This window comes from Polypterus senegalus, chromosome 10, assembly GCF_016835505.1.
Source record: "Polypterus senegalus isolate Bchr_013 chromosome 10, ASM1683550v1, whole genome shotgun sequence".
NCBI classification, from domain to species: domain Eukaryota; kingdom Metazoa; phylum Chordata; class Cladistia; order Polypteriformes; family Polypteridae; genus Polypterus; species Polypterus senegalus.
The window spans coordinates 16491492-16563580 of NC_053163.1; the positions used below are offsets into that span (position 1 = coordinate 16491492).

Below are 72089 nucleotides of genomic sequence, written 5' to 3' on the forward strand. Positions count from 1 at the left end.
TGAAACAGTGTTCAGTGACTTACAGTTTGATCTGAGGACTTCTATGTTAAACTGTCCTAACTTTCCTATTCCTTCCTCCGCCATGCAGATATATTTTGACACAGACCAAAGTGCCATGTTAAGTCAGATTGTCAACAGCAGAAAAGCTAGTGATTCAGCAAGAAACTTCTGGATAAAGATAAACAACATGTAGCAATTGAGACAGAGACCATAGCCAATAAATGAGCTGTTGCCCAGCTAAGTTATTACTCTTTTGGGAAGGTTTCCACTTAGGTCACATATCATTCTGTTTTAAAATAGATAAAGAGTACAACAAAGAGAACTGCTACATTACTGGGTGCTTATTGGAACTTCAAGAGCATACGTTTATGGTAAAACAGTGCAAGGGCACTTTCCATATCAATGCCAGATGCTCTTTGTCTTTCCCATGACCACAAAGATAGATACTGTCACACACTGCGTTGGAAGACTCCCTCACTGGTTCTGTTGAAGTATGAAATATCCCAACCGGGTAAGAGGGGGTACTGCCACTATAGACCTACAATGCCAAGAAGCCACCCAGTGAATGCAATTAGCTCTGCTCCTTCTTGTCCCGCCAACATAAAACCTTGGTGTCCTGGAAGAAGGCATAATTTTTCCCCCAAGCAAGTCACAAGATGGAGCTCCATTAAAGCCAGACCCCTCAAATCTATTTTGCATCCCATTTGAAGGAACTTTCGCCAACGTGCGTTATTTATATTCTTTTCTTTCTTATTTTTTCTTGTCATGGTATGAATAAAAGGGATGATTCAGTTGCTGTCCCAAAATTTCTTGACTGTCCAAGTTGTCATTTCTGTACTTGGCCACAAGTGGTGTAGTTGGCAGGATTTAAAGGATGGGACCATTGCAGACTAAACTTATCCAGCAGCTGGCTGACCAAGTTGCTCCACTATAACTACAGAATGGCAAACTACTGGATGCCAAGGCCCAGCAAGGAGCCACTGATGGACTCCAAGGGGGTAGAGGACAAGGGCCCACACAAATGCCTATCCGATTGAAGGCCTGTGACAATGTTGAGGCTTACCTTTTCATTTTTGGGGACACGGCCACCTAGCAATGCTGGCTGTACTAAAGTGACCTACTAGCTCCATTCCTAATGGGTGAATCACAGCGGGGCTTTAATGGATGAAGAGATGGCTGGAGACACTCCCATCCTGAAGATGGAGATCCTAGCTTGGTATGAGCCCACCTCTCCTTGCCAGGTCCAGTGTTTTCCAGGACTGGAAATTTGCCCCAGAGCTGTTATGTTCCATCAGAACAATAAAACTGTAAATGGGCCAGTCTGACCTGCATTCATGGTGAGGCTAGGAGGTACATCACCGCAGTCTGCTGGCTGCTTGTGGAGGGGATACTTAGATGACTGCATGTGGTGGTAGTTCCAAAGCCACCATATCCTGTGATTCGGGGAAGAGACTGGCTCCAGAAAGAATCTGACCAGGATCTGCTAGGCCTGAATGGCCTGACAAGCCTCAAGATGGGTGAAGACTAAACACACAGCCATAAAAGAGGACATGTAAGGGGGCATCCCCCCAGTATGATCTTGTGGACCTCCACATCGGAAGGACAAAGCTACTACTTCAACAGAGCATTACCCCTTGGCAAGGTGAGTGGTTGGAGAGAGAGAGAAAGGGACAGAGACAGAGATAAAGAAAGAGATGATCAGTGCATGTTGAGATTCAATGTAGTTTTGGCTCTAGGAAAGCTTTCCTTGAGTCTGTTTGTCCTTACTTTGATAGACCTGCAGAGCCTTCCATAGGGCAACAAACATTTTTTGTCCTGTCATGGCAGCGGGAAATATACAAGTCTTATAGTGAGGGCAGAGAGCAGCCAACAGTAACATGCAGAAGCCTCCTAAAGTGCAGCTTCTACACTAAACTGTGTTACAGTATGTCAGCACACTCTACGTATATGGAGGAGCGGTAAATGTTCATCAGCTGCTTTTGACTCAGATTATTCTCTCTAAGCAGTCTCAGGAAGTGAAGTCACTGCTGTGCCTTTTTAATGACCTATTTGATGTTTGCAGTCCAAGACAGGTCAGCAGAGATGAAGGTACACAAGAATTTGAAAGTTGGGACCCTCTCCACACAATCACCACTGATGTAGAGGGATACCAGGTCTATGTTATTTTTCCTGAAGTCATAGATGATTTCCTGTGTGTTCATGGTGTTCAGAGTCAGATTATTTACTGATCTCCAAGATAACATTTTCAGGAACTGTTCTATATACATGTAGTTAGACTCATTCCCCTTTGAGATGAGTCCAACCACTATATTGTCATCGGCAAATCTGATGATGATGTTATAAGGGTAGGCTGGACTGCAGTCATGAATGTAGAAGGCAAACAGCAGTGGACTAAACATGTAGCCTTGTGGAGAACTGATGCTGAGTAAGCGAGTTGAGGAAAAGTGGGGGCCGAGTTTAACTGTCTGAAGGTGTTTGATAAGAAAGTCCTTAATCCAGGTACAGAAGAGTCGAGGGAGATGTAGGTTAGACAATTTACTGACTAGAATATCTGAAATAATATAATTAAAAGGTGAGCTGCAGTCAATAAAAAGCATCTGCACATAGCTTCTCTGGTGTTTCACATGGCTGAATGTAGTGTGGAATGCTATGAGTATGGCATCCTCAGTGGACTGGGTTACTCTGTAAACAAACTGGTGTGTGTCAAAAGTGGGAAGGAGACAGACTTTGGTGTAGTGTGAAACCAACCTCTCAAAGCACTTCATGATGAGAGATGTAAGTGAAATTGAGCGATAGTTATTGAGAATGTCAATGGCTGATTTCCTGGGTACAGAAATGATGATAGCTGACTCTCAGACAGGATGGGATGAAGGCTTGTCTTAGGCAGTGATTGAAGATGTAGGTTAAAACACATGAGAGCTATTCAGCACATGCTTTAGCACCTTCCCAGGTATCCAGTCACAACCAGCAGCCTTCCTCGGGTTCATTGACCTGAGCACTCACCTCACTTGATACTCTTGTAAAGTGAGTGTCTGGGTACTTGAGTCTGAAAGGGGTTGAGAGAATGAGGCTGGGTGCTGATGTATGTAGAATTTGAATTTGAACCATTGGTTTGGTGTACATCTGGCATGTAATACAGGTTTGCTGACACGACAAGAAAAACCAGCTGCATTGCTTACTGGGATTATGCTGAGTCTCTACTCTTCTGAGCCTATGTTTAAAGGTTAAAGTTGATATAAGTTTAAGCAATATATAAATTTTAAACGCATTAATACACAATTAAATGTCACCGAGAAGTGTGTCCTAAAAACTGCTTCAAAGGTGGTAACCTATAGCAGGAAGCATGTATCAAGTCTTTAGCTAAGAATAAATTGCAAATGCTCTTGTGGTCAAGTTAGCTGACAGCCATTCAGGGTTCTGTCAGTTCTAATCAGGAACTTGTAGTAAGCAGAGGAAGATGTGGTGCCCTTTGTAAGAAAGAAACTGCAACGTCTTAATAAATGCACTTTTGCACATACTAACCGACCTTGCAATTAAAAATGGACTGCTGAGAAATAAGGTGTACAAGTCACTGACCAGGGTCAGTTGAAGACCGTCTAAGTCATGATCGTTGTGCCATATCCCATTTGTGACTGAATGTAACCAATAATGTTAAAGGTCTCTTGTTTATGTAATGAATTCCTTGGAACTATAATGTAATTGAAGAGCGTATAAAAGAGCTCTTCCTAACACTTTCCTTTTACTTCTTTGCTGATTTGTGTCTTAATGAGTGTTACCTCTTGCAAGACTTAGAAAATAAAAGAAGATTGATTAACACTTCCTCCTACCTGTACTTATTTTCCTCAACGTAGACAAGGAGAACAGGGCACCCCGGGGGTGACTGGTACAGTTCTTCCACATGTACCATATCAAAATGTGCAAAGAAGCAGTTTAGCTTCTCTGTCAGCGAGGCCCCCAAGTCTGCAAATCTTGTATGCAACACCTGTAGTTGGTGATGTCCTGTATCCCCTGTCACACACACCGAGGTGCTTTTTCTGAGAGGTAGACTTTTATCCTCCCCTTGCACTTTGCCTTAGTTTCCTTTATTCTTATCTTCAGCTCGGCTATAGAATCACTATACGGAGCACTGTCACGTAATCTGAAGGCTGAGTCACAGAATTTGAGGAGGGACCTGACCCTGCTGGTCATCCAGGATTTCTGGTCGAGGAAGACACAGATGCTTTTTTCTACAGTGACGTTATTAGCACACTACTTTAGGACAGAACCAACTCTGTGTATACAGTGTAAACTTGAACCCGGACACAGGCAGACAGACATCGTTGGTTTCACCACACACTGTTTTATTTTACAATATTTACAGGTCCCGCGCTCAACTCCCCAGTGCCTCTTGCACCACCACCCACCCAGGCCTTACAATGCCTCTGTCTCCCCTCAGGCCTTACAATGCCTCTTTCTCTCTTTTTTCTCTCTCTTTTCTGGCTGCCTCCAGTCCTCCCGCTAGCTCCGTCCTCTTCCACCCGACTTCCGCTCTCGACTGAAGGGAGGCGGCCCCTTATATCCTGCTCCCGGATGAGCACCAGGTGTTTCCGGCATTCCTTCCTTGGCCACGCCCCAGCGTGGCGGAAGTGCCGGCTGTCCTCCCGGCAACTCTCCGGGCGCCACAATAAGTCTTCCCCCCAGCACTTCCTAGTGTGGCGGAAGTGCTGGGCTCCAGGGTTCCTCAGGCTCCTGGGCGCCGCCTGGCGGTGGCCACGGGCCCCTACAGGATTGGGCTTCCAAGCCCTCTACCCGTGGCCCCCTATACAACCAGGGCGATCGCCCTTGCATCTGGAGGAGGCACAAGCCCTCCTCTGGTCCTCCTGGGCGTCCTGGCCGGGCTCCAGCCACGGCCAGGGACCACACGGGATAAACCGGCATCGGGGCGCCGTCTGGCGGTGACCTCGGGTCCCTACAGGGTTGGGCTTCTAAGCCCTGTTCCCGAGGCCCCCAACACAACCAGGACGGATGCCGCCTCGCAGTCTGGAGGAGGCACAAGCCCTCCTCTGGTCCTCCTGGGCGTCCCGGCCGGGCTCCAGCCCCGGCCGGGGACCACAACAGCTAAGCTCTGATGTTCAAATACATCAAATACATCAACTGTGTGTGCAAACTAGTCCTGTAGTCGATTGAGTGCATCCACCAGCCAGGTTTTAACAGAATTTATGTAAGGCTTTAACTTTCTCCTAAGAGGAGTATATGTGGGAATGAGGAGCAGCAGGAGGTGGTCTGACTGGCCTAAGTTGGGGAGGGTGTTGCTCAATATGTATGTTTAATATTGGACTAAACATGATCAAATGTATTTTTGCCCCTCGTCGGACACTTCACATGTTGAAAAAATTTAAAAAAGTACCATCTTTAGGTTTGCCTGATTAAATCCTTAGCTGTAACGTGAAAGCAATCAAGATAAGTCCACTGATGTTTGTTTATGGCATTTAACAGAATATCGAGAGTTATACTAACATTGGCATTGGGTGGTAAATAGACAATAGTGATAATCACTAATTATAGCTCCCTTGGAAGAAAGAATGATTGGCATTTAACTGAAATAAACTCTAGGTCAGGAGAACAATGGTTGTCTATGACTATACTGAAATATGATCAGTCATTATGCACGTAAATATAAAGACCCCCTCTTTTGCTCTTACGGGAGTCTCTGTGTCTGTCCTTGCTGTGGATTGTGTGGCTTGCTAGCCTCACTACTGCATCTAGAATAACTGGGTGAACCCAGATGTCAATTATTATCATAACACAGCGGTCGCAAATGTAATGATTTCAAGCAATTAATAGTTCCAGTTCATACATTTTCTGAGTCATGGGTCTTGTTTTGGTGAGAAACATACTCGAGAGAGTAATTATGTGTTTGATTCATTAGCATCGCTAGTAGGCCAGAACGGCCTCTTCTGCTTCCTCTCCCTGTGTCGTCTGCGGCTTCTGCCACACCTAATAAAAATCGACAGAGATCTCAGTGGTCTCGCTAGGTCAATGGGAATGTGAATGCTATGAAAGTCATATATAATGGAAACTTTTAGCCAAAAACCAATATCCAGTAAATCTTGGCAACTGTGTTCAGACATACTACACCAGCATACTGTGCAAAACAAAATAGAAAAGTAGTGAAAGAGAAAGTTGCAAGCTGCTGCATCCATGCTCACTGCCTCCAGTCAAAGTATGTTTATAAACAATGTAATGACACTTGATAAAAAAAGTTATCAATTTATATCAAAAACAAACTTTACAATGCTAGTGTATAGCTCAACAAATTAAAAGTACTGTATATATGTTATATATTAACAACCCAGACATGCATTTTTGACATCCCTGAACATGACTTGACTACTTTCAGATGGATATCTATATATCAGTATATAAGTCAGCCTGCAGGCATATATTTATAGCATATGTAGGTATTTCAACTTTGTCAAAAATAAATCACAAACACCATTGCTAGAAATTAAATGTAATTATCCATGGCATTTGTCAGCAACATAATATCTTCTTCTTCTTCTTCCATATCTTTCTGTCCTCTGTATCTTGTTCTGTTACACCCATCACCTGTATGTCCTCTCTCACTACATCCATAAACCTTTTCTTAGGCCTTCCTCTTTTCCTCTTACCTGGCATTTCTATCCTTAGCATCCTTCTCCCAACATACCCAGCATCTCTCCTCTGCACATGTCCAAACCAACACATTCTCGCCTCTCTGACTTTGTCTCCAAACCGTCTGTTGCGACCCAGCATTGACGTTTGTTTTTATACTCTCATTTGGTGTTAATCTTAATTGAGTCCTACGCTAATTACCTACTTAAGTTGTTTATTAATTAACTCACCTGGGCTCTGGGTGGGGTGTAGGTTTATAAATTAAGCTGCTTTGGGTTTTAGCTCAGAGAGAGAGTGTGTGTGTAAGAGGAGAAGGCCCGAGCAAGGTATGGAGAGTTAGGGTTGGATGGTCTGGCTTTGGGTTTTTGGTTGCTTATTAAAAAAATGTAATTGTAAGCTAGCCATCTAAGTAATAAATGCAGATAGTTTATATCTAGCCGTAAACTTTGTGAAGTTAGAAAGCTATGTTAGTGTGGTTCTCCTGCCTTGCTTGTTTTGTGTTTAATATCTCCATATTTTGTGAGTTGTGTTTTTTTTTTTGACAATAAACAGAGCCTGTTTTTATTTAGCTGGTTTAGTTTTTTTGTGTTTTGTCTCCCTTTCTCTCTCACTTGTGTGCGGCCTATTTATATATCCCTAGACTTTTTGGTAGGCTGTAACACCGTCCAACCTGACCTGACCTTCTAATGTCCTCATTTCTAATCCTATCCAGCCTCATCACACCCAAAGCAAATCTTAGCATCTTTAACTCTGCCACCTCCAGCTCTGTCTCCTGCTTTCTGGTCAGTGCCACCGTCTCCAACCCATCCACTGTTTGTAACCCATGGCAGCAACATAATATAAATTTAATAATTAAAAGAGATTGAATTGGTAGAAGCATTCTTCAAATTCTTCACCTTCTTTTAAGTTAATTCTGAGGAGCTTATGCCTGATCAAATATGTATTGAAACAGGTAAAGAAAAATAAAACGTAAAAATAAAAGAGAAAATAAATTGCCATTTTACCTTGATATAAATCATACTCTTGCCCAGTGAAAACACATTCCTAATTAATTACGCTTTATTTTTGGGCATATGAAAATTTTACAGCTAAAACCTAATTAAAATGCATTATTTATTTCCCACCACCTGCACAGCCCTATTATTTATTGTTTGAAACTTTATGTCAATTGATAAAACTAGTGGATTTTTTTAATACTTCTAATAAGTTTAGGTGACATTGCAAAGAAAACAGCCCACTGTATTATCAAATACAAGAGTAGAAAGTAAAATAACTGTGTTTTTAATGATGTCTTTTTGTCAAATGTGGTATTTTATTCTACTTCAAAAGGCATGTACATAACTGTGGCTAACAACAGATTGGCAGTGCAGCCAAGCTGATTTTTACCTTGCCCCTGAATGAGTTGGGATGAGAAAATGGTAAAGAGCAAAAACCTACAGTAGAAAATTTAATAGTGAAAAACATATTATGTTCCCACTACCTGGAATTTCTACACACAGTTATTATTCAAAAGTGAGCAGTAAAAAATAAATACTGTAGCACTGCAAATGGATCAGTTTTAAAAGTATTTGTTTCTATTAAATAGCATTTCCATATTTACTAAATTAAAATATCAAAGTATTACTTTCCCCTGTCACGACTAAACAATTCTCTTTCTCGATGTCTCCTTCTGTCATTGTAAGAGATGATTCCTGAGTTTACCCAGGATGGCTGGCTTACCATCTCAAGTGAAGTATTCAAGCAAATATGTTTCTGTCCAGATGGCCTTCCTGTTGCCAACTTCCTTCAGTCATATTTCATGACAAGCAATAGGAACAGTAAAATTACTCTAACTTAAAGTCACAGGGATAAAAGAATACTAAACCATAATTAATACATTTAAAATATATTAAAACGTACCCCTAAAAACAGCTCTTGGAGTTTAGAGTGTAGATTAAATTTTCCAAACAGTTTTTATAAACTGACACTAAAGCTGACAAGAAAACAACACACAAGTACTGAGCGTCACAATTTATATTATCCAAGTCACCTTTTTCTCCAGGTGTCTGCATAACTCCTCCAATCTTATCTTGCAGCGAACACAAACAATTTGCTAACTTTGTTTAAAACATGCAGAGCAGTGTGAACCGCTTCAGAGGCAGCACTCTAATTGGTCATCACCAGGGAAACAAGGCAGATAGTCATCAAAAGCCTCTAGAATTGTACATGTCTAACATTGTTTCTTTATTAATCTTTAAAATTAAACTTACGTAAAATAACACTTTTTTTCTATACTTTTCATTTTATGCTCAACTTATATTTCACACTCATCAGTAATATTTCAGCAGTACAAAATCTTATCTTTTTGTCATTTGCATTGACAACAGTTATTAACGCCACTCTTTAATGCTGGAAACTCAACAGACTTGTTAGTAATGAACCCAAATTGCTTTGTTTTTGTTTTCTAAACTACCATAAGGAATGCATGAGATCCCTTTTGTTTGTAAAACTGGGATGGAATTTCAACATTTTTCAGGTGTGTTTGTCTTCTTAGAAAGCACGGGATTTCTCTCCATTAAGAGCAAATATTTTTTGAACAGTTTCCTGCTTTCCATTGGGGTCATACAAGCCAACAACACCATTTCGATTAGACAAACATCCATCCATCCATCCATTATCAAAACTATTATATCCTAACTACAGGGTGACAGGGGTCTGCTGGAGCCAATCCCAGCCAACACAGGGTGCAAGGCAGGAAACAAACCCCAGGCAGGGCGCCAGCCCACCGCAGGGCACACACACACACACCAAGCACACACTAGGGGCAATTTGGGATCTTTGGATGGGTGTGGCGGAAGTGCTGAGGTCCAGGATCCCCAAGGCATTGGGGTGCCCCCTGGTGGTCACCACGGGCCCCTACATGGTTGAGCTTCAAAGCCCTGTACCCATGGCCACCAAAGGCACCAGGGTGGTCGTCCCCATATGGTCTGAGGGAGGTGCAAGCCCTCCTCCGGTCCTCACAGGCATCCCTGCTGGGTCGCCCCCCCCAGCCATCTGCGACACTCTTTAATTCATAATTCAGCCCTTTAACATTCCAGCTCACAAAGTTAACTGTTTGATCATGAAGATATTGCTTCTGAACTTTTGCTGTCATTTTGTAGTCTTAACTTAAAATAAGACAACTTTGACCTTAATTTCCAGTTTTCCCAGGAGTTATTGTCATGAAGCTTAATATTACGTTGGCACTAAGGATTAAAAGAATAGATTAGAAATAGCTTGCTCTCTTTCTATCCCTCCCTAGTTCTCCTGCCACCCCATTCTGCCTCCCCACGTGAGGCTAGACCACACTTCACAAAGTCCCAGTCCTCTAACATACCTAGAGACAGTGCACATCCAAAACAAAACAAGCCGTGCAGCAATGGAGTATAAGGATGAAAATAGAGATATCTATTGACAATAAAGTCCGAATACTATAAGCATAAACATAAAATATAATCTTAAACAGTCTTGAGAGAGTATACCCAGGGAATGATGTTAAACAGTAGACCTGGATAAGTATAGTAAGCCCTAATGCAATAAACCAAGGTTATGATGTTAAACATCCTCCTTAAAAATAATAAAATGTATACATACATACATACATATACGCATATAATTGTAATTAAAGCATAAACAAAAAGTGGCAGAGAAGTAATTAGGATGTATAATTATGGTACCAGTCTCGTCCCTTCTTCTTCTATCCATTCTGTTTTAATATGTAAAACACCAGACACCGGAAAGATAAGCCTCTTTCCTGTTTACAAGGTTCAAAACACACATGTTCCTTATTCTTTGTCACTACATTCTATTGAATTTAGCAAAACATGCACTTTACAGTGATGGAGAAATATAGTTTACATCTTCCCAAAGGCAGCTTCATTGATTATACATGTCATTTAAATTAATTAAATAAACTGACACACTTAGTGTAATAAGAAAAGTCAGTCTCCAACAAGAATAAATAACTAGATAAAAAAGTTTGTAATGAACAGTGCTGAAATCCTGCATTGCAAAGGCTACACCTACAGGACTTCTTCCTAAAACTCCCTTCACCTATTCCTCCAGTCCATGCAATTTCAACCACTGATGGGGTTCAGGGAGAGAACAAAAGAAAGTGAAAATAGACTTGACACTGAGAGAAAATAATACACTAAATTTACTGTGCAGTTCCAAAGGCTGGCATAGCTGGGGTGGTGGTGTGGACAAGCTCTCTCCATCTACAAATGCTCAAAACTTTTCTTCCGACAACTCCTACAGCCAAGCCAGCTCCAAACATTATGTTTTGTATTCCTTTGGATTTAGTTGGCATGGATGAAAAGGGGCCCTGTTGTATGTGGAGCTCAAAATCCTCATATACTGTTGTCCAGGCCTGCTTCCTGGAGTGGTCACTCCAGTCTCACCTCACGGTGCGAGCACAACACGGAAGACAGCAGTTACAAGTTATAAGTCCCTGCTTGATTGGCATAGAGCTGGACACCATGGACAGTCTTAGATGGTGGGAGGGATTTTCGTGCCCCACTGGTCAGCTATCACCCGCCTCAATCCGAGCAGCCCCTAGTCAGTGAGGTGTTGACCTGCCATGGTCTGCTTGCTACTGCGTAGATGGAGCTTGAAGTTTTGCACAACAAGCAGACTGTTAATTATGCACCAGGAATATATCACTGGAAAAAGCTTAAGACCCAGGCTTTTTGTATTTCAAGCTGGAATGTGCAAACTGTCTAACAGGCGGGTTACATTCTGTCAGTTTATAGCTCAGTACAAAGGTGTTGCTGAAGGAATCATTTGTGAATGCGAAATTTGTTAATCATTTCATTGGATGTCATAGACTTGTTGATGACCTCCTGTTATTAAAAAACAGAACATGAGAAGAGGTGGAAGCATTTCTCTAAGACAGTGTCTTTCAACCAGTGTGCAGTGGCACAGTGGTACACCATGAGAGCTTCCTGGGTGCACCTGGGTCTAAATCTGAGAGGGACAAGCTCCTCTGGTGATCAGAAACTGTCTAAAGAGGACAGGACTACCAGGAAAAGCCTGCATAAAAGCAGCTCTTTGTTCTCTATGTTGCAAATACAGCACCTAGAGCACTTCAGATGTGTCTCCTGACTGCTAGAGTCCATCTGTCTGGGTGTTTGATTGCCCAAGGCTGACAGGGCTAGTGGAAAGTGGGCATATGAGTTGCCTCAGAGGCAGAGAGGGGTGGGCAAAGGGACAAAGCAACTGGGAGATGTGCCCAAAGTGCTCACTAAATGGCGTGTCTGTGAATGTTAATCTCTCAGCTGCATTTTTTACTGGCTTCTCCAATAGTCCTGCCCCTTCAGACTGTTGAGCACGAGTATGAGCTATCGCATGTTGGTGGCTAGTAGAATAGTGGTGTGCCTTAGGATGTTTTTGGTTGCAAAAATTCTGCCACCAGAGAAAAAAGGTTGGGAAACACTGCTCTAAGAAATAGAAACATTAGACCTGGAGGGTTATAACACATGGTTTCATCTGCAGGATTATGCTTCCTGCTTGTAGCATTATTAAGGAGGACTGCAAAGGGTTGTCCCTATAATCAAGTGTAGGTATAATAACTGATCGGTATCTGTATTTGCTCTTTTTTATTTGTGGGGCAGTGGTCAGTTTCATTGCTTTTTGGGGTGCTGAGGGAATTCCAGCATAGATGGGTTTGTTTGGTGTGTGAAGCTGCATGATGACAGAATAAGGTTGTTTGCTGGAAACCTGCTTGTGTCCTTTCATCATTTGGATTTTCAAAGGATATTTCATTAACGAGGATAAGTTCTCTGAAGGAGATTGGATGATGTCAAGAAATTTTGGTAGTGGGCCAAAGTGGGTGAAAGGGGTGATAGTAAAGTTGACAAGTCCAGTATCATACAAGATTAAATGTGGGGATGCAAAATCATGAGGAGATATGTGGATCAGGTTCTTGAGTTCTGGAGGAGACCATTGGGTTGGAGTACATTGGAGAAGATGTGCCCTTGGAGCATCCCAAGTCTCAGAGGCAACTAAAATGCTTAAAGGTGTTTTTCCAAATTCTACAGACGTGGTAAGGGATCCAGTGGTCTCAGATGTGAAGAGACAGGGTGTGTGTAGAATAAGTGACTTGTGTCGTGGCGAAAAATTCATCATCAGAAGGCTTTTTACCTAAAAATTAAGACTATTAGGACTCGAGATAGACAGACAGAGTTTTAAGGCTTTATTGCAATAAATCAACACAAAAAATAACAAGGACTCAACCCAATACGGCCAAATTGAGCTGAGCGCTGAACATTACAGCAATTGAAGTTTTTATAACAATTTCTTATCATTTTTAACTCATTCAATTAGCTCATTCTGCACCTGGTTTTACTGTCCATTATTCCTCTTGGTGTCTGTTCGGTTTATTTTGATTGGTCTAAGACTGGGTGGATGGCTTCCTCTTACCATCTTTGGGCTTTTCTTATGTCATTTCCGATCTTTTCTGACCTCGCTCGAATGAGCTCTCTTGCCCATTTTCTCTGACTCCCTTCTACTCCTGTCCGGCCGAACCTTGAGTTTCCATGGGAATCCTTATTATCTCCTTACTTTTCCTATCACTGGCCCCCTCGTGGAATTTGTTATTTTTCTATGCTGTTCCCATTTTCTCTAACTGGCCAAAGCCTCAATTCCATATATGGGTTTCCTCTCATCATTTGCTCTCTGAAACCTTCCAAACTTTTTATAATAGTGACCTGAAGCTTAAGCTTTAATTAAAAAGAAATATAGTATGTGCTTTCATTTAATTATTGCTTGGCATGCTTGATTTGTCTTAATTTCTACACTAAAGTTAATTGCTAATATATTCTTATAGTATTTTTGCTAATGCCTGAATTTACTAAGATTTTCTCTTCATGCATTATGTCAGTGTGACCCTGCTTACAGCAAAAGCCTTTTGTTGCCTTTCTGCTGATTCATCGACCCAGCTGCTTTTTGATATGAGCCTTTCAGAGTCATCTTCTCTGTGTTATCGCTTCCTAGCCTTGAATCACAGGTGTTCTCAAACTCTTATCCTGTCCAAAACTGGTCTCGGTGTATCAATTTGCTGTTCCTTTCTTACTCTGGAAATTATGCAATGCAATATAACTGATTTTTTAGTTAACTATTTGCTAGATCTTATTTGCTTAACATTCTCATTTATGCTTAATCTTAATATTTTAAAAGCTTTTAATTACTTTTTACGGCTCTATATGTTAATTTGCTATTATCTATGTTAATATATAAAAATTTCCTTCTACACTTGGACACCCATAGCATAGCTTTACATATTTGTTGGCCCCATACTATCTTAAGCGCTTTGAGCTGTAAAACCAGAGAAGAAACCAAAGTGGTATCAGATATATGTATCTACTTATATAATCCCTGACCAAGGGGTTCTGTTATTGTTTAATTTTGTTTAGTTTAAATGTGTGTATATTGTGACACTGGAACCATCCTGACACCCCACTACTGTGCTCGACAACCTCCCAACTGTGCTATGCACTATAACTCTGCTAAAACAGACAGGAATTGTTTCAACTGCAAATTCGAAGGCTCACAGCATAACATGTCTGTTGCCTGATGGCCGATGCAGGGAACATTTAAAACCAGCCACTGTTCTGACCTTGTACCGACTTTCTATCTTCTAACAGAATAAGGCTATCTGTTCTTTAAATCTGAAGATGGGAGTTAATGCAGTACAACTGTCAGTACCACTGCTTCTTGCTGAGTGCTTTGAGTTCCTGTCTTCACAACAATAAAGCTGATTTTCTCAGAAACATGGGCTTGCCTCCTTCTCTCTTTTGCAAGTCTGTGACCGACACATCAAAAGATATATATTAATAATAATAAAATGTGCATAGGAATAATCTTAAATTCTCTTAGTGAAATCACTTGGAGGTGTTACCACATAGGAAGATACCCAAGTTCATGTCTTAAGGGGTGAGAAGTGCAACATTATTAAGGAGGACTGTAAGCGGTTGTCACTAGGGGGAAATCAAGTGTAGGTATAATAACAGATTATTACCTGTATTTGCTCTTTATTATTTGGGGAGTAGTCCTCAGTTTTTCTTGTTTTTTGATCATGCTGAGGGACTTCCTGCATAGTTGAGTTGGTTTGGTGTTTGAAGCTGTGTGATGACAAAATAAAGTTGTTTGCGGGAAACCTGCTGGTGTCCCTTCATTGTTAGGCTTTTCAGAGGTTATTAAATTGCTTGCATGCATTAATAGAAGTACGTGGGTATGAATCAATGAATTCACGTTGCTTTGTATCAACGACGGCCACTTGTGATAAAGTAAATATATAAGGTGTGTTTATGCCTGTCTTTAAATGAAGGTAGAACAAAATTTGAAATCTACATGTCTACATGTTATTTGAACATCTTTGCCTTCATAATCTTATGGGTCAAAAAGGTTGGATATTCTGGTGACCTCCATGACACATGATAGGCAGCAAGCATAGTGACTATAAACAGTATAAACATTAATAGACATTGGCATCAATAAAGATAATATAAAATGGAATCAGCAAAATAATCTGATGTAAAAAGAAATAATCTTGACACTACTGTACTACTCCATTAATTATATATCTATCTTATATATTATTTTTTTGTATTTTTCATTCATTATTTTTGTTATCTAATTTTAATTTCATTTGAAACTATTTCTTTGACATCTTGTAAAACACTTTGAGCTACAACATGTGTATGAAAATGTACTATATAAATAAATGTTGTTTTTGTTGTTGTTGATAGCCTTTAAGAAATATCTGGATGAAATATTAGGATAGCTTAGCTATTTTCTAAATAAAAGAGCTTGATGCACTGAATGGTGTCCTCTCATTTGTCAGATTTCTTATGCTCTAATAATGAAAAAATAATAATTATAATCAAGAAATGATATCAACAAAAAATAAATAAAAGTAAGAAACACCGATTTATGAAACATAACAGCAGTGTGCTCATCTAGGAACTGGTTTTGAAGCTGAAATAATTCTTGTATGACACAAGACTAAGACAGCCCTGATGTGTTCCATAAACCAAACAATGACTTCAGCCTAATACAATGCCCTCTCCAGCCACCAGATGTAAATCTAATAATCTGTGAGATAATCTGCATAATAATTTATATGGAATTCTGACTCACTTTAAAAATATTGGAGACATTGAGTGACTGATTGGTTATTTGCACAGATTCAAATAAAACCATGTAGAATAAAGGTGTTTAAAATGTGAAATGCACTAAAAATTCTTTGTTAGCTGTGGTAATCACGTCTCAAAGACACATGATATCCGATATGGTGTTCCACAAGGCTCTATCCTGGGTCCGCTTCTTTTCTCAATCTATATGCTCCCGTTAGGTCAGATTATCTCAGGTTACAACGTGAGCTACCACAGCTATGCTGATGACACTCAGCTGTACTTATCAATAGCACCTGATGACTCCGACTCTCTTGATTCACTAACACAATGTCTTACTGGTATTTCTGAATGGATGAATAGTAACTTTCTCAAGCTAAATAAAGAGAAAACTGAAATTTTATTGATTGGCAAAAACGGATTCAGTGAGGTTATCAGAAATAAACTTGACGCATTAGGATTTGAAGTTAAGACGGAAGTAAAAAACTTAGGGGTAACTGTTGACTGTAACCTGAATTTTAAATCACATATTCATCAGACCACTAGGACAGCATTTTTTAACTTAAGAAATATAGCAAAACTTAAACCTCTTATATCATTGAAAGATGCTGAGAAATTAGTTCACGCTTTTGTTTTCAGTTGACTAGATTACTGTAACACACTCCTCTCCGGACTACCCAAAAATGACATAAATCACTTGCAACGAGTGCAGAATGCAGCTGCTAGAATCCTAACTAGGAAAAGAAAATCTGAACACATTTCTCCAGTTTTGATGTCACTACACTGGTTGCTTGTGTCATTCAGGATTGACTTTAAAATTCTGCTTATGGTTTATAAAGCCTTAAATAATCTCGCACCATCTTATATATCAGAATGCCTGACACCTTATATTCCAAATCGTAACCTTAGATCTTCAAATGAGTGTCTCCTTATAATTCCAAAAGCTAAACTTAAAAGAAGTGGTGAGGCGGCCTTCTGCTGTTATGCACCTAAAATCTTGAATAGCCTGCCGATAGGAATTCACCAGGCTAATACAGTAGAGCACTTTAAAACACTGCTGAAAACACATTACTTTAACATGGCCTTTTTATAACTTCACTTTAACTTAATCCTGATACTCTGTATGTTCAATTCATTATAATAACTATTCATGGTGGCTCTAAAATCCGTACTGACCCCTACTCTCTCTTCTGTTTCTTTTTCCGGTTTCTCTGTGGTGGCGGCCTGCGCCACCACCACCTACTCAAAGCACCGTGATTCTCCAACATTGATGGACTAAAAACCAGAAGTCCAAGTGATCATCATCATCATCATCATCATCATTATCAAATCCTTCCGTGAAAACCATAAACACAAAGAGGACTGTTTCATTTATGTTAGGTAGATTGCCCAGAGGGGACTGGGCGGTCTCATGGTCTGGAATCCCTACAGATTTTTTTTTTTCTCTAGCCGTCTGGAGTTTTTTTTTTGTTTTTTCTGTCCCCCCTGGCCATTAGACCTTACTCTTATTCTATGTTAATTAATGTTGACTTATTTTCTTTTCTTACTGTGTCTCTTATTTTTCTATTCTTCATTATGTAAAGCACTTTGAGCTACATTTTTTTATATGAAAATGTGCTATATAAATAAATGTTGTTGTTGTTGTTGTAAAGGGATGAATGCTGGTTGATCGAGAGCACGCAAGTAATAAGTGGTTTAAGCAGAAGTTCTTACTATTTCAGTCAGAATAAAAATCATAGATGTGGACAGAGCTAAAAAACATAAAGTTCAAATTATGGTGGATTTGTATCTATGCAGGAATGAAAGGTGAAAACTACTTTGATCAAAGGAGGTCTTCCCAATCTCTTCAGCTTGATGTGATCAGCGTGCATAATTAAGGACACTTTATAAATAATGGAACAGACATAAGCAATGACATGTTGGTCTGTAGTTTAGTTGGAATTCATAACACGATATAAGGGTATCATTAGCTTGCTTTAAAGGAACCTTGAGTTAAAGATGCAGACAGCATGATCTAACTACAGATTTTTTTCTACATTCCCTTGTAAAATTAGGTACTTTTTCCAGCTACTGATGGATACAAGTGACATGGGACCAATAGTGGCTTGTTAATTTATTTAATTAAACTTGTAGGTAAAACAAAAGGTAAGGTTAAACAGTGCAAAAAACACTTTATTAAGATTTTAGAATTGATCAATTTTAGGATAATGAATATAATAAAGGTACAAGAAATCATTTATTTGAGAGACTCATGATTGTTTATGTGTACACACAGTTATACAGAATTAGCAAACACCAGAAATAAAACAATTTCTTATCAATTTCCTATCAACATCACACAACTATAACAAGGCTAGTTTTCTTCAAATTGCTTTTGTTACATCTTTTTTTAGGTGTTTTTATTTAAATAGTAGTGAAAACAAATGGTGTAAAGCAATGTAACCTACACAAAGGCATACAAAAGAATACATAAACATACATAAAATGTATGAAATATCACACTTTGTGAACATAAAACCATTGTTTTTTTTTTTTGTTTTTTTTTTTTGTATCCCTTTCCCCAGGTCATAATCAAGGTAGTGTATCTCACTTGTAGCAAATAAAAGGTATAAATCCATTATTGACAAGACATAAAGATATACAACCCAACATTCACATACTTGCAGACAGAAAATTTAAAAGTTATTATCTCTTCTTACAGCATGTCTTTAAAGAATGAGAGAAAATTAGTGCAAATGAAAAAAACTTTAGCAACATTAGCAACCAGAGAACATTCCAACACATAAGGATTAACATGATATTGTACAACTTTATATAAAATTGTACATATAGTATGAATAGCAAATAATAGTTAAATATTTGTTATTAGATATGCACCTAAAAATGACAGCATGCACTTAAACAATAGCTTATTGCATAAACAGTAGGTTGATTCTGACCAATAAATCAATCAGTCTTTATTTTATAAAGTATCATTAACGTAAAGCAGTACAACAAGGCACCTTGTAAAACTAAACATAATTACAATACCCTGACAAAATCAAAATTACAACAATAATTAAAACAATATTAAGAAACATCTGTTTTAGTAACCACTAATAAAATGATAGAAGAAGATTCAACTTTTGTCATTTTACAGATAAAACAAAATGCATTTATCACATACCCTTTGGGGTCAGCTAATGCACAGTGCCCATGGAGCAATTTTCAGGTTAACAGCCTTGCTCAAAGGCCCAATGGAGTAGAATCCCTTCTGGTAGCAACAGGATTCAAACTGGCAGCCTTCTGGATACCAGTGCAGATCCTTAGCCCCAGAGCTAAGAAGATTAGGACTAAGAGATAGAAGATTATTATTATTTTCTTTAACTGGAAGAAAAGAAAACAAAACATCTAAAAGATTAGATGCAACAAAACCAGTTATAGAATTAAAAATAAAAAGACAAGCCATAAGCATTAGCATACAAATTAGAATTAGCAGAACAGCGTAAACAGATTTTGTCAGAAAAGTTCAGTGAGTGAAAGCCATAGAATGAAACAGAGATTGCAGCAAATCTTTGGGTAGAGAAGCAAACCAGTCCCATGAACTTTTATTTGTCTCAAGGTTTTACATGTAGCCACCAGCATAAATGAATATGAAATTGTGTACATTACCTGATTTGTGTGTTAACAGTAAAGTTGTTTATGTATAACTATTTTTTCAGAAGCCAGCTGACTTGAAAACTAATCAGGTGTATGGAGAAAATTCAGTTACTAATGGCTCCATATTCATTTTGTTTAAGTACATTTGTTACTTCATGAGCAAAGAGAAGATAAGGGAGAATAAGGGAGAATTTGTTAAGTGAAGAGAAGATTTAAAGATTACAAATGACATCTGTGACATGCTAGAAGATAATAGGGTTGATGATATTTAATTAAGGGCTGTTACTTTGTTAATGCATTACTAGAGATCCTACAAGATGCAGTTTTACCTTCTCAACATTTAGAATATGAGGTTTCCTATGGCTAAAATGTATCATTTTAGTTGAGTATCAACAAACAAGTGAAAAAATGTAGCCAGATTGGTAGATAAAGAATACATTGGAAGCTTCAAACTGAAGTTACATAAGGAACCTAGAAATCATTTTTGTAGAAATGCTGAAACCATTGAGAGAGATAAAGCTGATGTGAAACATAGTTAAAACCTAGGAAAGGGTTATAGAGGAAAACATTAGGTAAGGGACCACCATAGGGGAGCATCATTTTGGTTTTGTGCCAGACAGTGGAACAATTGATGTAAAGTCTGGTGCTCTACTGCTTCATGAGAGAGAAACGATAATGACTAATTCAGCTTTTTGTTGATGACTTTGTGTTGTGTAGCACAAGTGGAGAGGATGTTAGAAGAATGGAGATAAACTTTGGAAGATTAAAGATGAGTAGGAAGAAGATTAAATATTTGAGGTTTATGATCAGAGTTCAAAAGTTTACTTGCAGAGAGAGCTATTGAAAAGAGTGGAGAAGTTTAAATATCTAGCATTGGTTGTAGCCCAAGATGCAGAATTGGATGCAGAGATAACCCACAGAGCTCAGTGTGAATGGAACAATTGGAAGAAGGCATCAGGAGTTTTCTGTGATCAAAGAATTAAGATGAAAATCAAGGTAAGGTGGTTAGAGAAGCAATAATGTATGGAGCAGTGTGGACAGTACAGAGACTACAGTACAAGAAGTTAGATGTGCCAGAAATGAGAATTTTTAGATGAATGTGTGGAGCTACAAAAAATGACAGAATAAGAAATTAGACAATCAGGGATATAACAAAAGAGGGAGAGATATTTAAGAAAGTACAGGAAAATAGGCTGAAGTGGTATGGACACGTGATGAAGAGAGACAATGAATATAAGGGGAAGAGAAAGTGAGGGAGGCCAAAGTAGAGGTAGATTGACAAAGTAAAAGAAGATCTGAGGGAAAAGGGTTCAACTGTTGAAGAGGTGCAGGACAAAGCTGTATCCAAATCATTGTTCATGGGCATCTACCTAACACAGAAGTGGAAAGAGATAAAGAGGAAGAAAAATTAAAAAAAATGTGGTGACAACTATTTAAAGAAACACTGTATTATGCGGCTTTCTTTGCCACACTCATTGCAGATTCTGCAAATACATCAATCATTGATTCCAGCAACTTGGAAATTATCTCAGAAGATTGTGGAACACTTGAAACAGGTTTCAGCAGGCTCTGCAAGTTATAAAGAATTACGGAGGTAGAGGAAGTAAAAATATTTTGAACAGAAGTTGGATTGATAAACAACACAAAAGGATCACTCACTTCTGACTTAAGATCTACCACACTTTTCCCCACTTTACCTGCAAGTTGGTTAATGGACTCATCATCAAGACCCATGTACCAGCGATAGAACAGAAGAATTTCCACAACAGCATCAGAATTATAGGCACAATTGGTTCCAGGTATAAAAGTTTTACCTTCATCTGTTGCATATGAAATTAACTGTGAGATTGTTCCCTTCAACTTTGTCTTTTTATTCTGAACTAGGGGTTTGGCAATTTTAGAAATTTCACATGGGCACAAATCTTTCTTCTTTTCTGCTACTTTAAGCTTCAAATCTTGACACAATTTCCTAAAATCAAAATCATTTGTGCAGTGGCTTGACACAAGGAAGACATGGGGAGAGTCTACTCCATTTTCTTTTAAAAGACTAATGTAATAATCTTTAATTTTCTCAAACTTGTCACTATTCTGATGGTCATTCTGTTCATGCTCATCTTCTTCATTATCCATTTTGCTGCGTACAACATAGAAATCATGTTTCAAGTTCCCTAATGTTTTCACAATAAATGTGTCATTTTCTGTAAATCTGTTTCCAACCATTACAACGGTAAAGTGATATTTTGTAAATTTGACTTTCTTAAAATATTTTGCAATTTCAAATTTTGGTGTTCCAGCCCCAGGAAGATCCCATAGAGAGACAGAAGGAAGACTTGGATGTTTATATTTTTTCGGTTTTATGATTTGTTCAGTAAAGCCCTCTTCAGCTGCTTCAGGGTCCCCAGGTTTCAGACCACAAACAGCATTGATGAAGGCTGATTTCCCTTTTCCTGATTCTCCTGTTACAGCGATGTGAAATTCTCTTTGGTCAAGCACATGTTGTATCTCAGTAATTATGTCTTCTAATCCATTGTCAGTAAATGGTGAGGAGAGTTTTGGTTGAATCTTAGCAACTACAAGTTCCAGGTTGATATTTTCAGTTGCTTCCTGCTGTTTGGGGAAAAAATATTTGAACTTAAGCACTTTAATCTTTCACACAAACAGCTCTAGACATATAAATATGTCATCATCATTAGAGTGGACCCTTGGTATAGGTAAACTAAGAAACTGCATACCCTGTAGGTCCACAGATCCCTATTCCTAACCCAGAGGTTGTGTATGGCACAATATGGTTTTGTAGAAAGACTACTATGTGGGGAGCAGTAGGGGCATTGATTGTGGTTGCAGCAGGGAAGTTTTTAGTTGTGTAAAGGAAATCAAATAGAGACAGCCTATTTTGAAAAAAGCATTCTGTCTCAGAATTACCTACATTATGACCCAGGTATGCAGACCTGAGTTGAAATCCCAGGATCCCCATGCCATGAATGTAGCATTTTGTTAGTGAAAACAACTCAATTACAGTTGTTTACACAAAAAAAAAAGACAGAGTTGCTTATAGAAGGGGCACTTGGTATGCAATAACTGCATTAATGGCACATGATTTACAGACAGTAGCATAGCTATCAGATTAATCAATGCAAGATAAGCAAATAGCTACATAAAACTATGTGGCATGAAAAGGAATACATCCAGCCATCATTATCATCATAATAAGTATAGAAATCCTGGCCTACCTGACAAGGATGTCCATTGTCACCACTACTTTTTGCAATCGCCATTGAGCCACTGGCAGTTCACTGTAGAAATGCTTATGAGATAAAGGGGATTATCAGAGAAGGACTTGAACAGAAAATTTCTCTATATGCAGATGATATGGTACTGTATACTGTGGTGCGTTGGCGCCATGCCCGGGATTGGTTCCTGCCTTGCACCATGTGTTGGCTGGGTTTTGGCTCCAGCAGACTGCCGTGACCCTGTGTTTGGATTCAGCGGGTTGGAAAATGGATGGATGGGTGGATGGTACTGTATATATCAGATCCACAAAATTCTGTGCCTGCAGTCCTAACAGCACTTACAGAATTCCAGAAGATTTCTGGCCTCAGAATTAATTTGACTAAAAGTGTGCTGTTTCCAGTGAACTCTCTAGCACACAATATTAGATTGGACACCTTCCCTTTTATCATCACAGATCAGTTTAAATATCTTGGAGTAAACATCACAACTAGACATAAAGTTCTCTATCAACAAAATTTTGCAGTTTGTATGGAAAAAAATAAGAAAGACTTGCATAGATAACCCTTCATCTCACTTTAGCTGGAAGAATAAACACTGTTAAGATGAATATTCTTTCTAAGCTTCTCTTTTAATTTCAAAACATTCCAATATACAAAAATAAATCATTTTTCAAGAAATTAGATTAAACCATAACCTTATTTATTTGGAATTCAAAACATCCACGTATCCAAAGAGTGACCCTACAAAGACCTAAGGCAGAAGGTGACATGGCTCTACCTAACTTTCAGTTTTATTACTGGGCAGCAAACATACAAGCTATAAAAACCTGGACACAAATAGATGAACATACACAGGCCTGGTCCGCAATAGAAATAAAATCCTGCAGTACTTCTTTATATTCCCTGCTTTGTACCCCAATAAATGCAAGTTATCACCAATATATTAACAACCCAATTGTGCTTCACTCACTCAGAATATGGAACCAATGTAGAAAGCATTTTAAGGTGGAGAATCTTTTATATGTGGCACCTCTGGATGAGAACCACCTCTTTCCACCCTCTCAAACATATGCACTTTTTACTGCCTGGAAAACATTTGGGATTAAATCACTTAGAGATCTGTACATAGATAATGTCTTTACAACCTATGAACAATTACATTCCAAATTTAACTTTCTAGCAACACATTTCTTTCATTATCTTCAAATTAGAAACTTTCTTAAACAGAACCTGCCCAGTTTTCCTCACCTCCCACCTACCTCGATGCCGGAAAAAATATTGATCAGTCTTGAGGACTCAGATAGCATTTCTGCAATATATAAAACTATTTTACAGTCCCTGCCTTTCAAAGATCCAAGAGAACAGTGGGAAAAGAATCTCAAACTCAGTATCTCAGAAAAGGAGTGGAAGGTAGCAATGCAGAGAATTCACTCGAGCTCCATATGCGCAAAGCATACAATTATTCAACTCAAAATTATATATCAAGCACATCTGTCTCGCTTTAAAACTGTCCAAAATGTTTCCAGGGCAAGATCCAACTTGTGAACGTTGCAATCAAGTTCCAGCCTCACTGGGCCACATGTTCTGGGCCTGCACCAAATTAACATCATTCTGGACCAAAATGTTTAAATGCCTTTTAGACAGCTTTGGTGTCAAAATCCCTCCTAACTCACTAACAGCTGTGTTTGGTGTTCTTTCAGATGGGCTTCAAGCTGAGAAGGACAAACAAACTGTGATCGCCTTTACTACACTATTGGCACGCAGACTTATCTTACTCAACTGGAAGAATCCTAACTCTGCTCTTTGAAGTCAGTGGCTAACTGATGTTATATATTGTTTGAAACTGGAAAAAATCAAATTTTCACTTAGAGGATCTGTACAAAACTGTTTTAAAACCTGGCAGGATCTGATCAATAACATTTTAAAATAAGATTTTAAAGCACTGAAGAAGCAGATTCTCTCCCCTTTTTTTGATTTTATCTTTGTAAAAATTGATTTACTTGTATGAAATGTTGTGTGATTTCAATAAAATCAATAAAATGAAAAAAAAAAAGAAAAGAAATCCTGGCCTACCTAAAATGGGATAATGAGGGGCATGGTCACATGGTCATAGTGACCATTATTCACAAGGATGAGCTGTATGTTCAGTGATTGTATGAAATTTATTTTGGTAAAAGAAAGGAACAAACTTTTTTCTAGTTGGAGTAAACTTGTTCCTCTAACAATTTATTTTCTCTTTTGCATCTCTTGTTTTTGTTTTACTTCAGACTAGCTTCCCAATTAATCTGCAATCAAAATTAAAAGACAAAATAAACTCATAATGTTTATTTTGCTCTTTAATTCTGATTGCAGATTAATTGTCTTTTCAGTGCTGTTTCGCAATTCTTTTCAAAATCACCCTGAAATAATCTCCACCTCCATCCATCCATTATCCAACCCACTATATCCTAACTACAGGGTCACGGGGGTCTGCTGGAGCCAATCCCAGCTAACAGCCCAATGCAGGGCGCACACGCACACCCACACACCAAGCACACACACGGGACAATTTAGAATCGCCAATGCACCTAACCTGCATGTCTTTGGGAGGAAACCAGAGCACCCGGAGGAGAACCACGCAGACATGGGGAGAACATGCAAACTCCATGCGGGGAGGACCCGGGAAGCGAACCTGCGCCCTAATCTCCACCTCCTTTCCCAAATACATCCTTTAACTTGTGTATAGAAAAGGGTATAAGATGCAAAACACTGGAAGTCAGCTATAATGCTATAAAGACTTCATTTTTGATGATGTACTGACTCACTGTGCATTAAAAGCTGTTTCTAGAATCTAAATTAGGCTTAAAGGTCAAGTTCAATTTTTCTCTAATGTTTAAGTGTGTTGTTCTTCACTGCATGTTTTGAGATGTACATGTACTGTATGCTTATGGGTTGGCTGGAGACTGCAAAATAAGACTTTGTAACCCTGCAGGAAAAAAAAAATCTGGAGACCCCTTAGTTGTGGTGAGATTCTGTTAGGTTTTGGAAATAATTACTGTTCTTTTTGCATGACTGTATTTGTTGATATTGTGATCCTCTCACACAAAAATGTCAAAAAAGGATTGCAGGCACCAAATATCCCACAAAAAGCTGGCCTGCCCTCTTTACACCTCTGATTCCAAAAATTGGCCTACCCCATAGTTGCCTAACCCTAAACTAAAATGACAAGAACCATAAATGAGGTTAAGTCTTCATCTCAAAAGTGTCCAGACTGGAGGAGAACAAAACTGCTGAAAACCTCTGGTCTGGGAAATACAATACAGGTTTCTTCATACTTAAATACTTGTAAATCACCATGGTGTTTTTGCGCATAAATATGTTTTAAGTATTTGGAATTATTATTGTCATTTATTTGTTTCTTGATTATAATTTTTGAGTTTTCTTTTTTCCATATTTTTGTTTGATATTTAAGTTGTTGAAGTTGGTGCCATTTAATGGTATCCTGTTTTCCATCATGTGACATCAGGAAGTAACATGTTTTGATGTCATCAATAAGAAAGTATAAAGGGCAACGTCATTAATATTTTCTGAATATGGATTCCCACGAGGTGACACTCCTCTGGTCATGTGTTAATTCATTGTGACCACTGGCACTGACAGGGCTGGCAATAAGGATTGTGTCGGTCCTCATGGGTGTGGTGACCGTGGTGAAACTGGTTTCATTTTCCTTGATTTTACAAAAGGTCAGGGGCTGTGGATCACTGGATCCTGGTTCCAGCACCCTGAGCCACATAATTGGCCTTGGTACTCCAATAGTGGTGGTGCGGCAAAGAAGATTCAGTAAGGACAGACACTGGAGGCTCCTACAGAACTGCAGGGTCTGCAGAAGTGCCCAGTTTGTGTATTCTGACTACAGACTTGTTGTTGCTTCTTTGAAGATCCAGCTTAGTTCCAGTAGGTTACCACCTACTAGGAGAATGAGTATGGACCTGGCAAGACTCCAAAATCAGGCTGTTTCTAATGAGTCTGCACACAGTTTGAAGAGCTTACGGATTTGGTTGAAACTACCGATCCTAAAGTATTTTGTGAGAGACCTTCCGTGACAAGACCCTGAAGGTTGCCAAGGGTTATGTTAGTGTTTCCAGTGTTCCCAGAAGAATGTGCTTCATCTTGCAGAGCACCCTGTATATCATCGAGAGGAGTGGCAGTGCATGGCTTGATGGCAAATCTGGTCTGTACTGGGAACTGAGAATGATGGCTGCAAGGGCTCTGAAAGCAGTTAATGAGGTGTTTGTTAGGGGAACCTATGAGCAAGTGACACACTATTCATGGTCTAGTGACTCGTGTCCTGCTTACAGAGGAATCAAAGCATTACGCACATCCTAATCTGATTCTCAGAGAGTCGCAGTGAGGGCAAGCAATGTGACCCGCTGGGTTGGCTAGTTTGAAAAGCTGTTTAAAGCTGATCCTCCAGTTAGGAGTTAGTTAGTTGGACATCTCTGTGTTCATGCTTCTTGAGGCTGATCCTCCAATTACTTGTGAACCACCCAATCTCATTGAGATTGCACAGGTTATGAACCAGCTGAGGATAAGTAAGGTTGCAGGGATCTGTGATATCCAGGATAAAATTATCCAGGCTGGTGTGGTGGTAAAGCTGTCCTCCTGTCATTGCAAGAAATCTTTGCGTCCATCTGGGAGACAGGCTTCATCCCAACTGACAGGAAAAAAGGACTAGTGACTCCAATCTGGAAGGGAAGGGTCATCGCCTGGACTGCGGCAACTACAGGGGGATAACATTGCTCTCGGTGCTGGGTAAGGTCCTCGCTAGGTTCATCCTCAATAGGATCCTTGATTATTTACCAGCAACTTTTTTGATTTTGTGTCGAATGAGCAGTTGCTCATGGAGTCCCAAATGAGGCACATTACCTGCATTATGAGGGAACACTCTCTACATTCCCTCATTGCACAAAGCACTATGGCCATGTGCCGTGATTCCCTGAAGGTGATCTGGCTCACAGAAGACCTGAGCAGCTGGACAAGGCCAAGGGGATGTCCACGTAAAACCTGGCTGTGGCAAATAGATGGTTATTTCCAGAGGGTGGGACTGGACTGCATGTCTGCTTGAGGAGTTACTAACTGGGATCCCAAGCTGTTTCATTGTGTGGTAAGTGCGGCAATGCACCGTACCAGTGCATACTCCCCGACCTGAATGACCTGACCTGATTTAGAAATAAAATTTTAAAATTAAGACATTAAAGTACCTCTGAATTGGCTTCGATCACTTTTCTCAACACCTTCAATGCTGACTCTGCAAAATCATCCAGTGCACTATTCAGCAAAAAGGAAGTTGCAATAAAGGAGACTGTAGCTCCAATAATGGACCCAATCACAGGTATTAGCAGAAGAGCATCATCAGCAATCATTACAGCACCGGAAACAGTCGATGTAAGCAATTTTATCACAGATGAAGGGGTGATATTAAGGACAAATGGGCTTGTTACTTCTGCTTTCAGCTCTTGAACAGGTTTGTTAACTCTACAGGCAAGTCTGCAGAGAGACTCGTCATCGAGTCCCAAGTACCTTTGCATATGCAGAAGTGTGGCTACTAGGATACCGATATCACATGCAATAGATACACCAGGAATGGGAATTGCTCCTAATCCAGCAGAAACTGTCGCTGCCAGAGCAATTTTTCCTTTTAGAATTTTTTTCTTCTTTTCAATTACAGCTTCATTAAGATTGGGAAGTGAAAGCACAAAAACATTATTCTTCTTCTCTGGCAGCTCAGACGCCAAACAACCACAAAACTTCATGAAGTCATAACGATGCGGATATCTACTGGAAACAAGGAAAACCTGTGAAGTAGGTAATCCACTTTCCTCTAGGCTGTTTTTATAGTAACTTTTTATTTTATCTAATTCTTCTTCAAGTCTGTCATGTTGCCCTCTTTTGGAAAGGTTTTTCTCAACTGTATCAATCTTGCTACAAACAAAATAGAACTCTTTCCCCATTTTCTTTATCTCTTTAGCCAACTTTGCATCATTTTCCTTGAATCTTTCACCAGTTATTAAGATGAACAAATCATAGCTTTTAAAGTTAACTTTATCTAGGTATTCACGAGTAGAATATTTTCCTGTTCCAATTCCTGGAAGATCCCATAGGCAGACAGAAGGAAGTGTTGGATGTTGATAAGGTGTCGGTTTTGAGGTTTTCTGTGTTGAACCTACTTTAGCTGCCCCTTCATCATTGGGTCCCAGGCCTCTCATGGCATTAACAAAGGAAGATTTGCCCACACCTGCTTCTCCTGTCACTGCAATTGAGACTTTTTCATTGTCCAAATTATCACATTTTTCTTTAATTAATGGAAATACCGCATCCAACCCATCTTTGTTATAGACTTGGGCAATCTTCTTAATTTCTTCATCATTGAAAAAGCGATTGGGTTTAGACTGTGATTTTCCCATTTTGTTTCTGGAAAAGAAATAAAAAAAAAAACACTTTTAGTAGATATGCAGTGCAGGCAACTAATGAAATGCATAAAAAACATGTTAAATAACTATTATTGATGACCATTGTGAACTTTAAATTCCTAAGGACACTTCGCCTCATTTTACATTAAGTGAATCAGTGGTAAGGACTTCTTTTTCAGAGCTTCAGAAGGTAAGGTTCAAACCCAGGCCTGGTTGTTTTTTATGTAAACTTAACAAATTATTCCTACCTTTCCTCCTTCCTATCTAAGCAACACATGCAAGCATTCCTTCCTTGTTTCTTCTACCTCTCTTTTTTCCACTTTCTGTCTCCTTTCACCCTCACTAGTTTATCCTTTATCCTGCTCACCTTCCAACTCCATAGTAATGCCACAGCCAGAGAACTCCTTCTGTTTGCTACTTGCGTAGCCAATGATGACTGAATTAGTAACACCACTCTCTTTCAACCCCCCCAAAAATAAGACACAGGTGTCCCTTTGGTCCTGATTTCCAGAACATTTTCAAAGTGTTAGATAACTTACAGATATATTGACCACCTTAATAAGTACTTTTAGCCGCAGGATCATTCTTCCACAGTGTAATGAGAAGCACCTCTGGGAATCTTTTCTGCCAGCAGCCATCAGGCACTTCAATGCTTCTTCCCGACATTCATTCTTTCACTTCCAACCAGAAGCCATAGGGAGACAGTAAAGACTTCAATATACTACAGTTATTTTTTAGCATAGTATTTATTGTATTTATATAAATTATATGTTTTATTCAATTGTCTTATATTGTATTTAGTCAGTATCTTTATACTTTATGTTTTTGCAGCTGTATGTATTTGAACTTCCCCCTTGGGATAAATAAAGTACATCTAATTTAATCTAATCTAAATTGCAGGAGGTCATGCATACTGTGACAGATCTTCATGGTACCACTTATTGAACTGACAGTCTTTACTTAATATGTTATACTATCTTACGGGAGGTGGCACATGCTATAGTTAGGGCAGCATGAATCACTTTTGAGTGAAGTATGAAGTGTTTTGGTGCTTGAAGTGCATTTTGCACCAAACATTAACTGATGTACTTAGGTTCATTTTGTAAGGCATACTGTGCAAAGAGTTTTTATAAACTGGACAGGGTATATTGAGACAAGTCTGAAAACATTTGTAAAAAAAAATTAAAATGGAGATTCCATTTGGCTTCCCAACATTTCCATTTTTCTTGTTGCATTCTTTTCTATGTGGTATAGTCAGCAGGATTTGTTTAGAAGTGACATGACAAGCCTAAAAACTCTTCTTGCAGAAGAAAAGAGAGAGCAGATGAAACAACTGAAAATACAGCTGGACAAACATCAAATAGTGCTAGCAGAAGCAGAGTCAAGTAAAAGAACTGTGGAAGAGGCACATTGGTGAGGTAGAGTGGTGATTCTGGTACAGGTACTTGTGTCCCTCTGACACAAGTATTATATTGAAGTGTGTCTCCTGATGTTTGAAGGTTTTGCCACTCATTTTAATTGTCCACCACAAGAAACAGCTCACATGCTTTTAAATAGGAAATATAGAGTAAGGGGTTATTTTGACCTGAATAAACAGCATGCCTGTGGTGGGCTGGCGCCCTGCCCGGGGTTTGTTTCCTGCCTTGTGCCCTGTGTTGGCTGAGATTGGCTCCAGCAGACCCCCATGACCCTGTAGTTAGGATATAGTGGGTTGGATAATGGATGGATGGATGGATGGATAAACAACATGCAAACATTTACAATATCCTTGAAAAAGTAAATCTTGTCCCCCTGCAGAGATACAATGAGTATACAAGAAAGAAAACAGCGTGATTGGAATTTTCACCCATTAACACTAGTCACTGAATGAATGAAAACCACAAACAACACAGGTAATCAAATGGTAGAACTTGTCAAAGTGAGTAATGTGGTGCAATCTCTTGATATTTCTCTCAGAATTTCTATGGAATTGTGGCGTAGCGGGTTCAGAGCTCACGTCAAAAAGGCCACTTTTAATATAAATAATCGCCGCACTCACGGTTTAGAGAGGGGGCGTGGAAGTATGGCCAGAGCAGTTCCCGGATGATTTGTGATGCGGGTGGTTCTCACTTAAGTGTACAGGTGAAGAGTCGTCCGCATCCATAATTGTTCCCAGGAGCTGCTGATTGACACAGCTGAGCCACGTCCCCATGATATATAGAAGCGCGAGGCAGCTAGCAGGAGGAAAGAGAAAAGAAAGGCGGAGGTTGCAGGGAAGAAGGCAGGAAGCAGCGAGGAGAAAGCCGGTGTGTGTGTGTGAGAGAGAGAAGGTAGTGAACAAGCGCAGGCTCGCGCTGTGTACAAGCATGTGGGAGAGGTGAGCCTGAGTTGGGTGTTTGGCCAGCACCCAAGGGCCGACGGTAGTGGTCGCTCCTGCTGAGTGCTTGTTTAGAGCAGGAGTGACCGGTAGAAGGTTGTCTCGCTGCAGTGAAGGTAGCGGGAGTGGGGACTTGGAATAGAAGCCCTAGTGTGAGCGTCCTGGTCGCTGGGGAGCCCAAGTCTCGGTCTAGGTGAGCAGAACCGGAGCCAGGGATTGGAAGGCCATCAGACCAGATCTGTGAAGAAGTTCAGCTGCAGGTAGGGTGACTCCCCTGTTGCGAAGCCCGATGAGGCAGGTAAAAAGAAGGCACCAGGCTTTGTTTTTAAAGAGACTGCTTCCAGCCATTGTTTTAACCTTGTTGTTTTTTTAAAGAGTTTTTGTATTGGATTTTAACCTCCACTTTTCACCTCTGTTTTTATTGGATAATTTATTTAAAGATTGGATATACTGCACTATTTATTTGAACACTGTTGTTTTTATTTGTTGTTTTAATAAAAGCACTTTTGCACCATCCCCTTCCTCCATTTGTTGTGCCTCACTGCCAAGCTCATCTGTGACATTACCGACAGTGTCGGGTTCAGGGCTCCCAGAAGGACGATAGGAGCGTGGAGCTAACCCGTAGCATCAAAGGAATAGCATTTATGGAAACTGTTAGAAGAACTTTTTGAAATAATGGATTGACATCTGGATTGGCTTGAAGTAGGGAAAAGAGCACAACCCTAAGCAGAAGTAGTAGGGAACTTTATTTTTCTCAGCAAATTCATAACAACAAGATAGAACTAGCAACATCGCCTTACATAGTGTCACATCAACAACATCATGTTACACAACTTCTGAGGTTGTGCTTCCTTGCCACAGAAATACAAAATGACAGCACTCATTGAAAAGCAAAATGTTTTTTATATAATATAACAATTAAAATAAACTACAAGCCCCCAAAAAAAAATTAAGTTTCATGAATTACCCACATCATGCATCTGTTCATTGGAAGACTAATTCTTCAAGAAAATTCCACAAATGTGAACAAGGTCACAATCACAATATTTCTGAGACAGCAATGTTTTCACACAAATAATGAATGCATCTGTTACGTCTCATACTCCTTTGGCTGGGGTTCAAATTAATTTTAATGTCTGTTGTGTTCCTGTTTGATTGTTTGAGTTATGTTAAGTATTTCATTTTCTATTTTTGGTTTTGTCTATACCATTATAACATTAGCGTTGAGAAAAACCAACATTCTGAACTGTGTGCTAAGATTTTCTGGCTGAGTTTTAACCACCAGAATGAGATATCTGACTGGAAAAAAAATAATTGAAAGACAGATATCCAATAAATGAAAATGAAGTTACCAGAAGTATTCTATGTTGGATTTTCATGAGGCAGAGATCCAATAGCCTTGGCATAAAATACATGAATAAAAGTATCCATCCATTATCCAACCCGCTATATCCTAACACAGGGTGAGGGGGATCTGCAGGAGCCAATCCCAGCCAACACAGGGCACAAGGCAGAAAACAAACCCCGGGCAGGGCAAACACTAGAGAAAATTTAGGATCACCAATGCACCTAACCTGCATGTCTTTGGATTGTGGGAGGAAACCCACGCAGACATGAGGAGAACATGCAAACTCCACGCAGGGAGGACCCGGTAAGCGACCCTGGGTCTCCTAACTGCGAGGCAGCAGCGCTACCACTGCGCCACCTGTATACTGTACTGTTATATTGTTTGTAAATTCAATGTGCAGAAAATTTGTTTAATCTTTTTAACCAGTTTGTGATAGTTTAATTTAATTCAGTTCACACAGATACATTTAAAGTTGAAACGATTCACTTAATGAACAGAATATATTGGCACAAAATGCAAAGTACAGTAAGTTGAGGAAAAACAGATCATTGTTAATCATAAAAAAACAGGGCAATCCTTGAAAACAGGCAGCCATTAAAACAAAACAAATGGTTCACTACTGTATGTAAGACTTATCTATAAGAAATGTTTGAAAAGAGAAGTCTTGTGAGGTATTTTTCATATCAAAAGATTGGATAAGTAGGCAAAAAGTATCTGAATTCAAGCTTCTGAGAAAAAGCTGTGCAAAAAAGATTATTTCCTTCTTCAGTCCTTCTCTGCTAGAGTCACAAGAACCTAAACTAGACTCTTTCATAGTGTGTAAAAGAGAATGGCACACTACCAGGAAACTCTGTTCATAGGGTTATTATTTAAAAGTGAACAGTCTGAAATAATAATCATAATTAAGATCTCATCCGTAAAAATAATTTGATGTCCATTAAATAGAAACTATTACTGCTATTATTGTTTAAAACTTTTATATTCAGCACTGTTAAGCAGTAACTAGTAAATGTAAATCTATGAGAACTTACCACAGAAAGACCTCTTGGAATTTACACAAAAGTTTTCAGGAAAAGTTGAGGTAACAGATACCAAAACTGACACGAAAATAAGAAATAAGAATTTTGCTTTGGGTTTATAAGTATAAGCAGATTTGTCTCCGCCTACTTGCACGCCTTTGCATAATGAAGTGAAAATGAAACAATTTACAAGAGCAGAATAAACAGTAATTGCTGCACTAAAATAGTAGCAATCTTTCCTGCCATTAAAATGCTTTTATATTGTAATTTGTAGCAAATTAAATAAATTAGAACAAAGATTTAATTAATATCACAGAATACAAACTTATATAAAACATTAAACACTAAATAATAGATAAATACATGAAAGTCAAAGTTTTGAATTATATTCAAAAACAACAAACAGGAAAAAAGACTAAAGGAATAAGCAATTAGCACAGTTTGTGTATGCTTACATATAGAAATAAATATGTAGAATAGCTGTGCTACCCATCTAAGACAGGTTGAAATCTAAATAGTCAGAGTAGACCTCAGTGTTAATGTTTTCGGTACGCCATACAATGCATGCATCTCTGTTATATGCTATGGTATGGGATTTGTAAACCAGTATTAATGCTTGTGATGCACCATCTTTTGGAATGAAAGAGACATAGCAACCAGATGGACACATAGACACCATTTTATTAAGGGAGGTATTGCAATCACCCACAATGATAAAAAGCAATGAATGATAAGACCAGATTTCACTATCAGTTTTACAACCAAACACAGGAAGGACATTGGTCATTCAATGATTTTTCATTTGAAGTTTAGTTCAGAGGCGGCACGGTGGCACGGTGGGTAGCGCTGCTGCCTCGAAGTTAGGAGACCCGGGTTCGCTTCCCATTTTCTGCGTGGGTTTCCTCAGGGTGCTCCGGTTTCCTCCTACAGTCCAAAGACATGCAGGTTAGGTGCATTGGTGATCCGAAATTGTCCCTGGTGTGTGTGTGTGTGTGCCCTGAGGTGGGCTGGCGCCCTGCCCAGGGTTTGTTTCCTGTCTTGCGCCCTGTGTTGGCTGGGATTGGCTCCAGCAGACCCCTGTGACCCTGTAGTTAGGATATAGCAGGTTGGGTGATGGATGAAAGTTCAGTTCAGGCCTAACAATTATAGCCAGACTGCTGCAGTGACCTTAGTTGTATGCCGCTGCAAAGTTATCACACCAGATTGCTTTGCCTTATTCAGTGGTGTGATTTCATGGTGTGATTTATTTTAGAAAATGTAAGTTTAAGGATTCTTTATAAAAAATATTATTTATGGATTAATTAATACTTTTCTTGATTATTGCTGATTCAGGTGACGCCAAAAGACACTGAACCATAAATAGTAACAAAATTCCACCCTTACTGAAGAGAAATCATGTGATTTCAAAGAAGGCCAACATTCAGGTTACATTTGCATACTATCTCACCTTTGTAAACAAAAGGACTGCATTGGTAGCATTTGAAAAATGAAAATGAAACAATCTCCAGTTACTTACAAACCAGCTGGTTTAGTATCCCTATGAAATAGTAGAGCTGATAAGCTGTAAATGTGAAAAATAATATGGCATGCTAGAGACATGAAATTCTAGAGCCCCTTGCTGGTCCTCTGCCATCTATGACCAATTAGAGGGCTGCACAACTGGTCATCCAGAACTCCATAATGCATCACATCAAAGGAAAATGGAAAATAATGAAGGTTTATCACTGGATTCATTAACAATATCATAATTATTCCCAAGCCCCTTTTAGAGATAGATAGGTAACAAAACAGAAATGAGAATGGAATAGTGTAATAGGTAGAAGAACTTTCTGGAAGGAGTCCCTCTGAAGACCTCTTCAGCCACAAGGCAGGAAATAGACTCCAGGAAGGACAAAGGCCTATAATTCAAGGGATGACAACTAAGATGGACAGAAGAACCTGCCTATTAAAAGACCCTGATTTTGTAATGAAAGTGACTTTAATCCAAACAGAAGAATGTTCAACCTTCCTTTAAAACCAGATGCACCCCATCTCTCAAAGTAAGTGAGAAGAAACAAAAAATGGCAGAGAATGGAGAGAAGCTTGCAGAATTGTGAACTGAACACACTCTCTTAAATTCTCTAGGGAATCTTAGAGAACTCTTGGACTCTTCCCAGGGCACTCTGTGCACATTCTCCAAAATCACTTTCTAAAATCTTCTCTCAAACTAAAAGCTATGAGCGCACTTCCTTGAAGAGCCAAATCTGAAAAACTTTTATCTTTTTGGACCAGAAGCTGAGACCAAGACAAAGTTGTGATCCTCCACTTGAACCCTGACCACCAACAAAGCAACAACTCAAAACAACATCTGACAGGATCTTTAAAGACTTGGTATCGTACAACTACTTATCTGTGTCAATAAATACCAGAACATAGCCAGCATGCCTGTGTTCTAGGTCTGTGTTATAACAGAGAGAGCTATAAGAGATCCAGCAGGAGGACTGTAAGAGAAGTAAAGAAAATGTCAGCTGGTAAATATAGAGATAGAGATAAATAACTGGGACAGACAAAAAGGGGAAGAGCTCCCAAACTTTGAAAAATGTTCTAGGAGTGTATATTAAACAAAGCTGAGAAAAGATGATCAGGTGAAAGTGTCAATGTACATTGGAACTACAGTATATATGCTAATGGTTATGGTTTGTAGAAAGACTCATATTTTTAAAAATGTTTCTCCAAAATTTTGTGATATGAGATGAAAGGTTGTGCTGCCAGATTGAATATAAAGGATTGTTAATAAATGAAGAAGAGGAAATAATAGATCTCAATTCCCAGACCTGATTTATCAAAGGTTTATACTCTGTTGTGTCTATTGTGGTAAGAAAATAGATCATCTAACAACTGAGGGGGATTTATTGTGGAAAACAGGAGTGTGAGAAAGTAGAATCATGTTGTAACTCTGGTGCTTCTCTATGTGGTGCTATGTCTTTATTGTATAAGAGATAAAAGGGCTGTGTAAAAGGGACTTAAAAAGATTACATTAATATAAAATATCCAGTATGATTAAATAACTGGGCATTGACATCTTCCCATTTCTGTAGAACATTGTCCAGGTTTCTCAATAAACACAGTTTGATCTCTTTCAGTTCACATTTTCTTCTTCTGTTTGCTTCCTTTAAAATGAAGTCATACTCTCCAAATTAAGGTACATATAAACCCTTAAATTGGAACAAAAAAACATTGTTGCATCTTTGCCAAAACTTACTCTTTTTCCCATATTGCAGCAATGAAAGTTGGTGGTAGTGCCATCTCTTTACCTACCTTGATATTTCAAGGTATTCTGACAGCAGGTATTCTGTTTAACAGTTACATTTCCAGTTTTGTCAATTACTTAAGTCCAAGTTTTCTGTTGAATTTTCTTTATTTTTTTTTTTCTTTTTACCTCAGATCAGTCCTGAATTTAAAAACACCATGATATCCTTGTCACTTTCTTTCCACCATCTTTTTAATTTTATGTGTTTGCCACCTTCAGATTTAAAGTCAGCTGTAGCCTTAAATGTAATTTTATAAAAAGTGTTTTCTAGGCTCTTACTGAAACTTCCAGTCTGGGACTATAATATGACTCTTCTTCTCTCACTATCTGATGGAAACCTTTTTAACAATAGTTCTTCTTATTAGCATATTCAGTTTAAATGTTGGTACAATCTAAGCCTCATCCTTTTAAAAACTTATGGTATACATCTGCCTTTTGATACCAATTAGTCCTTAAAATCCCCTGGCAGACTTTGTCATGTTTCTTGGGATTGGCCCTTAGGGGTTTGTTCTTGTTCTGTTCTCTCTTAACCTTCTTTCTTCTATTTTGTCCATTTATATCCCTTTCTTGCCTCATGTATTCCTTCTCCTAGACCTCTCTCCACTTGTTTTTGTTTATATCTATTAGAAGCTATTTTCTATGAGTACAATTGCTACTGGAATATTGAAATAGTGATTGATGCAGATTTTTTATTTGATCCTTGTGTTATTCCAGTTAAAACTTCATAACAAAAAAGAAGCTGTGAAATTAAATAATAAAGCTTTAAAACAATTCATAGTGATAATTATCTCAGCTTAATTCAAGGAAGAGGGAATTCTGCAGTATGTGTAAGCATTCTTTCCTTACTGTTAAGTTACTCTGTGATAAAGTATATAGATAGGATTAAATGACAGTGAGAAAGGTGAATAAAGAAGTTGCCTCCTACAGTAGAATTAGTTATACTTTAGAACTGTAATAAGGCCACCTTGTAATAACCATACTGTGCTCTGAAATGTCCTTAGATCTGTAAAGGAGCTAAATAAATGCATTTAGACCTTTATGTGGATTAATAGGATGATTTTGAAACTTGGATTATTGGAGGTCATATATCATTGTATAAACCAGTAACGCCGTACTGCATGATAACGTACCGTGAATACACTTGACTTGGGCATTCCTAGTTTTCACCCTCATTCTCTGTACGTTTACCATTCGTTTGCTCAGAGGTTGATTCACTTGCTCCTTCCTGAGCAGCTCTCCTCTTCTCCACTCTAGCAGCCCGCTTCTTCTCTTCTTCCATCGGCATCTTTTCACATTAAAACTGATTAAGTCAGTGTTTATGTTGCAATTACTTAGTACATTTTCTTTAGTTTTTCACTTAAGCTGGCACTTCAGTCTTCAATCTGCCTTAGGAATGATTTAAGATATGAAGAGGTAGAGGATGTGATGGCGAAGGTGGTAGGGAATGAGAACGGTGCCCGTACACATGCACTGCACGACTGCCCTGCTGGCTGGTGCTGAGAGTTGATTCTACAATAAAATAAAATAAAAAGAGGAATAACCTTGGAGGTCAATCATCACCCCAAAAGTGGATAGTAGACGTCACGTAGTATATGTGTATACCAAACTTCAGGTCAATAGGTTAAACAGTTTGCGAGCTACAGGTGATTTAATATCCTGGACAGACAAAAGGACAGCCATGGTAGCTTATTATATAAAAGAGTTAATCATTTTTATGGGGGTGGGACATGCAACAGTGCTGTACCTGTCTTCTAATATCATTATTTTTTCCCCAACTTTCATTTTTTATAAAGGTGACCCTGGTGAAGAATTAATCTGTTTGAAATTTTTGTAATATTGCGCGTCTTTTTCCTCTTAGTCATGAGACTAGTAGATAGCATCTGCAGTATAAGTTTACACGACTGTGTCAAAACAAATTGCTGCTTGGCCTTTCTGTCTGTCGTCACGCAACCAGCACAAAACTGATATTTAGAATTACAAGTTTTAAAATTACCAGTGGAATGTTTCTGAGTTGCATTTAATGCTCACTGTGGGGTTTGAATAATGTGAATGTGTGTGTTGTGTATCCTTTGTTTCAGGCACAAATCTTAGATTTAACAGATTTTATCTTTAAAATGCATTTTATTTGATGTCTTGAATATCTGTTTACGGGCGGCACGGTGGCGCAGTGGTAGCGCTGCTGCCTCGCAGTTAGGAGATCCGGGTTCGCTTCCCGGGTCCTCCCTGCGTGGAGTTTGCATGTTCTCCCCATGTCTGCGTGGGTTTCCTCCGGGCGCTCCGGTTTCCTCCCACAATCCAAAGACATGCAGGTTAGGTGGATTGGCGATTCTAAATTGGCCCTAGTGGGTGCTTGGTGTCTGTGTGTGTGTGTGTCCTGCGGTGGGTTGGCACCCTGCCCAGGATTGGTTCCTGCCTTGTGCCCTGTGTTGGCTGGGATTGGCTCCAGCAGACCCCCGTGACCCTATTCGGATTCAGCGGGTTAGACAATGGATGGATGGATGGAATATCTGTTTACTTAGTTAGCACGATACTGGAATTAAGGGTATCTTTTGAAAGATTTTATTTCTATAACCACACAATCATTACAAACCACATTGTTCCACAGTGCAGCCTTTGCTTTCACAACAGAATACCACCAAACCCACCAAACAGTTTATGTATGACTTCATTTCACTAGCTGTACATTTTGCAAAAAAAAAAAAAAACTGTTATAAAACAATACCACATCTCTGTTGTTTGTTATTGGTGATAATTTATAAATAATACAATATTTTTAAATTGTTACTAACCTGTTCTGTTTTTCTTCTTGGTATTCTCATGTGGCACTTGGTGCCATGGCCCTACTGCCAAGTTGTTTGTCTGCCTATGGAAAAGTCATCTCAGTTAAAGAAGGAGCGCTGGATTAATAGGGTAGAAGGATCCTTTCATCTGATTGGCTGGTCCAGCACTGACTCAGCAGTAAAATGGTCAATACTGGGTGGCGGCTTGCTGGCTGAGGTCAGTCAGGACTCTGATTCTGTCTGGCTTCTAGGATTCCTTTACTACAATCTGGCCGTTGTTCTACAAATTCACTGATGGACAGATGTTGCTGTTTTTCATTTATTTTAATTAGTTTCTAGTTTGTTTCTGATGTATTTGAACAAATCTGTGTCCTTACTGTATGTGTGATACTTCTGCATTTAGTGAGGGGTATAATCTATTCTGGCATTTTGCCTTGTAGTTTGTACTGTTGTATTTTATTTCTGAGGTGGGCATGACAGATTAGCCATCTAGCTGTGTGAGGAGGATTACATGAGTTCAGTTTTGTGTGTTGTATTTACCTCAATTTTTCACACCTATTGCACTCCCAACTTACCTGGAATTGGGTCTCTTTCTGAATGTCCCTAAATTTCTTCAATTTTTTTTTCCCAACAAGTTTTTTTTTAAGGAGTTAAGGCCTTGCAAGACATCAAGACAAAATTACATGAAAAAAAAACAATTAAGAAATGGCAATAATATTAAAGGTCAGATGTCCAGGAGGACAGATTAAAAAAAACAAAAAAACTCCAGTTAGGCTGGAGAAAAAACAAAATCTGCAGGGGTCCCAAGACCAAAAGACCACCCAGCCCCCAAAGTCTTGTGATTGGCAATAGCATGTTATTCTAATGATACAATGACACAAAAAATGCTTTGTTGATGAAAAAATGAAAAATCTTAAGAAATGAGTTATAGTCTATATACTGTACACTATTCCATAAACTTGCACAAATCCCATAAAGTATTTTATGGAAAGAATTTCAATTTTTTTACTTATTATGTGACAATGTAACACTGGAGGGCAGTTTCCTTCAAGATTTTAGTATACATTTACATACCAAATCACCTCAAAGGAGTTGAAAAGGGAATTCATAAATTGTAAGACGGATTATACATACATACATATAATCTGTTGCAATAAAAAAAAAGTGGAGTTGCACATTATTGAAACCAGTGGCTCCAAAGTTCAGCCCAATTTAGTTTCAGGATTTTTTTCCATCCACTTTCATAACAATTGACTATGTTCTTCTAATTTTAATTAATCTTATTATTTATTTTGCATTCAGAAAAGTTCAGTAAGGTGAGATTTGCATTTATTTATTTATTTATTTATATTTATTTTTTTCATGAACTTTAACACTCATTTATAATTTTCCTCTTTTTGTGTGGAATTTGCTTGTTTAATGTTATCCTAATAATAACAGATGACAAATGGAGAAGACACAAGGCCAAGTTACTCTCAGTGCTGAAAGGCTGCCTGTACCTAAGTGTCAGACCCAATAGTGTTCTAAGTAGTAATGGTTAAACAATCAAAACTCCTAATAATGTGGAGAAACAGTTGTGATGATAATAGGAATCTTAAAAACTAAATTAAAAAGGCATTAATACTTTTTGACTTTCTGGTAACGAGGCCCTAGCACTTTTTTATTTCTGTTCAGTTAATTTCCTAATGAATTTGATAAGTAACTTGTGTTTTGGTCTAGCTAGCTGAGGCACCAAACAACTGTAATCCCATTTGTTTGTAAAACTGGGACCTGTTAGCTTAACCTGCTGATGCCTCATTCGATTCTGTTTATACAGCTGACCTTCCCACCCCAGTTGAGCTGTCTTGATTTCTGATACTGACACTTAGTCATTTGGCTACGTAGTATACAGAATTATACAACATGATATTAGGCAAATTCACAAAACAAATCATTTTTAACGATACTATGAAAATAAAACAAAGAAAGGAAACTAGTAATTGCACAATATAATGAAGGATATTCAGAACCATCTGTAAAAGACGGGTGTTTAAGATGAAGTGAAACACATTTTCTTTGTTTTCATTGTTAGGCATTACATTCATTCACTGGTTAGGTTCAGTTAGATTATGACATATTTGTCTAATTCGATATTCAATTTAATTTCTAGGTCAATTCACTTCTAGATAGTATATTTTCAAATTGTATTTTTAATTTGTCATTTATCTATTCTTTTCAATCTTCTTAATTATTTTATGTACTCATTATTGTTCTTTTTATAACTAGTAAACATACCATTCTATTCCCAAATTCTATACCCAAATCAGCTAAATCCTATTCAGAATTGCAGGGAGCTGGGACCCATACTATAAGCACTGAGTGCAAGACAGAAGATTAATCTGAACACAATAAAAGTTGTGTGCAAATTCCATAGTTGGTCCAATTTGGAATTGCCAGTTCACCTAACGTGCATTTTAGGGGATGCGCTACTGCTACCACACAGTTATGGATCGTGCCTGTTTGGAGTATTTCAGCATATGTTTTCTTAATACTCTACTTTGCCCTCACATCCTAAAAAATGTACACTGTAAGAGTGAATTTGAGTGTCTGTGTGAGTGTCCATAACAATAGGCTGACAATTAAAAGTGATTTTCACATCAGAAAATGACAATATTCTTTGAAGAGTTATGCTTTTTTTGAATAAAGCAGAGCTACTGCATTACTACATCCTATCAAAGATACAATGCAGATCCACCATCTTGATGGAAAATTAGTTTCATGTGATAAAGAACATTCAGTTGTGAATGAAAAGAATACACTGTATATAGCAAAAAAAAAAAAAAAAACACCCGAGCATATGAACAAAATTTAAAAAATTCAGGTTATCTGAAGATCTTTGCCTTCATAATGTTATTAGGCAAAAAGTCTGGACAGCCATATTATAAGTGACAAACATAGCAGCCATAAACAGTGTGGCCTCAACATAAACATTGGCTTCAACAAACACTTTATAAAATGACAACACCAGAATAATAATAAAAGTTAAAAACATTGGAAACATATATAAAATAAACAAAAAATAAATTCTTCTTTGGGCTGCTGCCGTTAGGGATTGCCACAGTGGATCATCTTCTTCTATATCTTTCTGTCCTCTGTATCTTGTTATATTATGCCCATCACCTGCATGTCCTCTCTCATGACATCCATACACCTTCACTTAGGCCTTCCTCTTTTCCTCTTGCCCATCAGCTCTATCCTTAGCATCCTTCTCCCAATATACCCAGCATCTCTCCTCTGCACATGTCCAAACCAATGCAATCTCGCGTCTCTGACTTTGTCTCCCAACCGTCCAACTTGAGCTGACCCCTGGTCAGTGCCACCGTCTCCAAACCCATATAACATAGCTGGTCTCACTCCGTCCTGTAGACCAGGGGTTCCCAAACCTTTGGACATCAAGTACCACCTGAGGTTAAGTGAGTTGCGTTGTGTACCACCCGCACCTTGTTGAAAGGGAGGGAGAGCTGTAAGGTTGGGAGTTCGGGTCTAAACCACCCTGAAATCTGAATAAAAGTTAAAGAATTGGAAGAAATTATGCATAAAATTAATGGAAAAATTTGTGCATGTACATAAATTGATAAATTCCGCCCGAAACTAAATCCTGCCTTCGGCCTGTATGTGACGCAGTTACCGAAGACGAAATGGTATCGGCTTTGTGCTTAGATCTAGTGACTACGATGCGATTCAGCCGGCGGCAGTGCACGTATAACAACAAACGCGAGTGGTTTCTGTGAGGCAGAGTTACCGAAGAGTAAATAGTGTCGGCGTTGTGCTTTCATCTAGTGACCAAAAGCTCAAACAGTGAAGAAGTAGAAGTTGACTTCCGCGAAACGGAATTATGGTAGCGTTAAATAAACTAAATACTGATTTGAATAATAGGCTTTATTTATTCAGATGACAAAATTTCACACCACACTAAATTTGGGAATCCACGTATTATTGTATTTAAACACTTTCATTGGTTTTTGCTCACAACAGGCTTGTCATAAAGGGTTTTGTACAGATAAATTAAATTTCAGGGACCGAGATGCGTACCACCTGAAAAGGCTCTGCGTACCACCAGTGGTATGCGTACCACAGTTTGGGAACCGCTGCTGTAGACCTTCCCTTTCACTCTTGCTGATACCCGTCTGTCACAAATCACTCCTGACACTCATCTCCATCCATTCCACCCTGCCCACACTCTCTTTTTCACCTCTCTTCCACAATCCCCATTACTCTGTACTGTTGATCCCAAGTATTTAAACTCATCCACCTTCGCCAACTCTACTCCCTCATCCTCACCATTCCACTGACCTCTGTCTCATTTACACACATGTATCCTTACTTGGTGTTCCTACTGACCTTCATTCCTCTCCTTCCTAGAGCAGATCTTCAGAAATATGAAACACAGATTCATGACATGACAGCAATATGTCCATATAGGATTTGGCTTTGAAGCAGTGATAATGTTTTATGACACAAGACTATGAAAGTCCTGATGTGTTTCAAAAACGAGAGAATGAATTCAGACTAATACATCAACCTCTCCAGCCAGCAGATCCAAATATACATCTGTGAGATAATCTGCATAATAATTTGTATGGAATTCTAATTCACTTAAGAAAAGTTGGACACATTTCACAACTGATCAGTTATCCGTGGAGACCAAAAAATAAATCAAGTAGAATAAAAATATGTTTTTTTATTGTGAAATACACTAAAGAGTTGAATGCTAGTGACTGAGGCCACAGAAACAATAAATTGTTTAAAAAGGATTGTGGACTACTCCAGTCTGAATAAAATACTGAGAGTGTTATGAAAAAAAAGATACATTGAGTTAAACATGCAGACTACATGTGTTAATCAAACTAGAGATTATTTTCTACTTTTGCTTGTAAAATTAAGGGCTTTATTTAGCTTTATTTGGCAAATAACACACAAACAATTATTATATAATATAAGTATTGATCAAGTATTTCAAATTGATCAATTTTTAGATAAATAATATCCTAAAATGTGAAAGAAAACATTCATTTGATAGCCTCATGCCAATTTAAATTTAATATGACTTGCACATTGACCCCCATGACCCTATGTTCGGATTCAACGGGTTGGAAAATGGATGGATGGATGACTTGCACAATGACACAAGGAAAGAGGATTTAAACAAAATTAATGAAATATCACAATATATAAATGTTCAATCGTTATTGTTTTATAATCCTTTTTGTGGCAAGAATCAAGGGTAGTTTTTCTTACAGGAAACAGGTAAAAGGTATGAATCTGTTAATTGACAAGATCTGATGAAATGCAATCCACCATTCACATACTTGCAGAAATTCAATTAAAAGTTACAGTCTCTCCTTACAGCATGTCTTTAATTTATGAGAGGAAATTGGAGTAAATAGAAGCAACTCATGTAAAGATGTAAAGAACATTCTAACACATAAGACTACATAAAATGTAAAAAAATTATAAAATTGAACATACTGCATGACAACTAAATAATAAGAGCATACACTATAAAATGAGTGAGAAGAAATATTGCTTTAACAGTAGGATGATTCTTATCAATCAATCCATCTTCGGTTTTATAATGTATCATTAATGTGTAAAACAAGGAACCTTTTTAAACTAAACATAATTACAATATATTATAAAAATAATAATAAAAACAAGTTTAAGAAACAAACATCTGATTTCAGTAACCACTAAGATTATAATAAAAGATCATTACTATTTTTTTTCTTAATTAGATATAAAGAAGACACAATATCTAGGCATGTGAACATGATAATATTTTGTGTAGAATGAAAAACAAAAAAGATAAACCTTAACTTTAACATACAATTTGTAGTTAACAGAACAGTCTAAACAGTTCTAGGTGGAAACATTCAGTGAGTGAAATCCATAGAATGAAACTGAGAGGGCAGGAACTCTTTTGGACAAATAGCACACGAGTCCCTGGAGGTCTTAGTTGTCTCACAGTTTTTGATGTAGCAAGCAGCATGGATAATTATACAGTTGCGTGTATTTGTGTATTAATAGTCGAGTTTTGTACGTATGATTATTTATCTGAAAGCCAGATGAAAGTTGACTAGGTGTGTGGACAAACTCAGACCACTAATAAGCTCCATATTGTGAATTTCCCTTTGGGATTAATAAAGTACTAGGGGGCTTTGCCCCCTGCTTGCTTCACTCGCCAAACTTCATTTTTGTTTTTCCGGATACACACTTTTAAGATTTTTTTTTTTCTTTGAATTGTTGCTATTTCATTAGTTTCACCTTTATTTCAGAACTTCTGTAAAAACAATATTTGAAATCATTCAAGTCCCAATGTGCTGAATCTTTTAAATGAGGTCAGTGAGACATGTGTTTAATGACTTTGTACCGTAATTCAGGATACGTTTCTCTGTTTGGAATTTCAGCACAGACAGAAAGATCGACATTATCAGCAGAGTATTTGCAAAGTAACCAATAAAAGCATGTGAGGTAAACTCCATTTTTGAAAGTCTTACAATATTTACATACTTCTGACATATCACTTGTGTCCATATATTCAATCTCTATTCACCTTTTTGTTATTTCTCTGAGTAATAATTTCTCTTTGTTTGCTCTAATGCAATCTTTACTTTCTTTTTTTGACACTGTCGTTTTCTGCTTTCATATCCTGTATCTTGCTCTGCATGTGTTTGGTCCCTTGTTTTTTTAACCTCTTTATGACGTTTTACTTTGTTTTCTACTCTTTGTCTTTTATTTCTGACCTCGCTTTATCCTGCTTTTGTTTCAATGACACCTGATCCGTGGTGTCCCTTTTTCGACTAATAATTTCCATTTGTTTGCACTACTGCAATCTTTACTTTCTTTTTTTCATACTTTCTAATTTTCCTACTTTTATATTCTTTAACTTTCTCCACATGTGTATCGTGCCAATTTTTTATTTTTTTTTGAGCCTTTCGAATTCCACTGCTTTCATAATCTCTAACCTGCTCTGCATATTAGCGCCAACGTCCAGATTGGACGTGCTTTTTCAATTCCACTTGTTCCGGGCTGATAATTACTTTCCTTATTTTCTGAATTTGCACCTAGATTATTCTTTTTCTTTTTTGTCTCTCCAACACTTTTGAGTCTCTTTTCTCTGTGCTGCTTTCTTCTTCACTTAGTCGTCTATGTTTCATTTATAATGTATTGTTTTTATACGCTTTATATGCACTGAGAGCCCTGGATCTGTGTCTGCTCAAAAGCCAAAACACGACTAAGTGTGTTGCTTCCCGTGCTGTTATTTGGTTGTAAGTAGGGCGTGTCTTGCAAGAATGTCATGTTCTACGTCATCGCGTGACGGTCCTGAGTCAATCTGTTGGCACAAAGTCTCATGTTTAAGGTCCCTGCGAGACACTCCGTGGAGAATGTCTTTAGTCTCGCGGGTCTTTTAAGTGTCTTCCGTTATCTTATTCATTTTGTTTAAGTACATTGTTAGTTCATGAAAAAACAGTTCTCAACATAAAATCCATTTAATGAGGGGAAGATAAAATGATTACAAATGACATCTGTGGCATGCTAGAAAATGATAGGATGGATGATTTGTCAGGATACAATGTTTAATCAAAGAAAGAAACTTGGGTTACGCTTTGCTAGATATCCTACAAGATGCAGTTGTGCCTAAATATATATCCATTTAGGATATGAGGATTCCTGCGGCTAACATTCTACTTGAGTATCAATAAACAGATGAAAAATGTCACAGAATTGGTAGATAAGGAATCCTTAACGAACATGCTGATCTTTTTTTAAACAATATTAAATTTAAAGACAAAATATCAGCACATACACAACATTTAATTATTTTTTTATGCAGCATGATTCTTCCATGAGTTGTTCATTTTTATAATACAAACATAGAAAATGATTTCCATTCATAGCATGAAGTATAGCACGATGGGAAATTTCCTGGACATGCCTCTGACAATTTGTTATCTGTAATGGCTCTGGGGATGTTAACCCACTTCTGTTTTTATGTAAATCAAATTAGAATTTATTTTTTAAAAATTGCTTTAAAATCATGATTTAAAATTCTGCATCCAATCTCTACATATAAAAGACAAAGCCCTCACTGACTCATCAGTAATTCTCCCACTTTCCATTGTCACACATGTGCGATTAGGAGGCAGTCAAAGAGCCTAAAGGTGAGTAAAACATCGCGAGATAAGGGGTTGTCACGTGGTACTTACCTGAACTCTTTTTTCATCAACAAAAAACAAGAAGAAAAATAATCCCGCAACTTCCGGGTTTCAAAATGGCCACAATGACGTCACTTCCGGCCACCGTTGATGACATCACTTCCGGCACCCACAAATCACCTCACTTCCGGCTCATCAGAATAACATTGTTTCCGGATTCTGTTGCAATGTCACCATATGCCAACCATTTCCTGTCACATGTTTTCCTGTCCCATCTGGTCATACAGACATGTTTATGTCTATATTATTCGACCACACCATATAGGTGGGAAGCTGAAATTTCGCGTGCTCATTCCTTGCAGCGTACTTACAAAAGTTAGGTATGTTTCATGTTCTACTGCAACACCCAAGGGGGGGAAACGGGTGTACCCCCTAAGCTGTATATGTAGATAGGGGAAACCCCTCCTCACTATTTCTGCGACTTCCAATATACGTAGGAATCTCAATTTTCTTATGCTCATCCTTTACACTGTACTTACAAATGTTAAGTATTTTTCATTTCGCGCCGTACCCCGTAATGAACTTTCAAAAATAACGTCTTCTCACCATTATGCCGTAAGGAACTTTCAGAACTGACCTCTTCTTTTGGTGGTTTCATTCCTTATTTCTGTTAACCAATTATTTATTTCGCAACAGAGACACACAAGGCCTGCCCCTGGTCCCCCTTCCTTTTTCCGCATGGCCGCTGTCCACGCACCTACCACGCGATTGGCTCCCTGCCTATATACATTAATTGACATCCCACACTCATGTGCCTCCTCACTCGCTTCCTTCCTTTTCTCAGCTATTCATTGTGCTCACTGCTCACTTCTTCTTTAGTCCACCTCTTCATGCCTGTTATTGTTTGCCTTTCTTCACGTCTTCCTGCTGGTGACTCCTGCCTTTTCATTTAGTTTCTTCACACTCTTAATTCTCCAGGCATGCCTCCACATACTCTACTTTTGAAGATCTGCACACCAATGATGTTACTACGAAACTTACAACCAGGGAATTGCATCCCTCTCATACCCTCTGACCTCCCATTCCAATTCAGCACCTCCAACATCCAGTAAGGGTCTGCTTCACTATGACAATAAATAAGTCACAGGGCCAGACTCTAAAAATGGTCGCCTTTGACTTGACACAAGATTGCTTCTCACATGGCCGACTGTATGTTGCTTGCTCAAATGTGAGTTCACCAGATAGCTTGGTCATTTTACAGCCAGAGGGCAGAACTGCAAACGTCGTTTACAAAGAAATCCTTATATCCCAAAAATGTTCAATTCACATATACAACATTTACAGTCATAAATTAAACTCTTTACAATCATCAAATTCACTCTCAATACTAAAATAAGCCTACGGCTATTACTGTACATTGACAATCATCCATCCATCCATCCATTATCCAACCCGTTATATCCTAACTAAAGGGTCATGGGGGTCTGCTGGAGCCAATCCCAGCCAACACAGGGCGCAAGACAGGAAACAAACCCCGGACAGGGCACCAGCCCACCGCAGATTGACAATCATTTTATGTTATTTTTAAAATGTTTCCTTTACTTTTTCATAATTTCTTTAACACACTACTTCTCCACTGCGAAGTTAGAGTATTTTGCTTGTAACTTCATAAATGGGTCACAATAGTTATACTCTTACATGTTGCTGGAATCAAATCACACAGTACTGAAGAATGTTGTGTTTTATATAAAAATACTAAGGCTGTTATGCTCTATTAAATTGTCTATGTTCTATGTCTACTGTGCACATGTTTATTACAGTTAGAAGTATCAGTAATGTTAAATAAGAAATAATGTCTGCTGAAATCTATTATTTACAATAAGGTTATAAAATGTTGATTTTCTTTTTTTTTTTTAATAACACTATGTAATATTAATTATGTTTTACATAGAAGTTTAGGGTTTGACGGCTTGAATCTTTCCTGGCAACACTAGGCAGGAAGGCAGAACCAACCCTGCACTGGACAGGTTCCAGAATATACAGTATGTTGTAATTTGTTGATTACTGGATCACTGTGTGCTTTCCAAATCAGGTCATTGAAGCCTGTATAATGACCACTGTACATCCTTTTGCATTGTTCCTTTTGAGACTAATATTCCAAATAAAAGATTTAATTTTATTAACAGCTCAATTAATTAACAAACAGTTGCAACATGTTGTAGAAACAGCTAAATTTACATAATACCATATATTTAGTTTTGGCTAAATTTGTTTCTTCTGGCAGGGGAACTTCCTGCCTTTACAGTTGTGAACTGCATTAGCTGTGTAAAGTGTCCTTAAAAAATTGGTCAATGATGTGTTTATTTTGAATATCATTCATACTAAATTAAATGCAAACAAGAACAACATTGTCATCTGGCTTGTTTAATCCGTTCTGTTCCTTCTAATTTTTCTGAGACAGTCCCATTTTTATGTATCACTTACCATTTTATTAATTGTGTCCCAGAAATTAAACAAAATGTCCATTTGTCCCATAATGTCTTGTAGCCAGCTGAAATGCATGTACATTTTTACAAGGTCCACAAAACTCCACCGGGGTCCTTCGCTGGTATGATTTAAAATAGATCTAGCATGCTCACTGAATTAATGAGTTCTGCCCGATTTTGGAAGTAAGAACATTTGGACAGCTTAGCTATCTATATATATAATTCCCTAAGGGCGCGCAAGACAGAGAGCCACGTCCGCCAACTCACAGAGCCCCGACCACCAAGACCATGGGATATACACGATAGATCCCCGCCCGCCAACTTTAACCCTCCTCCCGCATCATGGGATACGCATGACCGAGCCCCGCCCACCAACTCTAACTCTCCTGCCGCGTCCACCCTCGCTCTCGAGGCATGCGTACTGCCTGCTCATGTGCCCACATGGAACACCTCACCAAACACAGCCTCAGTCTCTTTCGTCTCTGCTACAGTACATATGAACATCAGAGCCACGTTGAGTTTTCATTGTTCTTTTCTTTACCGGCTGCTTTTCTATATATATAATCGACCAAGTCGCCCGACCATGGGGTACGCACGATAGAGCCCCGCCCGCCATCTCTAATCCTCCTTCCGCTTCCACTGTCGCTCTCGAGGCTAAAGAGATGGCTAAATCAAACAGCAATAATTAGCAAACAAACAAAGATAACTGACAGTAACAGTGCAAAATTCACAATTGGTATGCCAGTTTGAAAAGATAAGTTTTGAGGGCAATAACATAAAATATGTTATTGAATCGAGCTGACATATATGAGGGAGAAGAGAATTACCGAGTTGAGGAGCACTATGAGAGACGCTCGAGCTCCCAGAGCACTGTGTCTAATGGGTGGTACAGAAAGTACAGCTGGAGATGAGAATCATTGAGCGAGAGGAGTGTAAGTCTGTAGGAGATCAGTGAGGCTGTGGAGAGCTTTAAATGTTAAGAGCGGTATTTAGTATTGTATTCTGTAGTTAACAGGGAGCCAGTAAAGTTGAGAGAGAATAGTTGTAATATGTTCAGTGGATTTAGAACAGCAGGTTGTTATCCTGGCAGCAGAATTTTGAAGAAGTTGTAAGCGATGGATAAGTTTTTGTGGGATGACAGATAGAATAGCATTACAGTAATCTATACGTGAGGTGACTCGGGCATTAACCAATACTTTAGTACTGTGTTGCGTAAGAACAGGACGAAGTCTAGAAATGTTTCGGAGATGGAAGAAAGCAGTCTGAGAAATGTTACTTATACGGGAGGAATTATTTAATAATAATAATAATAATAATAATAATAATAATAATAATAATAATATCTGCTTGTATTTCTCAGCATTGAGGACATCATTAATCCTGACCGAATCCCGAACTCCATCTGCAGAAATGCAGCCCCAAACTTGCAAGGAACCTCCAGCATACTTTACTGTTGCCTACAGGCACCCATTCTTGTACCGCTCTCCAGCAAACAAACTGCCTTCTCCTACAGCCATATATTTCAAATTTTGACTCATCGGTCTAGATTACCTGCTCTACCCCAGTTCTTATATTTTTGTACGTAGTTGAGTTGCTTGGTCTTGTTTTCACATCGGAGGTATGGCATTTTTGCTGCGATTCTTCCAGACTTCTCCAAACAGTAGGTGGATGTACCTCAGTCCTACATGTTCCTGCTAGTTCTGAGCTGATGGGCTGCTGGATATCTTCTGATTTCGAAGAGAAGTAAGCATGATGATTCCCGATAAGAGTATTCCAGAGACTTCAGTATATTCAGAACAGCGCTGCCAGGATCCTGATGAGGGTGCGAAAGCACGATCACATCACCCCCATCCGGAAAACTCTTCATTGGCTCCCTGTCCAGCTCAGAATACCGTAGAGTACAAGGTCTCCCTTCTCACCCATCAGTGCATTTATGGACATGCCCCTCTTTACCTACAGGAACTTCTCACTCCTTATACTTCTTCACGTACCCTCCGCTCTGTACTCATAAACACCCTCCAAGTCCCCAGAACTAAGCTCAGCAGCATGGGTGACAGGGCTTTTTCATCTGTGGCACCAAAGCTTTGGAATGCCCTCCCTGATTACCTGAGAGCCCCACAGTCGACTGATGTTTTTAAACGAAACCTAAAAACTTGTCTCTTTAGAAAGACTTTTTATTAAAGATTTTATTTATTCTTTTTATAGACTCTTATTTTTGACTCTGTAGCACTTTGATATTGCTAAAATATAAAGTGCATTACAAATAAAATGTATTATTATTATTATTATGATGATGTGCCTTTCATCTGCCACGCTAAGTTTCTTTGACCGACCACTGCGTCTACGGTCCTTAACGTTGCCCGATTTTTTGTGCTTCTTCAAAAGAGCTTGAACAGCACATCTTGAAACCCCAGTCTGCTTTGAAATCTTTTCCTTGGTGAGACCTTGCTGATGTAGCATAACTACTTTGTATCCTGATGTTGTGCTCATTGACATGAAACTGTCTTCCACAACCTCACCTTGGTAACAGAGTTTGGCTGTTCCTCACCCAGTTTTAAGCCTTCTAAACAGCTGTTGCTATGTCATTCAATGACTGAGTTTCAATCTACACATGAAAATGATGATCATTAGCACTTGTTTGGTATAACTGGTAATCATTAATGTTAGAAGCATCCAATGGCGTGAATTGCCACATTACACTGCTTGCAGTATATGTTACACTGGCGCCGCTCTGTCAGGTGCCTGTTGCAGAACACTGAGACTGGTTAAAACCACAAAGAAGGTTTTTAATTCTCTTCTGTCTTCTTTGTATAGTGCCTCCAAAGCACCACAGCCACAATAACCACAACAATAAAGCACTAATAGTTTTCTCCTCCACACCTCCCAGCAAGCATTGTCCTCTGACTCTGGCTCGCTTGCTGGGTCTTCAGTGGTCCTTTATATAGTCCTTGGCCCAGAAGTACTTCCGCTCTTCCGTTCCTGTGACTTGCCAGCACTTCTGGGTCAGATGGAGAATCCCAACTCTTTAAATCAGCCTGGAAGTACTGTGGAGCTTCCGTCCTCATGACTTCCAAGAACTTCCGGGCTGCAAGGGAAGCCTTAGGTCCTTTCACAGCTCCCCTTGGAGGCAACCCAACAGGGATGAGAAACAAGACACCAAGTCCAAGGGTGCCCTGTGGGATTCCAAGGCACCACTACACTACTGGGGAGCTGCCATCTAGCCTTTTGGGGGAGGCAGTGTCCTCAAAAAGCTGCCTTCCCCCATCCTTCCATCACAGGGGCACCCTGGCTGGGATGGGCTGCCGGCCGTCCGCCACAGGGTGGCTGCACCTTTTTGTGTGTCAAGGCTATCTATTTCATAGCAGCTACCTCTGTTTTTATGAATGTGTGCTCATTATGATGCATCAGTTTAAAACGTAACGGCTGGCCAAAATAAATCATAGTACAAATGTTAACTTGTAAGATTCTGAAAATGTAATCACACTTTGTTAAATTCTTTGAATAATGTTTGAATTGACACAGAGAAGGCATACACTAAAGAACGATGCACTCTCACACAGCCTGTATGTCTTTATGTGATGATGAGTTGTAAATATGACATTTATTTGTGTTACTTCACTTACTTGTAACAGAGCAATTTAAAGTTTGTAATTAACCTTATTGTCATGTCTCAGCCAGCATGACCCCACTGGCTGGGGTTTAAAGTGGTGTTTCTTGTTTGTTTTGTGTTATTTCATGCCATTTATTTGTATTAATGTTTATTGTGTACATTTTTCTTTGTGTTCGTTTATAAGCCATTGTGGCCTTGATTATATCCCTTGATTTTTGTGGGTGGCTCTCCAAGGTGCAGGGCTACCTACCAATCACCACCAGGAATGGCCCTCCATCTTATTTAAGGGAGGGCCTCCCATAGTTCCTCTTGGTTCATTGAACACATTAGGAGTGGAGTTTTTCTTACGTTTCTGTGCTTGGTGATTGCTTTGTGATTTTCAGCCCTTGCTCTTGTTTTTTGACCTTGCCTCTGGATTCGTATTGAGACTGTGTTATTGTTAGTTTGAACCTCTGATCTGTTTTTTTGACCACAATTTTTGGATTCTGTTTTTGAACTTTGTTTACTGTGTATCACCTTGCCTTTTTAGGCATCTCCTTGTGCTCTTCAGAACTTTTGGACTTGCACTGCCTGTGGTGAAAATAAACCTTTTATTGTATTAAGTATCATCTCGGCCCTTTTTTGTTTCTAGTCAGGGTGTTTTGACAGTGTTTCCCCTTCTAGTGGGCAACCTTGGAATTGTTTTTGCAGCTGTGCTTTTTTGAAATTAAGTATCTTCATGACCCTAATGTTAAATTAAACTATAAGTTAAGTTAAGAATTACATTATATTTTTTTATATTACATTTTTAAACCGTCTTATTTTATTCGAGATCTCAGGGGGCTATAGCCTATCCTAGCACTACTGGGCAGGCAAGGCAGAAAACAGCCCTGGACAGGACCAGAACTACAAACACAGTTAGAACAAAAAGCTATACTCACAGTTGCCCTTCAGGGGTGGAATAGCCTACCCCAGGTCTAAATCGTGGGTTCAATTTGTAATTTTTCCCTACCAAATATTAATGAGTGTAGCTTCATGGTGAGTGTGCTCTGTGATGGACTGGCATTTGTAGTGGGCTTCAATATTTATTTAATAAGTTCTAGACTTCATTTACCCTGCAGTGCAAAGAAAATGTTTTAATGAGAAGATGAATGGAGGTTACTTAAGGATCATATATAAAATAACATCCATCCATTATCCAACCTGCTATATCCTAACTACACTGTCACGGGGGTCTGCTGGAGACAATCCCAGCCACCACAGGGTGCAAGGCAGGAAACAAACCCTGGGCAGGGCACCAGCCTACCACAGGGCACACACACACACCACACACCAGGGACAATTTAGAATCGCCAATGCACCTAACCTGCATGTCTTTGGACTGTGGGAGGAAACCAGAACACCCAGCAGAGACCCACGCAGACACTTTTTCCATTTACCTCTGAAGCTGGATAAATGTGACATTCATTAATCTAAACGATCTGTACTGTTTCAATTAACAAAATCGAGGTGAGGCACAACAATTACCAGACTGGGCTTGGGGCTTTCCTGGAAAACCATCTGGAGGTTGGCTGGATGTGAATCATAGAACTATATCCCCTTCTACATGTCCTCTCAAACAGCTGACCGGCTAGGTATATACTGCGGCTAGCCCAGTCAGTATTTGCACAACAATCGCTACTCGAGCTGCCGCGACAATGTCGGGTGAAAAAAATCAAACAGTGAGTCAACATCAATTTTCTGTAAAGCAGTTTTTGACTGACAAAAATATTCCTGTCCTCAATCATCCTCCCTATTCACCCAATTTAGACCCCTGTCATTTTTGCTTGTTCCTGAAAATCAAAACTGACCTGTAGGGAACACATTTTTCTTCAGTGGATGACGTGAAGACAAAAACAGCAAAGCCTGTGCAGTAGTCTCAAGCAAGAAGACTTCCAGCACTGTTTCAATCAATGGACGATACATATAGAGAATGTGACAATGTTTAGAATGATGTAATTCATCAATAAATATTTTTTTTTACCAATCCAGTTATTTTTGTGTCTCACCTCGTATGCTCAGAATGAGAGAGGAATCCAGAGAGCCCTAATTCAAACAAAGAGAAAGTGCTCAACACTAATTTTTGAAACACCTCATTTTACTTAGATGTTGTTTCTCACAATTCAGTAAAAAATGAAACAATTACTCTGCCATTCAAAGTTTATTTCATATAGCAGTTTCTACAGTAGTCACAATAAAAAACTGTAACAATGTGAGCATTGTAAAAGAAGGATTTTAAGAAGGTACATTTAAGGTTATATTAACAGGTGCATTGTTAGTCAACTGCTTTCTTGTTTGAGTGGACACTTTATGGAACCAAACAACTTGCACATTTGTATAAAATATCACTACCTTATTAAACTAAACATTTCCTAATGGACAGGCAAATTGAAGACATTCTCTTGTGCTTTGCCTAGGAAAATGCCACCACGCCCTCTGCAGATGGACATACAATTGTGAAATACCCAAATGAAGAACTTTAAGAAAACTATACAATGGGCTTCCTTCAGCTGTTTTTCTATAGGAGTGAAAATCTTTTTTGTAAGGGAGTTACATACAGCATATCCGTTCTTTAGCACTGTGTCTCTTTGTCTGAATATCTCCACTATTAGGAGGAATAAAATGATAAGTTGTAGTATAGCAGTAATTTGGAAGGAACATATCACCATGGAGCATGTGCTCTCTACTACATACAATATTACAAGTGTGTGGGCATTATAGATAAACATAAGCAGAAAGTCCCAGAAAACATATCTCACCAAGTCAGCTATCCAGTGTTTTTTTAGACTGCTTATAGCAGTACAAGGTGATAAGAATAATGCCATCTAGTCTTGTGGTACTGGGCACAAGCAACAACAATCTCTGTAAGGGTAGTTTGAAGACTGGCATCAGGAGAAGGCAGGCAGAGCCAGACTATGTGAGTAGTGGGCTGCAATCCATGGTGTTTTCTCAACTGATGTAATTGAATTAAAACATAGTTATCATTATTTGTCATCACTTTTTTATATTATTTATGTGCCCATTTTCAATATGAGCTGGATTGAAGTTACCTCCCCAGATATCAGATGTCTCTCAAACTTATTGTACTTTAAGATGTAATGTCATTGATTCTGGCATTCCTAGATATAATGGCTGGTAAGCCAGTTGCAGTATTGTAAAGATTATTCAGTAACTGGCAAGAAATATAGTAGATCCTGTGCCAGAGTGTTAGTAAAATAATGTTTAAAATATTTTTTTCTGACTTTTTCTTATGATCTCTTCATATTCTTACTGGAGCTGATAGTCAAAATAAGGAAAAGGATGCTTATAGTAAAGTCTAACTAATAATAAAAGGTATAAGCAGGAATTAACACTGAAATTAATATCCATTCATTATCCAACCCGCTATACTGTCTCCTTACATTGCATAAATTAATGTTATATATTTAAAGCAGATAAAAAAATGCAGAACATACAAAAAGTGTACGGCGATCATTATCCATTAAAGTAAACATGAATGAACATAGTAAGTGATAAGTCAGTCAGTCATCTTCCAATCCGCTATATCCTAACACAGGAGCCAATCACAGACAACACTGAGTGCAAGGCAGGAAACAAACCCCAGGCAGGGCGCCAGCCTACACACACATTTTAGGATCGCCAGTGCGCCTAACCTGCATGTCTTTGGATTGTGGCAGGAAACCCACAGGGAGAACATGCAAACTTCATGCTGGGAGGGCCCGGGAAGCGAACCCAGGTCTCCTTACTGCAAGGCAGCAGCGCTACCACTGCGCCACCATAAGTGATAAGTAAAAATGAAAAAGAATAATAATAATAAAATAATATGTAATAATATAATAATAAATTAAAAAAAAAAAAAAACTGCAGTGGGCTGGTGCCCTGCCCGGAGATTTGTTCCTCCCTTGCACCCTGTGCTGGCTGGGATTGGCTCCAGCAGACCCCTGTGACCCTGTGTTAGGATATAGCAGGTTAGATAATGACTGATTGACTAAAAAATAAAAAACACACACAATCTATTATACCAAAAACAAGTTTTTTTTTTCTTATCTACTTTAAACATATAACTTTGTTTTATAGATTATTATTACTTTCTTTATTAATTCCTTATGAATTACTTATTGTTATTAGGTAACATCATCATATTGCCATTTTCTTTGCCTTTTTTCCATAGGCATTGCCATTTTGCTTGTTGGTTTGTATGGGTACCTTCTTATTTTTTAAACATTGTAGCTAATGATGTGCTTTGTGATCTATAATATCAGTGTACATTGCCTAGCATCCAAACTTTAAAATTATTACCACAAACACTAAACACTAATGTAAAGCAATCTGTAATGGAAAGGTTAACAGAAAATTAGATTTTGATACTCCATGCACTGACCCAAACATTCACTGACTCATCTCTTGTTCTTAGGCCTCTTTATGTGTCTCTTTTAAGGCACCATTACGTTAAATACACACAGAAAGCAAACAGGTCTGGTCTTCAACTTTATCTTCTGAAGCACTGAAGAAGCAGAGTTAGCCACTGTTTCATTTAAATGAAAAATTAGTTCAAAAATGGTAATTTATCATGATTTTAATGCATTTCATTCCTTTCCTGTACTATATATCTATTAAAAGTGTTTTTATTACTCTGTTCCAGAAATACAATGGGAAAATCACAGTCTAAATCCAATCACTTTTTTAATAATGAAGAAATTAAGAAGATTGCCCAAGTCTATAATAAAGATGGGTTGGATGGAGTACTTCCATTGATTAAAGACAAATGTGACAATTTGGACAATGAAAAAGTCTCAATTGCAGTGACAGGAGAATCAGGTGTGGGCAAATCTGCCTTCATTAATGCCATGAGAGGCCTGGGACCCAATGATGAAGGAGCAGCTGAAGAAGGTATAACTGAGCAAACCTCAGAACCAACACCTTATCAACACCCAACACTTCATTCTGTCTGCCTATTGGATCTCCCAGGAATTGGAACAACAAGATTTTCCGCTCGCCAATACCTGGATAAAGTTAACTTTAACACATATGACTTGTTTGTCTTGATAACTGGAGAAAGATTCAAGGAGAATGATGTAAAATTGGCTAAAGAGATTAAGAAAATGGGGAAAGAGTTCTATTTTGTTCATAGCAAGATGGATACCGTTGAGGAAAACCTAAATGAAATAGGGCAACATGATAGACTTGAAGAAGTATTTGATGAAATAAGAATGTACTATAATAGAAGCTTAAAGGACAGTGGATTACCCACTTCACAGGTTTTCCTTGTTTCCAGTAGATATCCGCATCGATATGACTTCATGGAATTCTTTGGTTGTTTGGAGTCTGAGCTACCAGAGAATGTGTTTGTGATCTCACTTCCAAATCTTACAGAAGCTGTAATTGAAAAGAAAAAAAAGCTTCTACGAGCAAAAATTGCTCTGGCAGCTGTAGTTTCTGGTGGAATTGGAGCAATTCCCATTCCTGGTGTATCTGTTGCTTGTGATATCGCCATCCTAGTAGCCACACTTCTGCATATGCGAAGCTACTTGGGACTTGATGACGAGTCACTCTGCAGACTTGCCTGTAGAGTTAACAAACCTGTTCAAGAGCTGAAAGCAGAAATAACAAGCCCATTTGTGCTTAATATCACCCCTTCATCTGTCATAAAATTGATCACATCGACCGTTTCTGGTGCTGCAATGATTGCTGATGAGGCCCTTCTGCTAATACCTGTGATTGGGTCTGTTATTGGAGGTACCGTCTCTTTTACTGCAACCTGCTTTTTGTTAAATAGCGCACTGAATGATTTTGCAAAGTTTGCATTGCAGGTGTTGAAAAAAGCAATTGAAGACAAATCAAAGGTAATTTAACATTTCAATTTCAAAATTAAATTTCTTAATTGTCTGCTAGAATTAATACTTTACTGCTAACAATGATGGTGTGAGTACTAATAAGTCCAGTATCAAAAACTACAGAGCATACCCTTTACAGTCTTATTGTATTTTATTTATGTACAGTATGGTTTAAACTTTTCTTTATTTTAGATAGTTTAATGCCTCTTCTCTGCTTTTAATAACTCCTTTAAATTATTTTAAGGTTTTCTTCAATCATACAGAAAATTCCATTTTTATGGTATGCTTCCCTTTTTTATTGCAATGTTTAGATATGAGCCATGCTTAAATGTTATTTTAATACTTGAGAAGCTGAAAGACATTTGTTGAAGTCTTGGGTAAGTTTATCGATACTATCAGTTATATAGTAGGTGTTGCTGTGTTTACCAAAAATTATCAAAATTCAGCTGCTCCAGTTTACAAATGAGATTCAGCAATAACTTGACGCATTGAAATGATTCCACAGACAAAATATCTTTGTTTTAAAAAACTTAAAGTAAATATTCAAAGTAAAACAGTTCACACAAAAATAGAGAAAGAATTAATGTAGCAAAGAAAATAAAAGTTCTTGTTTAACTGGTCTGCAGGACCTGGGGCCTCATGTATAAACGGTGCGTACGCACAGAAATGTTGCGTAAGAACTTTTCCACGCTCAAATCGCGATGTATAAAACCTACACTTGGTGTAAAGCCACGCACTTTTCCACGGTACATCATACCTTGTCATACACAAGTTCTCCGCTCGGTTTTGCAGACTGGCGGCACCCAGCGTCAAAGCAGTGCTACTGTTCATGTGTGGTTACTCCTTATTTTCCTGGCGCGGCTTTATAAATACACTGAAACTAACCGCATATTGTTTATTAGTGTAATGCATCTGATTGTAATTAACTTGTAACAATATAATGGTCCAGGGAACAGCCATAGTATTCCAAATACCATAACTGCTTTAGCGTTGTTACTCTCACTTCTCCTTCTTCTTCTTCTTCTTCTTCTTTCAGCTCCTCCTGTTAGGAGTTGCCACAGCGGATCATCTTTTTCCATATTACTATCACTGCACGACTCAGAGTATTTATATCACTGTATCTGAGTGTGAATCACAGCAGCAGCTGATCGGAAAGAGAATTATCGGTATACAGCTTCAAGCACACGCTGTCTCAGCCACGGCAAAACGTTTTAAAGCCTTTCCTGTACGGACCTCGTGGTTCAGAAACAGTTTCATCCCAAGAACTTTAAATGCACTCAATCAAGTGCTCCTTGTAGAACTGTCTGTACTTATAAGTACAATCACCCCACTGTAAACTTGCACTACAGTTATAATATCGCACAACCTGAGCCACGCCAATATATATTGAATATAAAACAGAAAGAGAAAATAACAACACAGCTAAAAACGCAGCGACAAATTTCGGCAAAAGTTAAATGCTTGTGTCATGAGCACGAGGCGGCTAAGCAGTGTCTGCAACGGACGTGGCCATCCACCGTGCATAAGCTACTTTACTGACATTGGCGGAAGGAGCCACCGATTCTTCCTCTGCCCAGTGCCACCACAAGCCTAGAGCGCCCTGAGTACTGCTGCAATAAATTATTTCATCAAGTGAAACACATGTTTAATAACGTGCTTTAACTCCTATCATCATGAAAATTATATCACGTATACATCTCAGTATTTTAGTTATTCAGAGAGCTGTAATATTACGAATGTAATTAAATCTGTGTCCAGTTGGAGGAAGAGAGCCGGTTTAAGAAGCAAGTAGTGATTCACACACATAGAGCACATAGAAGATCAAATACAAAACAAAGCATTTAACGTGCTACTTTAATTACGAAGTGATTTGAGAAACTGGTTAATTAAACGATTTTAAGATGAAGTTTATGATGTTTTATTTTAATGACAAAATAAACTACGTGATTAAAGTGGAAATGTCGAGATTGAAGTTGACATTTCGTGCCTTTTTTCTCTGTACCCTAATAAGCTTTCATATGACACTCAGACAGTGGGCTACAACTCGGCTTTTCACGGCGACTTTGATATGTGACTTCTTTTTTATTTCCGGCACTGTGTGATTTTGTGAATGTGAGCTTTCAAGTTTCTCCAACAAGCTATGTCACTCGATCAACTTCCTTTTGTTGATTATACCACGGTTTATTTGAACAAATAGTATGTTTTTCCTTTGCCTCCACTTGGTATTCACTGAAATTCTTATATTTCCCCCCGTGCTTTTCCCATTGTCTTTTCACAGAAGGCTGCGCTTAAAGGCGATTTATATTGATTTGCATATTCAAAGAGGCGTAATTCTGGGAGGAGTTGGGGCGTTACATAAAGCGTGTGCACGAGCGTTAGTTTTCACGCTGATCGGGATTTATGTATCATTAACCACTACACCACTCGGACTACTGATAATATTTGGCCTTTGCAAAAAAAACTACAAATATTGTACATATAAAAGCACGTATTTATTTACATGCAGTAGTGCTTCTGAAACACCCAATTAACTAATAGCACTAAAACTGACACTCATTGACTTACTAAATTTCCTGGGTAAAGCTGTGTAATTCAGCTAGCATTCATTAATACACAGTGATTCATTAAAATTATATAAATAATTAAGAGCTTAAAGGGAACTAATTTATTGTATAATGGGAATCTTTAAGATTTTAACTCCATCCATTATTATTTGTTAACGATCTCTTTGTATACCACATTGTGAGTTCGGCCCTCCGGTTGTAAAATGACCAAGCTGTGCGCTGAGCTTACTCTTGAGCATGCAACGAACAGTTGGCCATGTGAACAGTAATCTTGTCTCAAATCTCATAGCTTGGATTGCTGCTGTCATAATCGGTTTGAGTTTCATGGTTTGTTTCAATTACGACAGTATTTGTAAGACTTGTGTTGAAGTGACAATCGGCATCTGTCAAGCGTTGTAAGTATAGAACCGGTTTCATTGATAATTTTACATCCAGCTTTTGAGAGTTTAAACATTCATAAACATCAAAGTGTCCACTACTGAAATCGTCACCTGTCAATCTAAGATGTTTAAGAGGCATTGGCGGTTGTCGAAAGGTGTAAAATATTTGGCCATTTCGGTACACTTGAAAGCGACAACCGAACAATTCAGCGGCAGCCATCAACTCACATGCAGATCCATAGGTGAAGGGCTTAAGCATTTCACTCTTCTAGTGCTCCTGTGTAGTCTAATTATCTCCTGTACCGTCATCAGTTCACACCTTGAACCTGTCCCAGTCATTCAATACATAAGACACAATGTTCCTCCGGATATCAAGAGTGAGCCTGATATCGCCGTGCAATATGTAACACAGTGAATGGAAAAGGTAGGTGCCATCTCCGGGCATGGAAACCACTCGGTAAGTGACAGTTCTTTGATTGATGTTGATCACCTCGATAGACATGTTAATGGGGGTATGGTTGGAATGATAAAGGAAATGGGTACCTGATCAATGTAAAGGAAGTCTAAAATACCTACACAATAACTATAATCGTAATAAAAGAACAATAAACCAGCGGAGAAGCCTGTAGGCTGTAGTTATCAGCAGGGAGACGTGAATCCCGTGGTGAAGCAAGGAAGGGAATGTAGAGACTGGAGCGACGGACGGCCTTATATACGCAGGCAGCCAACAACGTGGGAGGTGTTGGGATGGGGGACCCAACTCCGCCTCACACGGTGACCGAGCTGCAGGCTATGGACGTATATATGTACGTAAGTAGGATTCAGTTAGTGTTGGGAACCTGCGTACCAAATTTCTTGAAGATGGGCCCATAAGTAACAAAGACCGTTGAAAAGTTCAATATAGAGGCCGACAGTGGCATCATACCACCGAAATAAGTACCAAATTTCAGCCTTCTACCTACACGGGAATTTGGAGAATTAGTGACTTAGTGACTTTGGAAAGTTCAATATGGCGGCTGACAGTGGCGTCATACCACCAAAATAAGTGCTTACATTGGTTTCGGTTAGCGCAGGGAAGCCGCCTACCAAATTTCTTGAAGATTGGGCCATGAATAAGAAAGTTCAACATGGCGGACGTTGTTGACCGTTATGACCGTAACGCGTAGAATTTTGAAATGAAACCTGCTTAACTTTTGTAAGTAAGCTGTAAGGAATAAGCCTGCCAAATCTCAGCCTTCTACCTACACGGGAAGTTGGAGAATTAGTGATGAGTCAGTCAGTCAGTGAGGGCTTTGCCTTTTATTAGTATAGATTATTATTATTATTATTATTATTACTATTATATGCACTGCTTGCACGTGTGAATGCATTTTCCCTTGCATTGTGGGGAACCAAGTGGCAGATGGACAAATAAAAGAGGTAAATATATAAAATATACAAATTGGTGTAGCCACTGTCAAGGTAAAATTTTAACAGTAAAGTAATTCTTTGTTAGAGCTGCACAGAATGTTTCTTTGCTTTAGCAGAGACAAATCTGCAGATTTGCCTGTACTCTTCAGTGGGAAATTTTGAAATTTCAAAACTTTGTACAGCGTAATTTGTTTGAGATATGTCAATGAAAATGTCACTGTCTTGATGAATTTCCTTGAAGAATAAACATGCCAAATTTAACAAAATCGGTACTATATAATAGAATTAGAATTAGAATTAGAACAATCTAGACGAGAGCAGGCCATTCAGCCCAACAAAGCTCGCCAGTCCTATCCACTTGCTTCCTCCAAGAAAACATCAAGTCGAGTTTTGAAAGTCCCTAACGTCTTACTGTCTACCACACTACTTGGTAGCTTATTCCAAGTGTCTATCGTTCTTTGTGTAAAGAAAAACTTCCTAATGTTTGTGCGAAATTTACCCTTAACAAGTTTCCAACTGTGTCCCCGTGTTCTTGATGAGCTCATTTTAAAATACAAGTCTCGATCCACTGTACTAATTCCCTTCATAATTTTAAACACTTCAATCATGTCACCTCTTAATCTTCTTTTGCTTAAACTGTAAAGGCTCAGCTCTTTTAATCTTTCCTCATAATTCAACCCCTGTAGACCTGGAATCAGCCTAGTCGCTCTTCTCTGGACCTTTTCTAGTGCTGCTATGTCCTTTTTGTAGCCTGGAGACCAAAACTGCACACAGTACTCAAGATGAGGCCTCACCAGTGCATTATAAAGGTTGAGCATAACCTCCTTGGACTTGTACTCCACAGATCGTGCTATATAACCTAACATTCTGTTAGCCTTCTTAATGGCTTCTGAACACTGTTTGGAAGTTGATAGCTTGGAGTCCACTATGACTCCTAAATCCTTCTCATAAGGTGTACTCTCGATTTTCCGACCGCCCATTGTGTATTCAAACCTAATATTTTTACTTCCTATGTGTAATACTTTACATTTACTGACATTAAATTTCATCTGCCACAAATCTGCCCAAGCCTGTATGCTATCCAAGTCCTTCTGTAATGATATAACGGATTCCAAATTATCTGCTAATCCACCTATCTTGGTATCATCTGCAAACTTAACCAGCTTGTTACTTATATTCCTATCTAAATCATTTATATATATTAAAAATAGCAGCGGCCCTAGCACTGACCCCTGTGGAACACCACTCTTAACATCGGCCAGTTCTGATGAGGTTCCTCGCACCATCACCCTCTGCTTCCTGTGTCTGAGCCAATTCTGCACCCATCTAAAAACATCACCCTGAACTCCCACTTCTTTTAACTTGATGCCCAACCTCTCATGTGGCACCTTATCAAATGCTTTCTGAAAGTCCAGATAAATAATATCATAAGCTCCACTTTGATCGTATCCTTTTGTTGCCTCCTCATAGAATTCCAACATGTTAGTAAAACACGACCTCCCCCTTCTGAACCCATGCTGACTGTTCAGAATAACTCCTGTCCTTGTCATGTGTTGCTCAATCTTATCCTTAATAATTCCTTCCATTAATTTTCCTGTGATGCTTGTTAAGCTTACTGGCCTATAGTTGCTTGGATCTGCCCTGTCACCCTTTTTATATAATGGGATGATATTTGCCATTTTCCAGTCCTTTGGAATCTCTCAAGTGCACAGTGACTTCCTAAAAATATGTGTCAAGGGTTTATATATGTACTCACTAGCCTCCTTAAGAACACGAGGATAAATATTATCTGGGCCTGGTGATTTGTTTGATTTCATCTTATTTAATCTGAGCAGCACTTCTCCCTCTACAATTTCCAAATCCCTCAGTACCTCCTTAGTAGTCGTGTTTACCTCTGGCAGGTTATCCACTTGCTCACTTGTAAACACCTCAGAAAAATGTAAGTTTAGGGCATCTGCTATTTCATTGTCTGTATCTTTTAATTCCCTTTACTATTCCTGATGAACTTGACCTCCTCCTTAACTGTTCTTTTACTACTAAAATACTGAAAGAATCTCTTGGGGTCTTCTTTGGCCTTATCTGCTATATTCCTCTCCAACTGTCTTTTAGCCTCTCTGATATCCTTCTTAATGGTTGCCCTTATTTTCTCATCGCTCACGGTTCTCTTTGCAGTCATTAGTCTTATATACCTTATACAGCAGTTTTTCCTTTGCAACTTCTTTTTTAAATCTTTATTAATCCATCGTGGAGTTTTTTTTAGTTTCCTATTACTTCCAAATTTAGGTATGTATCTGTCCTGCATTACATGTAAAACATTTTTAAACCTGTTCCACTGCTCCTCAACTGTCTCCACATTTAAAAGCTTATCCCAGTCTATCCTACTTAGACTTTGTCGCATCTGCTCAAAATTAGCCCTACCAAAGTTCAACTTAACAATTTTAGTCTTTGCATCTGTACTCTTACAAAATACTGAGAATTGTATCACATTATGGTCACTTGACCCTAGTGGTTCAATCACCTCTACACCCTCAATTCTATCCTGATTATTACAGAATACTAAATCCAGATAGGCTTCACCCCCTGTTGGTGCTTTAACATGCTGTGTTAAAAAACAGTCGCTGATTACTTCTAAAAGTAACACAGGGTGTTAATTTCTTTCATGCAGACAGACAGACAGATATGGCCATCGGAGTAGGTGCTTCATGCGTTATATGCAAATACACCTAAAACTGGTGCTAAATTTCTTCTAATCAGTATCTCCACTCTTCCAATGCCAATTGTATTTCTAGAAACTCTGTGTTTTAAATATTCTGAATTTCTTTTACAACATTTAACCTTAATAGAACAGTCATAGGAATGTAATTTACCTGAACAAGGAAATCTCTGTGAAAGTACAGTATTGCCTCTATTTCCACTTTCATCTCAATCTATAAGGACAAATAAAATGACCTAAACCTGATATTGTAGTGATTAACACTGTCAGTGATTCAAACGCCTTCTTGTGCATCAGTAGCCTAGAGGATTATGTCTTGTTGGTTAGGACTATGAATGGAGATACCACAATACAAAAATATCTGATAAAATGTGTTGTAAAAACACAAAAAATCAAACAATGTGCTTGGGTACAGTGGTGATCCCTGTATAATTGAAAGTGTGTAAATCAAATACAAAGTTAAAATAAATACGTTGCAAAGTCGTGAGATGTTCAGGTTGTTGGTGATGGAGCCAGTTTTCACTTGAGAGGACAGGAAGAGGTGAGTACAGTTGATCAGAACTGGAAGTGACATCATTAGGGACACAACCGTCAACCACTGCTTCTGCATAGGGAGGATGAGAAAAGGCATCAGGCAACAGTGCCAACCCCTGATTTGGATTGTAAATACATTTATATGAGCCTTAAAGTTGTCTCCCAATCGCACGTGTGTGATAGTGAGTAGAACTTAGTGTGAGCCATTGAGTGTAACTGAGATTGGTGTTGGTCAGTTTATTTCCTCATTAGACATCTACAATACAAATAACAGATGTTTTCTGAACCCTACCATTTTAAAGTTCTGCAGAAAATGTATTTTTTTTAAAACATTTTAAATACATAATGTTTTTTCATATCTGTTGAAAATATTTGTAAGTCATAAACACATCATAAGATGAAAAAAATGATACACCACACACAGAACAGTTAATCTACAATATACAGCATAAATATTAAAAATATCTGTGGTTTATTTTCTAAACAGCCAGAAGTAACTGAAAATGTCAGACTGGAACTTGTAGTTGCTACGATTCAATCAAAACTCTCCTCACCATTTACTGACAATGGACTAGAAGACATAATTACTGAGATACAACATGTACTTGACCAAAGAGAAGTTCACATCGCTGTAACAGGAGAATCAGGAAAAGGGAAATCAGCCTTCATCAATGCTGTTTGTGGTCTGAGACCTGGGGACCCTGAAGCAGCTAAAGAGGGCTTTACTGAACAAACCATGGAACCGAAAAAATATAAACATCCAAGTCTGCCTTCTGTCTCTCTATGGGATCTTCCTGGGGCTGGAACACCAACATTTGAAATAGCAAAATATTTTAAGAAAGTCAAATTTACAGAATATCACTTAATCATATTAATTGTTGGAAACAGGTTTACAGAGAATGACAAACTTTTTGTGAAAAAGATAAGAAAAATAAAGCAAGATTTCTATGTTGTAAGGAGCAAAATGGATGAGCATGAACAGAATGATGATCAGTACAGCAGGAATGAGCGATATAAGAAAATTAAACATTATTGTATTAGTCATTTAAAAGAAAATGGAGTGGACTCTCCCCATGTCTTCCTTGTGTCAAGCCGCTGCACAGCAGATTTCGATTTCATGAAACTGCGTCAAGATTTGAAGCTTAAAGTAGGAGAGAAGAAGAAAGATTTGTACTCACGTGAAATCAGTGAAATGGTCAAACACCTGGTTGGAAAGAAAAAGACAAAGCTGAAGGGAACAATCTCACAGTTAATTTCATATGCAACAGATGAAGGTACAACTTTTATACCTGGAACCACTTGTTCATATAATTGCGATGCTGTTGTGGAAATTCTTCTGTTCTATCGTTGGTACATGGGTCTTGATGATGAGTCCATTAACCAACTTGCAGATAAAGTAGAGAAAAGTGTGGAAGATCTTAAGTCAGAAGTGAGTGATCCTTTAGTGTTTTCTATCAATTCAAATTCTGTTCAAAATGTTCTTTCTTCTTCTACCTCTTTAATACTTTATAACTTACAGAGCCTCTTGAAACCTCTCACAAGTGTTCCAAAGTCTTCTGAGATATTTTCCAAGTTATTGGAATCGATGATTGATGTATTTGCAGAATCTGCAATGAGTTTGACAAAGAAAGCTGCATAATAATGTGGATTTCTACCTAAAACATCATCGCCACCTATGAATATTTGCAAGCTATTATAAAGTATACTGTGGTTTTCACCTTGTGATATAATTGTCTATGCTTTCAGTTATTGTAATGGAGTATCTCTCATACAAAATTAGGACACAAAGTCTTTAAAGCCTCAGTGCTTTGTACAAACAGCAAAAAACTTGAGATTTTATTATTTCTTTATAACAGACAGTAAACATATTTATATTATTTGTGCATTATATTTTATTTATGGAAAGCACCGTAATTGTATTCAGAGATCATGATTTGAAGTCACCACTTTTGTATTCAATTGTAATGTTAGACATCTGCTTATTAGATCAGCTCTGTCAGTAAAATGTCAAAATGAAAGCTCAAAAAGCTAATAGTCTACAGTACATTCCTAATTAAAAGCTAGTCCAACTTACACATTATGACATTTTACAATGATAACTAAGACAAAATGATGAAAATTAGGTAAATGTTCATATGTTTCATTTGTGTCTGCTGAGCCATTTTCTTGGAATCTCTGGAAATAAAACATGGTTGTTCTCTTTGCATATTTTTTGTTTTATTACACCTTTTGCTAGGCTGACCAATTTTTTTTTGCTTCTAAAATGGGTCACAAACTCATTAATTCAGTCAGTGTGCTAGACCCAATTTAAATCGTAGAGTGTGGGACCCCAACTGAGTTTTGTGCACCTTGCCGCATGCATTTCAGCCAGGTAAAAAATAGACATTATGGGACAAATGGGACATTTTGTTTAATTTCCATGGCACAATTAATAAAATGGGAAGTGATACATAAATATGAGACTGTCCCAGAAAAGATAAAATGAATTAGACAAGCGAGAAGACAATGTTGTTATTGTTTTCAATGAGATTAGTGTGAATGATATTCATTGTAAACACATCACTCACCATTCATTCTCTTTAATGACACACACCTCACAACTGTAAAGACAGGACATTTCTCAATCAGGTGAGGCAAACTTAGCCAAAACTAAATAGATGGTGTTTTGGAAATTTCTCCATTTCAACAACATATTACAGCTGTTTTTTAATTAATTGAGCTGTTAGTAAAATTAAATATTTTGCTTGGATTATTAGTCTGAAGAGGCATAATGTATAAGGGTGTGCAGTGCTCATTATAATGGCTTCAATGACCTGATTTGAAAAGCGCAAAGTGTCCCAGTAATCAACAAATTGCAACCTACAATCTAAAACCAGTCTAGTGTAGGGGGATTTCTCTGCCTTCTTCTAGTATTGCGAGGAAAGTTTCAAACCCTAAACATCAGTTACAGACGGACATACTGGATATTCTAGCAGGAATGGAACTAGCACTGGACAACGGGGCATGAAAAGCACTAACATTGAAAATACCTCAAGCCAAGTAAGAAATAACTAATACTGCATAGTGTTATAATTAACGAAAGAAAATCAACATTATAGAACTTTTTAGAAAACAATACATTTCAGCAGACATTATTTGTTATTTAATATTATTAATACTTTCTCTAAAGTGTACAGAAAGTAAAAGGAAGTTTACTCTGGTAACACCTTAATGTTGGTGCTGCAAAAACGCATCTATTAATCATTGACTGTTATGTTACAAGACCTTAACAAAGGCTTCTTTTGGTCTTCATAACATTTTAAAAAACATCACAAGATGGCTTATTTATCTCTGTACTGTGTGGCATATTGACATGATGGCAGAAGGACTTGTTATTATGAAGTAATCCCTGGTCTTATACTAAATGTGTAATATCAAGTGAAATGTGTCTCCATTAAGCCACCTCAGACCCCTCCAATGTGAGAATCAAATAGCAGGTCAGAATTCAGAGATGAGTAAACACTTTACTGAGACTTTGTAAATGTTATGAAGACCTAAAGAAGTGTCCATTAAGGTCCTGTTACATAAGAGCAAATGAGTAATAGATTCATTTTTCAGTACCTAAACTAAAAGCGTTACCCTTCTAACTGTAATAAACAGGAGCATAACAGACAGAGAATATATAATATAAACTAAATAGAGAATAACAACCTTAATATTTTATATAAAACTGTAACATTTCACTTCTCAGTAGTGTGTGAAGTGATTCCAGCAGCATGACAGAGAGTACAACTATTGAGGCCCATAATTTTAAAGTAATTTTTTAAAATAAATCCCATATATTTTACATAAAAAGAGAAGTGGCATAAGATTGCAATCTCCCCAGAGCCACAGCAGATGACAAATTCAGTGGTATGTCCTGGAAATTTCCCCTAGTGCTCCACTTCATGTTATGAATGGAAAATATTTTCTGTGTTTGTGGTATAAAAATAAACTATTCATGGAAGAATCACACTGCATGAAAAGAATTAAGTGTAATGTATGCACTAATATTTTCTCAGTAAGTAAAGATTCAAGCCTTCAAACCCTAAACTTCAGTTACAGACGGACATACTGGATATTTTAGCAGGAATTGAACCAAAGCAGGAATGGAACTAACACTGGACAACGGGGCATGAAAAGCACCCACATTGAAAATACGTCAAGCTAAGTAAGAAACTGCATAATGTTATAATTAACAAAAGAAAATCAACATTATATACATTTTTGGAAAAGAATACTTTTCAGAAAACATTATTTCTAGTTTAATATTATTAATACCTTCTCAAAGGTGTAAGTTAAAAGATTAGTAAGCTCATTAAAGATCTTCAGTGTTTAGAAGCTTCCAGTGGATTCCTTATCTACCACTGTGGTGACATTTTTTCACTTGTTTGTTGATATTCAAATAAAATGGAGTAAGTCAGCTGCAGGACTC

The 72089-nt window shown here is 38.3% G+C and overlaps 1 protein-coding gene across 2 annotated transcripts; it reads right to left on the minus strand.

Annotated features, from left to right (window-relative positions):
• Positions 1 to 17994: 17994 nt before the first annotated feature.
• LOC120536815 (interferon-inducible GTPase 5-like) lies at positions 17995 to 33923 on the minus strand. Of its 2 annotated transcripts, XM_039765318.1 has the most exons (4): positions 33836 to 33916; positions 29640 to 29777; positions 27892 to 29101; positions 17995 to 22028 (listed from the first exon to the last, which is right to left on the minus strand). In XM_039765318.1, exons 3-4 carry the CDS (start codon positions 29092 to 29094, stop codon positions 20871 to 20873), a joined length of 2361 nt encoding a protein of 786 aa, XP_039621252.1. In that variant the 5' UTR covers positions 29095 to 29101; positions 29640 to 29777; positions 33836 to 33916; the 3' UTR covers positions 17995 to 20870. The 2 variants fall into 2 exon arrangements, with proteins under 2 accessions (XP_039621252.1, XP_039621251.1); XM_039765317.1 differs by lacking the exon at positions 29640 to 29777 and having other exon boundaries at positions 33836 to 33923.
• Between the last annotated feature and the right edge of the window lie 38166 nt (positions 33924 to 72089).

What these genes read in the sequence shown, in the direction of transcription:
- LOC120536815 (XM_039765317.1), bottom strand. Translation starts at nt 29,094, where the DNA reads ATGGGAAAATCACAGTCTAAACCCAATCGCTTTTTCAATGATGAAGAA. An exon ending in TGATCGAAGCCAATTCAGAG is followed by an intron (nt 22,029 to 27,891) that starts GTACTTTAATGT and finishes TTCCCCAAACAG; the next exon opens with CAGGAAGCAACTGAAAATAT.